General features: G+C 38.2%; 3 protein-coding genes across 8 annotated transcripts in view; 1 reads left to right on the forward strand and 2 right to left on the reverse strand.

Moving 5' to 3' along the window:
- Positions 1-3,214, reverse strand: part of LOC109827362 (translation initiation factor eIF-2B subunit gamma) — a 13,182-nt gene extending 9,968 nt beyond the window's left edge. For all 6 annotated transcript variants that reach the window (XR_002243408.1, XR_002243407.1, XM_020394359.1 and 3 more), the window contains exons 1-5: positions 3,001-3,214; positions 2,821-2,916; positions 2,655-2,732; positions 370-450; positions 69-288 (exon numbers count right to left, since the gene is read on the reverse strand). Coding sequence is in view for 4 of the 6 variants with exons in the window: in XM_020394359.1 (XP_020249948.1) it covers positions 69-288; positions 370-450; positions 2,655-2,732; positions 2,821-2,916; positions 3,001-3,066 (541 nt within the window). In the remaining 2 variants the exon portion in view is untranslated. The remainder of the gene's footprint in view (positions 1-68; positions 289-369; positions 451-2,654; positions 2,733-2,820; positions 2,917-3,000) is intronic.
- A 21,583-nt stretch (positions 3,215-24,797) lies between these two features.
- LOC109827363 (50S ribosomal protein L34, chloroplastic-like) lies at positions 24,798-31,045 on the reverse strand. Its single transcript, XM_020394362.1, has 3 exons — positions 31,030-31,045; positions 30,093-30,275; positions 24,798-25,209 (listed from the first exon to the last, which is right to left on the reverse strand). The coding sequence occupies exons 1-3, from the start codon at positions 31,043-31,045 to the stop codon at positions 24,956-24,958; spliced, it is 453 nt and encodes a 150-aa protein (XP_020249951.1). The 3' UTR covers positions 24,798-24,955.
- A 1,431-nt stretch (positions 31,046-32,476) lies between these two features.
- On the forward strand, positions 32,477-33,574 carry LOC109827357. Its single transcript, XM_020394352.1, has one exon. The coding sequence runs from the start codon at positions 32,477-32,479 to the stop codon at positions 33,572-33,574; it is 1,098 nt and encodes a 365-aa protein (XP_020249941.1).
- Positions 33,575-72,089: the final 38,515 nt, after the last annotated feature.

Below are 72,089 nucleotides of genomic sequence, written 5' to 3' on the forward strand. Positions count from 1 at the left end.
GGGGACTTAATGAGAAACAAAAACAAATGCCTAGTTAGAAAATACATGACAGTTCCAAGAAGCAAAACCTGCTGCTAGATGTAACAAAAATTGCTTCGTGGGATCCAACCCCACAATATTATGCCTGGCTGGTTTTTTTGCTTTGTCCTTCCCACCAGAGGATCCAGTCTCAGCAGGTCCACTGACAGGAGTATTACACAGTAGGGCAGTAACTGCTGCACCATTTCTTCTATGAGTAGCTGCCACAGCACCAGGTGGCACATCAGAGACAAGGTCACCACTCACTATCTACAAAGAATATGAAATTCATTACAAGAAAATTTTTAATCTTTAGAGGTAAATTGAGCTCTGAAGGTTGAATTCTTTCACCAGAACATCATTTGCAGTTAGATGATGGGCCACAGCCCGTAATGCACCAGCAGTTCCAACATCCTCAGGGACCGCAGCCACCTACAGTAAGAGCAAATGAGCAATAGATCGATTTTCATTCTTTTCAACAACCAAACCAACTTATAATCTAATGAGAACATAAGCAACATCATGAAACACAGGGATGATTAAACATATGGAAACAAACAAAATAAAAACATGCAATTCTTAGATTGCGTATACCTCCAAAATCTACAAGATATTGAAAAATACTAACTTCAAATCATTTCAAATATCACAGATCAACTTTGTTTTATGACAAACTAGTATCATGCACGTGCTTTGCACGTGAATGTACATGTTTTAAGTTTTGAATTTTTTATTAAATAGTAAAACTATGTGTTAATAAATAAAATCGTATAATAAGATTGCTTAAAAGGAAATCTATTAATTAATTATTATCATGTTGTTATTGTAATTGAATTATTTTCTTATAATGATCGCCCAGTGTTAACATTTTTTTAAATAAGTCCCCAATCTAAAATTGTTCTTAAATAAAACTGCCAATTCTATACGTTCTCTTAAATATGCCCCTCCAACTTGGAAGTTATTAACTTAACTCTAAATTAACTAAGTTACATTAATCTTGCTAGTTTTTTCATGATGTTCCCTAAATAGTTATGCTTGATACCTGTAACATATTGTAATAGTTACTTCTCATTATAATTACTTAATAGGGTAAATTACACTAAACCCTTATGAACTTTCAGCCCATATGAACTTTCAAAATTATACTAAACCCCTAATGAATTTTCTACTTCAAAGAAGACCCCCAGTAACCTTCTAAATTTTGCAAATAACCCCTATAAATTCGAACTAGAAAATGGCATAAAAAGGTATTTTGAAAATTAGTGGGGGTTTGATGTAATTTATCTAAAAGATATTGAGGGCTTTCTACAAAAGTTATTAGGGGTTTAGTGTGATTTCGAAAGTTTATAGGGTTTATTTACTGCAAAATGCTAAAAGTTCATAGGGGTTTACTGGAATTTACCTTATATAATATTATGATTTTTGTTCAAGTAATACTATTAAAATAATTATACTATCTATATTCGATAAAATATTTGTCTAATTTAATTTTTTTAGCTATGCTCTTAAAAAAATTAGTACTATAAATATTTTATAAATTTTTATTATACTCTCACTAACAATTAATAGTACTATTATTAATATTAACTAATTTTTTTAAGAAAGGTTAGCTTTCAATCATTATCAAGTACAAATTATTGAGTATGAGGTAATAATCTTTGAGAAAATACTATAAAAATAATAGTACTTTATTTATTTAATTATATAATAATAAATAAATAGTGCAAGTCATAACTTATGTGATATTATTAAAATAATTACATTATTTATGTGATTCAAATTTTATTCTATTTATTTTATTGCTCATTGAACTATAGTATAATTCTTAATAGTATTTAGTAATATATTATTCTATTTATACAATTATTTTAATTATTTTATTATAATTCATAAATAATTATTATAATAATTTAATTGGTTACCACTAATAATCGTGTATACTTATTTCATAAATTATCTTATTTAAACAATTAATAGTTATATTATTATTGATAATTATAATTATTTAGAAAGATGAGAAAGTGCATAACTAATAAGAGGTCATATTTATTTAATGAAATATTAATTAGAGATAATGGTATAATTAGAATTTATCAAAATTTGAGAGGGTAAAGAAGGAAATTAAAAGTTTTAACACCCCAATCCTCTTCTTATAGTAGTATAGATATAGAAGAATTACATATTCACTCCCCCATAACCCACCAACCCAAACTGCAATCCAGTTTGTGTATAATTTAGGGTGCGTTTACAATGTTGACTGCCAAAACTAGTCTCGAGCAACACAAAAAATAGATGATGCATGTTTTCAAAATAGACTTAATTTTGAGTTTTCAAGCATTACATTATGGCTTTAAAGGTTGGAAATCGAAAGTTTAGCACAATAAAAACTATAATCACGTATTTCAATTTGTTATAATCCTTTTCCTCACGTGTATTTGGTGTATCTTCACAAAACACTTAGCAAACTGATTTTCAAGAACACAGGAAACTCTACTAACAGTTAACCATTTCAACAAACACCTGGTCTGCAATCCTAATTGAAGATGCCCAACTCCAGAAAAGAAAAAAGGACAAACTCTAGAGCCCAAGAATATATTCTAATCAAGATTCATTCCAAATCCAACTTTAAATCAAACCTCAACATGAAGCCGATCAACATAGGCGCTGGAGATCCACCCACCAACGCGGAGAGCAGCATCAGATCCCTCCACAACCTAAAAAGAGCAGAGACAAATCAAAACGCTAATTCATCAAGAAATTAACTTTAAGCAAGAATCCATCAAAGAAGAACTAGGAGCTTACGACGATGAGATCTTTGAGGTTGCTGGCTTCGAGGAGCTCGAGGACGTAGGAGAGCACGGGGCGGTTCGCTACAGGGAGCAGCGGTTTTGGTACTTCCTGCAATTGAAACCAACTGGAAATCAGATTGAATTGAATTGAAAAGAGAAGAAATGAGAAAGGGTCAGGAGATTGATGGAGGACATTGGAGATTAGAGGGGCGAGGTTTTTGGAGTAGCCGCCGGCGAGGACGACTACTTGGAAATCCATTTTCTCGGTGATTCTCTGGCTTCTGATGTTGCTACGGTTTTAAATTTTGTTTAGGGTTTTGGGGACATTAAGGATTTGGGGATGTTGGGAGTTTACAGTCGCGGACAAGGACGGGAGTTGGACGAGAGAAGCACAGGGTTTGGCTTTTTCTTTTTTTTGGGATTTTTTTGGTTTTTTTTCTTAAATAAGGACAATTTTACTGACAAAAAAAATTCCAGTACTTAAATTATGAAAATGGACCACTTAAGATTTATTTACAAAAATCAACCCACTTTTAGTTATAGTAACAACTGTATGTTGAATTGGGAAGTCTCCGGATCGAAGTTGGGCTTCAGCACGAGGATCATCATGCTGTGCTAAGATTTTCCCTCAACGAAAAAAAATAATTGTGCGCAAAAAATTATCTGATTTATTAATTATTCTCCACCGAATATAAGGGGTTGTCAATCCTAAATAGTTTTAAAGGTGTGAAAAAGGATATATGTGATTGCATTTAGCAAAGTTTTTTTTCTATGTTATTTAAAAGCTCCCAAATAATCAAGCCAAGTACTTTAAGGTCATGTGTAAAAACCACATACTGTGTCCTAACTTTTCACTTTCTCGAAACATTCGACCTTCCCTCTACAATAAACTTTTGCGCGATCTTACTACTGCACCCTAATGCTACTAGTTATAGTTTGCTCGTAGTACTCTTCTCTACATTCTATGTTATTCTAAGTGTGTAGACCCGAAGCTGCAATCGAAAAGACGAAGAAAACAGTCAGAAGAGTGTGCAGTCGACCGCAGTGGCAGATCCGATCGACCGCGTGCACTGCAGGAAACTGAGAAGAAACTTTCGCTCTGGCCGGTCGACCGGAGTGGTCTCTGCGGTCGACCGAGATCGTGCACGAGACCCTGTAGGATTTCGTCGTTCTGACCGGTCGACCGACTTTGGTAAAGCGGTCGACCACGACGCAGATTCCATGTTTCCTATTTTATTTAGGAATCCTGTTTGGCTGGGGTTTGTTATAAATACCCAAACGTTTTTAGGGTTTGTAAGACACGAAAAAGAGAGCTTTTTGACTGCAAAAAAGAGAGAGAATCTCAGAGAGATAAAACCCTAGTTTGAGAGCTTGTATTCTTCTTCAATTAATAAAAGAGATTGTGTGGTGTGGCTCCCGAGGACGTAGGCACGTTGCCGAACCTCGTTAAATCTGTGTGTTCGTCTCCTTTACTATTTTTGTAAGGTTGGATCTTTATTTGTGGTATTATTCCTACTTTCCTACTTTCAACACAAGGTCCGGAAGGGCAAGGATTCGATTGATTGTTTCGAATCCCCAACAACTGGTATCAGAGCTTCGTTCAGCAATTTGTGTGAGAGCCATGACAGAGGAAATCAAATCTAAGATTGAGAAGTTTGACGGTTCAGACTTCATCTACTGGAAGTCGCAGATGGAGGACTATCTGTACCAGAAGGACTTGTATCGCCCGCTGATGGGCAAGGAAAATGGGCAGAAGAAAGAGGAGTCAGATGGTGATTGGGAGGTACTGGATAGGAAGGCTCTAGGACAAATCCGGTTGTCGTTCGCCAAATCAGTAGCCCATAATATTCTGAAGGAGAAGACGACGGTGGGGCTTATGGAAGCGCTCGCGAAGATGTACGAGCAACCGTCGGCAGCAAACAAGGTGCATCTAGTCAAAACTCTCTTCAACCTCAAGATGGCTGAAGGATGGTCCTTCACGATGCACCTCAGCGAGTTCAACATAATTGTTGATCAACTTATCTTTATGGACATCATGTTCAATGACGAAGTGCAGGCCCTTCTACTACTATCGCAGTTGTCGGATAGTTGGGCGGGTTGTGTGACGGCAATCAGTAATTCGGCGGGGAAAGAGAAGTTAAAGCTGAGTGAGGTTGTTAGCATGATTCTATCCGAGGAGGTTAGAAGGAAATCGTCCGAATCAGAAGGTTCAGGTTCAGCCCTAAGTTTCGAGCAGAGAGGCAGAAGCCAGAAGAAAGGGAACCAGAACAGGAATCGGTCGAAATCAATAAAGAAAAGGTCAAACTCAAAGGTTAGAACCATCAAAGGGAAGTGTTGGAACTGCGGCCAGGAGGGCCATATGTCTTCGGTCTGTAAAGCACCAAAGAAGGATGTGGGTGAGCAGGAGGCTCATATCGTGCAGGATGCCTTGATCCTTGCTATGGATAGTGATTCTGATTCTTAGGTCATCGACTCAGGAGCTTCTTTCCACGCCACTACTAATAGGAAACTACTTCAGAACTATGTAGCAGGGGACTTTGAAAAAGTATATTTGGGGGACAATGAGCCTTGTAATATTGTTGGAAAGGGCGACGTTCAGATACAGATAAAGGGTTCTAAGTGGAACTTGAAGAACGTGAGACACGTGCCGAAGCTGAAGAGGAATCTTGTTTCAATGGGACAGCTTGGAGCAAAAGGCTACGTTTCGACATTTACCGGTGATTCGTGGAAAATCTTCAACGGTACGATGGTTGTTGCCCGTGGCAATAAAACGGGAACTCTCTACCTCACTTTACATGCGAGTGACACCTTCGCAATTGCAGCTGGTAAGGAGAGTACAGATCTGTGGCACAATAGGCTGGGACACATGAGCGAGAAGGGGATAAAAATCCTACATTCACAAGAAAAGCTAACCGGGATCGACGCCGTTGAAGTCGGAGTTTGTGAAGACTGCATATTTAGAAAGCAGAAGAGGGTTAGTTTTCAGAAGGGTGGAAGGCCACCTAAGGCTCAGAAGCTAGAGTTGATTCATACAGATGTATGGGGCCCAGCCAGTGTGTCTTCTTTTGGCAGTTCGAGATACTACGTCACCTTTATCGACGATCACTCGAGGAAGGTGTGTGTTTACTTCATGAAGCACAAGTCAGAGGTGTTCGAAATCTTCAAGAAGTGGAAGGCCATGGTCAAGAACGAGACAGATCTGAAGGTGAAGTGCTTGAGATCAGATAATGGTGGAGAATACGAGCTGGAGGAGTTCAAGAGGTTCTGTGCTACGAATGAGATTCGTTTAGAGAGAACCACTCCAGGGACACCGCAACAGAACGGCATTACGGAGAGAATGAACAGGACCTTGACTGAGCGTGCGCGGAGCATGCGATTACATGTAGGTCTGCCTAAGACATTTTGGGCGGATGCGGTGCATACGACAGCCTACCTGATTAATCACGGGCCATCAGTTCCATTAGATTTTGGGATTCCAGAGGAGGTTTGGAGTGGCAAAAAGATAAATCTCTCACACTTACGAGTACTTGGCTGTGTGGCATATGTTCATATCAGTGACCATGTCAGGGACAAGCTAGAAGCTAAGTCACAGAAGTGTACATTCATTGGATATGGTGTTGATGAGTTCGGGTATCGTCTGTGGGATGAGAAGAACAGGAAGATCATCAGGAGCCGGGATGTGATATTTAATGAGGAGGTGATGTACAAGGATAGGGACAATGCCAAGGATAGCCAAAGCAGTGGGAACAGCACTACGGATACAGGTGGATCCGAGTACATGGATTTGGAGGAACTTCCAGATGGGGGTGACAATGTCAGTTCTGACCGTAGAACGGAAGAGACTACAGGTGCAGAAGCTACTACCCAAGGCGTGGAGCTTAGGAGGTCATCCAGGGTACCCAAACCAAATCCCAAATACCTCTCTTCACTTGATTATCTACTCTTAACAGATTGCAGAGAGCCGAAGTGTTATGAAGAGGCAGTGCAAGTGAGTGAATCTCAGCAGTGGGAGCATGCGATGCAGGAGGAGATTGATTCCCTACTCACTAATGAGACATGGGAGTTAGCTCAGCTACCTGCGCAGAAGAAAGCCTTGCACAATAAATGGGTCTACCGGGTCAAACAGGAGAGTGATGGAAGCAAGAGGTATAAGTCCAGACTAGTCGTGAAGGGGTTTCAACAGCGGGAAGGGGTGAACTACACGGAGATATTTTCGTCTGTTGTGAAACTCACTACCATCAGAGTGGTGTTGAGCTTGGTGGCTGTAGAAGATCTCTTTCTTGAGCAGTTGGATGTGAAGACTGCCTTTCTTCATGGTGACTTGGATGAAGAAATCTACATGAAGCAGCCTGTTGGCTTCATTGAAGAAGGAAAGGAAGAGATGGTGTGCAAGCTCAAGAAGAGCTTATATGGTTTGAAACAGGCTCCGAGACAGTGGTATAAGAAGTTTGATAACTTCATGCAGAACAATGGCTACAGAAGATGCAATTCGGATCATTGCTGTTATTTTAAAAGGTTCGAGTCCAGCTTTATTATTTTGTTATTATATGTTGATGACATGTTGGTAGCAGGACCATATTTGGAAGAGATAAATAGTTTGAAGAAGCAGCTAGCAAAGGAATTTGCAATGAAAGATCTGGGCGCAGTGAAGCAGATTCTAAGGATGCGAATCAGTAGGGATGAAGCTAAAGGGACATTGAGATTGAGCCAAGATGAATACATTGAGAAGGTACTTCAGAGGTTCAACATGCAAAATGCTAAAGTTGTTAGCACACCCCTTGGAAGTCAGTTCAAGCTATCTGAGGAGCAATCGCCTAAGACAGATGCAGATAGAGAGCATATGAGCATGGTGCCATATTCTTCGGCCATTGGGAGTCTCATGTACGCGATGGTTTGCACGAGGCCGGACATCGCCCATGCAGTGGGAGTTATGAGCAGATTTGCAAGCAATCCAGGGAAGCAGCATTGGGAGGCCGTGAAGTGGATAATGCGGTACTTGAGGGGGACAACAAACAAACCACTACGTTTCAGGAGGAAGGAGTTGGTGCTGCAGGGATACGTGGATGCAGACTTTGCCGGTGATCATGATACGTGGCGAAGCACCACGGGGTATGTTTATACCTTAGCGTCGACAGCAGTGAGCTGGGTCTCACGTCTGCAGAAGATTGTGACTTTGTCTACAACCGAGGCTGAGTATGTCGCGGTGACTGAAGCAAGCAAAGAAATGATCTGGTTGAACGGGTGCTTGGAAGAGTTGGATCTAAAGCAAGGAGAGGAGTACTTTATTGTGATAGCCAGAGCGCTATACATCTTGCCAAGAATCCAGTATATCATACCAGAATGAAGCATATCGACGTACGTTACCATTTCATACGCTCGCTGATCGAGGACGGAAAGTTACACTTAATGAAATTTTAGGGAGTCAAAATCCGGCGGACATGTTGACAAAGGCAGTCACCATTGAGAAACTAGAGTTGTGCGCAACTTCAGTTGGCCTTCACGAGTAGAAGACGAAGACGGAGCCACACTACGAGGATCGGCGCGATCGTCGGGATGTTGATTGAAGAAAGAATTTTTCAAGGAAAAGATACATGCGTAGAAGGGGAGAGTTCGGATGAGCTCATTGATGGCGCTTTGGTCTCCAAGTGGGAGATTGTTAGTCTAAGTGTGTAGACCCGAAGCTGCAATCGAAAAGACGAAGAAAACAGTCAGAAGACTGTACGGTCAACCGCAGTGGCAGATCCGGTCGACCGCGTGCACTGCAGGAAACTGAGAAGAAACTTTCGCTCTGGCCGGTCGACCGGAGTGGTCTCTGCGGTCGACCGAGATCGTGCACGACACCCTGTAGGATTTCGTCGTTCTGACCGGTCGACCGACTTTGGTAAAGCGGTCGACCGCGACGCAGATTCCCTGTTTCCTATTTTATTTAGGAATCCTGTTTGGCTGGGGTTTGTTATAAATACCCAAACGTTTTTAGGGTTTGTAAGACACGAAAAAGAGAGCTTTTTGACTGCAAAAAAGAGAGAGAATCTCAGAAAGATAAAACCCTAGTTTGAGAGCTTGTATTCTTCTTCAATTAATAAAAGAGATTGTGTGGTGTGGCTCCCGAGGACGTAGGCACGTTGCCGAACCTCATTAAATCTGTGTGTTCGTCTCCTTTACTATTTTTGCAAGGTTAAATCTTTATTTGTGGTATTATTCCTACTTTCCTACTTTTAACACAAGGTCCGGAAGGGCAAGGGTTCGATTGATTGTTTCGAATCCCCAACATTCTAGTTGCTTGGTCTTGAAATTCTATTTAATTGCAATTAATTCGAGCCTATATTGTTTCAATTATATCCGAATTTCAACCGAAAAATGTTTGATTATACAATATTTTAATATTAAAAATTCTAACATAAAATAGGTTAAAAATGGAGTTGTAATTGAAATGTAGTCCAACAACACGTGACAACCCACCCTAGTTTAGTGAGAAAATTTCATTATGTTGTTTCTCCAATTTAAAAAAATTGGTAGTTTACTAGAAAGCATACCCAAATTCCTCATAGGTCTGCCAAAAGTACCCCTTTTTAATTACAAATTAGTTTGAACTATGGAGGGGAGACTTGGCGCAACGGTAAGTTTGTTGCCTTGTGACCTCGGAAACAGCCTCTCCGTAAAGTAGGGGTAAGGTTGCGTACATCTGACCCTCCCGAGAGCCCACAATATGGTGGGAGTCTTGTGCACTGGGCGCCCCTTTTAAATTAGTTTGAACTATGATTAATTAGGGTCACATCTCATACCTATATTATATAGGTCTTCTTAAAAAAAATTCTTTTGATGATTGTAATAATATTTCCTTAAAAATCATATTGCTTAAGAAAAACTTCCCTAGTGGTAGATTTTTCTTTTAGTGGCCACAATTTTAATTAAAGTCTGTAAGAAATATGTCAGGAGGTTTCGAACTCGAGTCTCATGTTGGGATCTTATACTTATTGTTGTTGAAAACCGTGTCGAGGAACCAACCCAATTGCCAATCAACGAGGGCCAAAACCAACCAAAATCAATGCACAAACAAAACACCAATTTTAACGTGGTTCGGCAATTGCCTATGTCCACGGGGAAAGAAGGGGATGTGGTTTCCACTAATAGAGAAGAAGAGTACAACTTGAGATTACAAATCACTCAAAGGAACAAATTAATCTCACCAACAAAGCTCTTAATCTCTCCAAATAAACTCTAATCAAATAGCTCAGAAAATACCTCTTTTCTGTGCTCCAGATATCCCAAACTCTTGCCTTAAGAAACCCTAGAACATGTATTGGTATTTATACAAATACCAAAAACCAAATAAGAACAGGAAAATAATTCTCGGGCTGACCCATTACGCGGTCGACCGCCACGGTCGACCGTGACCAACGACAGAGCCTAAAATCACTTACAGGGTCTGGCGGTCGACCGTGACGGTCGACCGTGACGGTCGATCGCACCAAGTCCAGGCACAAATCCTGGATCCCTGCACGATTGCGGTCAGCCAGCCTTGCGCCGCGATTGATCGCGCAGCTTCTAAAGTGACACCTACATCCTAAAAGCCTGTTCTTCATCAAAACTTCTCTCGGTTTCTTCAATTCTCCACCTCGGTGAAGTTTCTATCAAAACTGAGCCAACACCAACTAAGCCAAAATGCCTCACTTGCTGCTTCTCAATCCTCAACAAGTCGAGACCCAAATGGGAGTGCGAACACTCACCTAAACGTCGGTATCTACTCCCAAATCGGCTGGATCATAAAGACTACATACGTATCCTCTTGCCTAAGGAATCAAGCCTTCACGTAGTTCACCCAAACGGCATCCAAAGGCCCTCAATCAAATAGAAAATCTACAACTCTTCCCTAATATCGCTAACAGATTTGCAACTGATAGCGGCCCCAAATTGATACAAATCAAACACCTCCATCTGAGATGAACCAATGGCCGTATCTAAAACATGTCCACCAGCTGCAACCGAATCCAAAGCCAATCCATCATCTGCATCCGAAATCAAATGATCCCCAACCTGTGCCACCTCAGCTAGAATCCCAAATGACGCAGTATGATCTGGAGTATGTGGAATAAGTTCCACCCAACGTGAAGTAACATCACCCTCCACCTGCTACGATATCCAAACGACCTGATCAACACTCTCTATGATTAAGTCTCTGGAGTCACAGCTTTGAAGTCTCATTACCTGCTGCAACGGAGATCAAACAACGGCAATCGGATCAAATCTCACATCCTCGATGTGACCAAATGCTGGGTATCCAAATATCCGATGCAATCCAAAATCTGAAGCAGCTCCACCAGATCCAATAACTCCTAATGCAGTAGTCGGCGACCTATGACTAAGATGACCCAAATATATCAAAACTCCAGAACCAATGCTCGACAACCAACATCGATCCTCCTCCAGAAAGGAACGACCCATCGAAACTGTCATCTCATCTCGTCGCCCCAAAGTCTCCATATCAATGAAGTGTTTCAAATTGCCATGAGCTCGGCACAAACGCAAGAAAGGACCTCTACCAAAGCTAGAACAACGAGTTACCTTTCTGCCAATACACTTCTTCCAAATTGTTGTTGACTTCTAGGACTTTACACCAACAGGAACTGGTCGCGACCCAATAATGCCTAGAACAATCACCAACTGTGAAAACTACAAAACGATTACCTCCCAATGATGCCTCCTTGGAATGCCCCCAAATGCTTGACTGAACACCTCCTAAAAGACCCTTCGCTCGATGGATAGAAGTGCCAAACTCCACTACGGTCTTGCTCATCCCAATGTGCTCAAATGACTTCCATTTGTAGGTCAAAGCACTCCTCAATAACCTATGTACGGCATCACCAATCAAATACCTTAGCACCAAACTATGCCACAATCTAGCCAAATCCAATAAAGCCGTCAGAGCTCTATCAATCACCGTGCTCCCAAGCAAATAGTATAAGTTACTCCTTCTGACGCCCTTCATCACAATCATGGACCTAGATGTAACCTTCAAACGTGCATCCGCTAAGGTCACCCTATAGCCTGCTGCCTCCAAAGCTCCAAGTGAAATGATGTTCTTATTCAACTGATGAACGAACCTCACTCCAACCAACTCCCGAATCACTCCGTCACTCATCCTAATCCGAACGGTACCAATACCACCAATAGGGCATTCATGATCATTACCCATGAGCACGAAATCCTCTCTTTCCAACTCCTGAAAGCTGGAGAACCAATTCCTCCTAGGGCAAATGTGGTATGTAGCACCCGAGTCCAACATCCACTCTGTAGAGTAGGAAACACAAACTGACGACAGTGCAGATAATGAGTAGCCCGAAGAATCCGAATCTGAATCGTTACCGCTAGCCTTGATAACATTCACCTCTGAAGCCTGAATAGTTTTCCCCTTATTCTTCCCGGTTTAATCATTCAACTTTGGGCATTCAGCTTTTTAATGTTCATCTTCTTTACAAAAAGCACACTGATTCCTATAAATTCCAAGATGTGTCCTTCTAGACTGTGACCTTCTACCTCGGTTTGGACCCTTTGCTCTTGCAACCAATGCCCCCGTTACCGGCTCAATAGAAATCTCCTTGTCATTCTTCCTAAGTTGGTAATTCACTAATGCAACGGTGACCTTACTATATGAAAGAGATGTCTTCCCATTAATAAGAGTAAGGACAAACGTCTCATATTCCTCGTCGGGCAAGGAACTCAACAATAGCAATACCTTATCCTCATCTACAATAATGACATCTACATTCACCAAATCTGCAAGAAGCTTCGTGTAGTGGTTCATGTGATTACTAATGAATGTCCCCTTCTTTAATTGGAAGCGATAAAGCCTCCTCTTCAAATGCAAGCGGTTTTCGCCCAAATCTTCTTCGCAGAAGTCTCATTTATCACATCATATTTTAGATCTTGAGTGAGACAAGACCTAATCACACCACACGCTGTCTGATTCATCTTTTTCCAAACCTTCTCATCAATGTCGTCTGGTTTCTCATCCAACTCTAACGTATCTTCCAAATTCTGCGTATTGAGCGCATCCAAGACTTCGCATCGCCAAAGTCCAAAATTATTAGTGTCATTGAACTTCTCCATGTCAATCTTCATCGAATGGATACTCAAACTTTGGATAGTCTTCACACCTGAAGAACCACCCTCAATTCCCTCTTTCTCGGCCATAATCCTCAACACACCAACAACCACTGCGGAAACAAATGAAGAATAGATCTAAAACTGAGAAAAGAAAGAAGCTTTACCAAAAAGATCCCACATTTCTCACCAACTGAAACCCTAGACGAGCTTCCCAAACCGATCTACTCCTCCAAATAGCCCAAGCATAGCCCGAGCCCTGATACCAATTATTGGGATCTTATACCTATTGTTGTTGAAAACCGTGTCAAGGAACCAACCCAATTACAGATCAACGAGGGCCAAAACCAACCAAAATCAATGCACAAACAAAACACCAATTTTAACGTGGTTCGGCAATTGCTTACGTCCACGGGGCAAGAAGGGAATGTGGTTTCCACTAATAGAGAAGAAGAGTACAACTTGAGATTACAAATCACTCGAAGGAATAAACTAATCTCACCAACAAAGCTCTTAATCTCTCCAAAATAAAACCCTAATCAAAAGCTCAAAAAATACCTCTTTTTGTGCTCCAAATATCCTCAATCAATGCTTAATCAAAACCCAATCAAAGCCTAAACAATGCCAAAGAAACCCTAAAAAATGTGTCTCTATTTATAACAAAACACAATCTCAAACCGATTGGGATTCTAAAAACGAGTCTGCCACACCCTAGTGTGGCACACACCACACCCATGACACAAGGTCTGACGGTCGATCGCGCCAAGTCCAGGCACACACCCTGAGCCTGTGCACGATCGCGGTCGACCGGCCTTGCGCCACGGTCGACCGCGCAGCTTCCAAAGTGACACCTGCATCCCAAAAGCCTGTTCTTCATCAAAACTTCTCGCGGTTTCTTCATCTCCATTCTTCTGAAAAGAACACCCTACTGCCTGTTTGGTACGCAAGAGCCAAGTCAAATGAGATCGAAAATAGAGCAAGGAAAGAAATGGAATGAGTATGGGAATGAAATGCCCATTTTCATTCTCAATTTTGGTATGGATAATTAATAAATAATTTAGAAATATTTGGTATATATTTTAATTTTTTCTTTCTCACTTAAGCGAGTATGTTCATTCATTGCTAACTCATTGAGAATGTCCATTGCCACAAAGTGTCTTCTAGCTTCCAAAAGGATTGTACGTTTGGTATACACGAATGAGAGGTAGAAATGAGCATTCCATTAATTCATTCTCATTCATTCCCACACAACAAAAAACGCCTTAGAATAACCAAAAAGACTCGAAAAGGTTTTCATTACCAATAAAATGGCTAAATTAGCACTTAAATATCTCATAGTTTCATTTATTATGCACTCATATACCCCAACTTGTAATCCGTAGTAATCAGATATCCCAACTTGTTTAAACATGATACGTATTACTTAAAAGTGAGAATATTCTCAGGAATATTCTCATATGGTGATCGCATGTCAATTATAATTTTCTTTTACCCCCACACTGATGGTTGTACTTACAAGTCGTAAATTTTTTTTTTTTAAACTTTGGGAGGGGATTAATTCAGCCAAGGGTGATTTGATCTTTAACCATCAAAAATTGACTTTGTTTACATTCTAACGGAGAGCAACTTGAAGAATTTACTTGCTGTGTTTTACAACTTGGGATATGTAAGTGAAAAGTAGGCGAAACTATAAGGTATTCAAGTGCTGTTTGGCCCCAGTTATATGACATCATTGACTTATATCTGAAGGCTAGTTCTCAAAATCAATGCTACATACTAACAATTAAGTAGAATATCGTCCATTGAGGACTTTTCGTGCACAATTAGAGTCAAACAGAGGCTATGATAAACCAATGAAATGTCGATATATGGGTTAATATGATTACCCGAGGCAAACTCTGTAATGTGAACTCCCAAAGAAAACAGTGCATGCTTTAGATCAGTATATCACTGATAAGTCTGATGTCCATCTTCAAGAATAAGCATTACGAGCGTATGCAAGATACAGCAAATCATCCTCGTACAGTAGCTACGTAAATAAGAATAAGATCTAAGAAATAAGATTCATATCCATTCTGTTGCGCGCAGCGGAAATTTCGGCAGCACTTCGGCAGCACAACAAGAGAGTCAGATCGCAATAAGAATTCTCGTCTCACCAAGGAGACAAGAATCTGAAGCGGATATCTCAACCAAGTGAGATATCGGCTCTTCCTCTCATCAGTTCTAGGACTGACCTGTCGAGGGATCCTAAAAGCTATTACAAATCACACAAAAGCAGTACAACCAATTTTTACGTGGTTCGGCAAATTGCCTACGTCCACGGGGCAAGGAAGGGGGAGATCTACTAATAGAGGGAGAGAATACAACTAGGGTTTACAATCACTCACAATCTAAACCCTCAAATAAACTCTCTCAAATCCCTCACAAACTCTCTCTACAAAAGAAACCAAAAGGAAGAAAGCCTCTGACACTTTTACTCAGCCGCTACCTTTCTTCCGTATTCTTTTACTTCTCTTTGCACCTGTCGCAGCCGCAAAAGAAGAAAACAAAAAAAAACTCCCTGCTTGCTCAAAACCCTAGGAACGATTAAAAGAGTTATATATAGGCTGGTGACTTTGGGAAGCGGGTGGGCCTTGCTGTGTTTCCGCGTGGGCTAGGGAGTTGTATGTTTTGTCCGCTGGATGCTTCATTCATGCGGCTTCTTTTCCAGGTCGTGGTCCCCACCTGCACATGTATGTTTTGTCCGCTGGATGCTTCATTCATGCGGCTTCTTTTCCAGGTCGTGGTCCCCACCTGCACAATTCTCCACCTCGGCGAAGTTTTTCCAAAACTAAGCCGACACCATAGCATCCAAATGTCCCACTTGTTGTATCCAGTACGAACGCAATCCACAACAAGTCGAGAACCCGAACGAGAGTCCAAACAATCTCACCCCCATCAACTAATCCAAATCGGCTGCATCTGAAAGACTGCCTACGTATCCTCTTGCCCAAGGAATCAAGCCGCCCGTAGTTCATCCAAATGGCCGAAGTTTCGACAATGATCAAACTTGTTGCTCGGAACCACCTTAGTGAGCATATCCGCCGGATTATCCTTCGTGTGGACTTTCATAATTTCCACATCGCCATCTTCAAGAACATCTCGAACGAAGTGATAACGAACGTCAATATGCTTCGTTCTCGCATGAAAAACCTGATTCTTCGCCAAATAGATAGCACTCATGCTATCACAATGAATAGTGACGGACCTCTGCGATATACCAAGTTCCTCCAAAAGTCCTCGAAGCCAAATAGCCTCCTTCACAGCCTCCGTAACTGCCATATACTCTGCCTCCGTCGTAGACAAAGCCACCGTCGACTGTAAGGTGCATCTCCAACACACCGGCGCACGGGTCAAAGTGAACACATACCCCGTCGTAGACCGGCGCTTATCCAAATCCCCGGCATAATCCGAATCAACATAACCAATGCACAATTGCTCACCTGTAGTGTCCCGCTCATAAACCAAACCAACATTGAGCGTACCTCGAATGTACCTCAAAATCCATTTCACGGCGTCCCAATGACCCACTCCTGGATCGTGCATGTATCTCGATACCATGCTCACCGCCTGTGACAAATCTGGTCTCGTACATACCATTGCGTACATCAAGCTCCCAACCGCGCTCGCATATGGAGTCTTCGACATCAACTCACGATCTTCAACTGACTTCGGTGAAAGACCAGCTGAAAGCTTCAAATGGGCTCCCAATGGTACACTAACTGGCTTCGTATCCATGCTAACATGGAATCGCTGTAGAACCTTCTTCAAATAAGCCACCTGTGTCAAACAAATTCTGCCCTTCTTCTTGTCTCTGCCGATCTCCATCCCTAGAATGCGCTTCGCCTCACCCAAGTCTTTCATCTCAAACTCATTTGATAGCTGAACTTTCAATTCATCTATAGCCGACCTGGAAATAGAGGCAACCAACATGTCATCGACATAGAGCAACAAATAAATATACGCACCTCCTTTCAACTTGCGAAAATATACGCAAGGATCAAACTGGCTCCGAGTGTACGAATGACCAAGCATAAAACCATCAAATCGCCTATACCACTGTCGAGGAGACTGCTTCAAACCGTATAGCGATTTCTTCAGTTTGCAAACCAACTTATCTTTCCCTGCAGCTCGGAATCCCAATGGCTGAGTCATATATATTTCTTCATCAAGATCACCATGAAGAAATGCTGTCTTCACATCCAACTGATCTAACTCCAATCCATACTGTGCCACCAAAGCTAGCAAAATCCGAATCGACGAATGCTTCACCACCGGAGAGAAAACCTCATTATAGTCAATACCTTCCTCCTGTGCATAGCCCTTCGCAACCAACCTAGCCTTGAACCTCACTGGAGTGCCCTCAATGCCCTCCTTCTTCGTGTACACCCACTTGCACCCAATCGCCTTCCGCCCCTTTGGAAGCTCTACAAGCTCCCATGTATCGTTCTTGTGAAGAGACTCCATCTCCTCCTGCATAGCCACCTGCCACGAATCAGCCTCCGAACTCTGCTCGGCCTCTCTGAATGTAGTAGGCACCATCTCATCGATACTCTCCACCGGAAGTGCATATGCAACTGTGTCGGCATACCGTGCTGGCACCCGTATGTCTCTCCTCTGTCTCCGTGCCGCAATAGAATCCTGAACCTGAGCCGTCGGTCCCTGATCCTGCTCATGAGTACCCGTATCCTCCGCATCACCGTCGTGCTCGCCTGGCGTCACCTCAGTCGGCACCTGCATGGATACTGTACCATCTGGACAATGTGGAGCTGCATCGATCTCCACCACCTGCGATATCTCCTCCGTCGGGTCGCTCTCCACCTGATGAGAGCTGGGAAGCTTCAAGATAGAAGCCTCATCGAATGTGACGTCCCTACTCAGCACAATCTTCTTATCAACTGGATCCCAAAGCTTGTATCCCTTGACACCACGCTTGAATCCTACAAATATGGCCTTCCTAGCTCGAGGTTCCAACTTATCAGTTCTAACATGATAATATGCAGGGCAACCAAATACCTTAAGCTGGTCATAGTCATGTGCTGTCTCTCCCGACCACATCTCCATAGGGGTCTTCCCCTCAATCGCAGATGAAGGCAGCCTGTTAATGAGGTGGCTCGCATAAGAAAGTGCCTCAGCCCAAAAGATCTTCTCCAAACCACTATGCGCCAATAAACATCGAATCTTCTCCAGCAAAGACCGATTCAATCTCTCCGCCACCCCATTCTGCTGCGGTGTATGACTAACTGTGAAGTGCCTCTCTATGCCCTCGTCTCGACATAGCTGCAGAAAGGGGTCTGAGGTATACTCGCCGCCGTTGTCGGATCGCAACGTCTTGATCTTTCTCCCAGTCTGCAGTTCCAATCTCTTCTTCCACTCCACAAACAAATCTAGGACTTCACTCTTATGCTTCATGGTGTACACCCAACATCGCCTAGAATAGTCATCAACGAACGTGACGAACCAATGTCGACCACCAAGTGATGCCGTCTTAGTGGGACCCCAAACATCTGTGTGCACGTAGTCCAAGATGCCCCTCGTCCTATGAATGGCCGTCCCGAACTTCACCTTCGTCTTCTTGCCAAGTACACAGTGCTCACAGAATTCTACTTTACCACTCTTGGCTCCCTTCAAAAGCCCCTGCTTGCACAATGCCTGCAGTGACTTTTCACCTGTATGCCCTAGCCTGTAGTGCCAAAGTCTGCTCATGTCCGCCTCTGAAATCGCCGAAGCAACCTGGCCAATCTCGGTGCTCCCCTTCAGATAATATAAATTATGATTTCGGACTCCCTTCATCACCACCAAAGATCCCTTAGTAACCTTTGCTACAGCATCCTCAAAGGTCACCCTGAATCCCTTCGCCTCCAAAGCCCCCACTGAGATAAGATTCTTCTTAAGTTGAGGAACGAATCTCACCTCCTTCAGCTCACGGACTACTCCATCGTGCATCCGAATCCTCACAGTACCTATCCCACGAACGCCACAGGATTGATCATTTCCCATGACCACAACACCCCCATCGAGTCTCTCAAATGATGAGAACCAATCTCGCCTAGGAGTCACATGATAAGTAGCGCCAGAATCAAGCATCCACTCCGATGCATCCAAATGGTTCACCTCCGGAGTAATCAAAAGAGAAAAGCTCGAATCATCGGAATCATCGCCTTTCGCAACATTCACCTCATTGGCCTTCGGGCCCTTATTCTTGCTATTCTCCTTTTCTTTGACTTTCGGGCAATCTCTTTTCCAATGTCCCTGCTCCTTGCAGAATGCACATTGATTCTTTCCAAGCTGGTGACGACCTCTTGACTTTGACCTCCCTCTGTTTCCACCTTTCTGATATGAGCTTCTACCTCTCGCCGACAAGGCCTCTCCTGAAGTACTAGCGCGGGAAGTCTCCTTATCCTTCCTCCTCAAATCATAGTTCGTCAATGCGTTAGTCACTTCACTATAAGTGATAGAAGATCTCCCGTTCAGCAACGTAAGCACGAAGGTATCATACTCCTCATCCGGTAAGGAGCCCAAAAGAATAATAGCCTTGTACTCATCTGTGATCTTCTCATCCACGTTCGCCAAGTCCGACAACAACTTAGTGTAGTTGTTCACATGAGCCGCAAGCGAGGTACCTCTGGACATCTGGAATCTGAATAACCTTCGCAGCAAGTGCAACCGGTTCTCAACACTCTTCGTAAGGTACTTATTGTTGAGAATTTCCCACATCTTCATCGCAGACGTCACCCCAATCACATCGTATTTCAGCTCCTGTTCCAAACAGGACCTGATCACCCCGCAAGCATTTCGATTCATCTTTTCCCATATCGCCTCTTCATATTTAGGTGGCCTCACATCGACCATGATGGTCTCCTCCAGATTTTGAGCATTGAGCGCATCCTGTACGTCGCTCATCCACAAACCAAAATTGATCTTGCCGTCATATTTCACAACACTAATCTTAGTGTTCTGAAAACCCACTTGAACTGTGCCTGTCATCTTGCTGCTTTCACCAATTACTTCACCCATAATCACAACTTCCAAATTGTAGAGAAAGATCCAAACTTTGAAAGAATAAGAAATTACCCAACTGAACCCTAGATTGGATTCCAAATAGAACTCCTAACCACACGAGGAAAGCGAGATCTTCAACGGCAACTTCAAACCCTAACTCCACCAAAGCCTAGAACTCCAAGAACCAAGCTTCAAACTGAATCTTCCTCCACCTAATCCAAAACCCTAGATCTGAATCTGAGCTCTGATACCACTTGTCGCGCGCCTTTGCGGAAGCCTTGCACGAACTCACAACGAACCTGTGATCACGAGTAGAAGAAAGACAAACTCTTGCACAAATCCAACCAATAAAGCCAAATCAATCCAAACACAGAGATATACGTGGTTCGGCAATTTGCCTACGTCCACGGGGAGAGGATGGGGAGATTTCACTAAATCAAGGAGAGTACAAAGGGTTACAATCACACAAATTCTCTCAAACTAACCCTCAACCAAAGATCTCACCTTGCTTTTTACGTGGTTCGGCAAATTGCCTACGTCCACGGGGCAAGGAAGGGGGAGATCTACTAATAGAGGGAGAGAATACAACTAGGGTTTACAATCACTCACAATCTAAACCCTCAAATAAACTCTCTCAAATCCCTCACAAACTCTCTCTACAAAAGAAACCAAAAGGAAGAAAGCCTCTGACACTTTTACTCAGCCGCTACCTTTCTTCCGTATTCTTTTACTTCTCTTTGCACCTGTCGCAGCCGCAAAAGAAGAAAACAAAAAAAAACTCCCTGCTTGCTCAAAACCCTAGGAACGATTAAAAGAGTTATATATAGGCTGGTGACTTTGGGAAGCGGGTGGGCCTTGCTGTGTTTCCGCGTGGGCTAGGGAGTTGTATGTTTTGTCCGCTGGATGCTTCATTCATGCGGCTTCTTTTCCAGGTCGTGGTCCCCACCTGCACACATTCCACATTTGATCACGATGCTTTCATATCAACCAGTTCCCTGTTTTTCATCATATCATAATCACGGTTAACAAAGCTATTTAAGTCGCAACTGTTAGAAATTTATCAAATAATTAAGATTATAGCATGCAGATAAATCCGAATAAAATAAACAATTAAAACTGGCCTGATCGGGAGCAGTCGTGTATTCACTGCCCTAGAAGATTGAGAACCCGCCTATCGCCCTGGCGCAGATGGTTCCCTTTCCCTAGCGGTAAAACCCCCCGGAAACAGCCGGCCTCTACACTCGGGCGAGAGTGCAGAGCTTCAACTCAGATGAAGGAAGTTGCCCATAAAATAAAACTAAGATATAATGAAAATAATATATGTAGGGGAGAGAAGAGAAAACAAGAGAGACTTCTTGTTATTTTTCTTATCGTTTTAAGCTCAACACACGGATATATATATATACACTCGGGCGAGAGTGCAGAGCTTCAACTCAGATGAAGGAAGTTGCCCATAAAATAAAACTAAGATATAATGAAAATAATATATGTAGGGGAGAGAAGAGAAAACAAGAGAGACTTCTTGTTATTTTTCTTATCGTTTTAAGCTCAACACACGGATATATATATATTGATGAAAACACACACAATACGCTTCATCTATTGAGCAAAGCGGGTTGAGCGTTAAAGGCCATGCTCACAATAAACCGACTCATGAGAGTTTCTAGGGGTTAGCCCAGCCCCCCCTAACCGCGGCCATCACGGTTCCTCTCACGTAGGTAAGTCCTCAAAGGGTACTACAGCTGTTTATTTAATACCCCCCACAATACACGCGTTGGACTTATTAAGAGTAAAACTCAGCCTAGCCAGCTGTATCATAAGAGCATCGTCATCATAGAGAAGGGGTAGTAGCAAATGCTACATAATGATATATAAATATATCTAGGTCGATGCTCCACACGAGTGTCACTAGTCCAGCTTGTTTCTACCACATTGAACCGACATTGGGACTACGTCTCCAAATAAGGGTTGGGTTGCCGCTGTCAGTGACCTCATCTATGGGCTTAACCCCATCTCCTTCGATGAATCCAGAACCACACTCCTGGATAATCCCTTAGTCAAAGGGTCATCAAGATTCTTTTCACAGACTTTACAAAGTCTAGAATCATAACTTTGCCTAGCAGGCGTTGTATTTATTTATCAAGTTCTTATTTTGTAATTAGTCCATTATATTGTTTGAAATTGACATTAGGTCATGATCTATGATCATAAAAGATCATAGTCTATGTCTGAAGATGTAAACACATAGTGTTTGTGCAGATTGACCTTAATATCTGAACATTTCAAACTAATGTGGAACTAAAAATTCTGCAGTTATGCATATGCACATACATGAATGAAATTAATAATAAAAACATGCAGAGCATAATAGGATTTCGTATCTTAAAATATATTTCATACTTCATAATTCAAATGCATAAAATTTTTTAAATTATTCTATTATAAGAGGTTACAAATTGGTTGCCTACAAAGGAGACCGTCCAAATTTAAATCGGTTGCCTACAAATGAGACCTTCCAAAATTAAATTGGTTGTCTACAAATGAGACCTTCCAAAATTAAATTGGTTGCCTACAAATGAGACCTTCCAAATTTAAATTGGTTGTCTGCAAAAGAGACCTTCCAAATTTATGTTTCCATTTTCTAGTACCACCTCTTATACAAATAATAATAATAATAATATTTGTACATACGTGCTTTAAATTTTTGAAGTGCATTCTTGCTTAAAACCTTGTAATTAATCATGTAACAAATGCAAGTTATCTAAAAAGACATATGAACATTTATTGCAATATTCATCAAAATGCAATAAAAATGATGAACTTTACATTTGAAGATTTGAAATATAATCCACCATATAAAATAGAATTTTAAAAGATGCACCTCTTTGATTTGGTTCGCTCATATATTGATCATTTATCATTAGGCAATATATGATGCAAGAAGCGTAATTAAATAAATGCATATGAATTTTTCTCATAATTCTGATTCCTCTTATTCCAAACCAAAAACTCCTAAAGTGAAAAGATTAAAGTTTTACCCGGGTAGTTAGCCAGGTAAGGATAGTAATAGAGGTTGATCAAAGATCAATTAAGTACCTCGTTCCTTGCAGAGCGCATTACGCAACCCTTAAATCTTGCCTTAGACACCAACTAATCCAAGAAAACTTGAATCGGTTCACTCAATGAGTTTTTGTTCCTTAACAAGAAACTTTAAAATATTTCCTATTGATGTTTGAACCTCATGATTTTCATGTCTTGAGAGTAAAAACTCATCTGCTGCAGACAACTGCCACTTAAGTTGCTGAACAAATTTGCATTCACTTTTACCACCTTCTGTACTAAGCTTATTAGATGCATAAACACTCCAAAGTATGGAATTATTAATAGAAGGCACCATATTGATAGATTAAAGAAATGAAGGCATTAAACCATGGTTTTCTTTATTCTTGTCAAAACCATGCATATGAGACTTTCAAACATAAATAAGTATTAAAAGCTCAAATTATTTATTGGTGATCATCAACGTTCAAATACAGAGCATATTCACTAGCACAAGGGAATAAGGGTAGGTTTTAGATGATTCTAACAAATATAAACTAGGCTTTTAGAAACCAATAAAGGTTGTTTGATATTCGTAACTTACAATAATTATTGATTATAAACCAACTATAAGACAAATGTAATTAACTGTTAAATTAAATTAACAGAAATATTTAGCTACAATTTTTTAATTATTTTTTTTTTAAAATAACCAAAACTGTTTACATGAACAGTAACTTTTTTAATAAAATGAACAGTACCGTTTTCAAAATAAATGAACAGTAACATCATTTTTAAAATTAAACAGTAACGTCATTTTTTAAGAATGAACAGTAACGACATTTTTATAAATGAGCATTAACATTCTTAAAAATAAATAAATAGTAACGTTCTTTTTTTTAAACCCCCGGAAACGGCCGGCCTCTACACTCGGGCGAGAGTGCAGAGCTTCAACTCAGATGAAGGAAGTTGCCCATAAAATAAAACTAAGATATAATGAAAATAATATATGTAGGGGAGAGAAGAGAAAACAAGAGAGACTTCTTGTTATTTTTTTTATCGTTTTAAGCTCAACACGCGGATATATATATATATAGGGTTGGAAAAGACGTTACAAAACCCGTAATTAATTCCGTAACGTTCGTCATAAATTTTGTAACGTTCCCCATAATTATATGGCCGTTACATATATTTTTAATTGCTAATTAAAACATGTTTTAATTATAAAACTTTATTACTATTCATGAAGGCAAAATTGTCTTTTCTTAACAAAATATCTAACAGTAACATATTCAAGTTAGGTTCTAATTTACCAAAATAGAAAATAATAAAACCACCCTTAAAAGATCCCTATGATTGAGGAAATCAATTGGTCAAATTTGAGATCAATCTGGATTCATTTCCTAATCAAAACTAACTCCTAAATCAATACCAAAAATAGTTATAAAAAACAAAAAACCAGATGTCTCTCAATCCAGAGGGAATTTTGCGAAATGGAGGGCGACAAACTAAACACAGTGGACTCAGTTGACTCCCATCTCGAAAAAATATGCGATTCTCATATATTAATCATTCGATTTTAACTTACTGTTTGTTTGGGAGATAGGATCCTTTCTTCATTGTAAGTCAATATCCTTTCCGGACCCCCATTTGGGTTTCTGACGGTCCATTTTCTCCGTGAGCGCATCCTTAACGCAGTATACATTAACCGCAGAGAATCAAAGATGGATAAGCATAAACATACTTACTTATAAAATTTTGGTGCAATATTTACATTGCGTGAAGGTCAAAAGAATTAATATTCCATCATGCACGAAAACAAAGCCGGAGCAAATGTATTCTTTTTCCAAGGAACAGCTCCGTGAAAGGACACGGAAATCTTGAGAACCAACAGAAAACTACAGGAAAAAAAAAACATATACAGGTTATCTTTCATCGCCACGGTTCAGTTGTAGCTGGGTTTACAATTATGCCCTTTTTCCATTATTTGGGTTTGATTTTGTGCAAAGAGCCTTTGTTCCCTTGGCACGTCTCCTCTTTAACACAGCTCTTCCACTGGTTGTCCTCATTCTTCTCCTGAATCCATGAGTTCGAGCAAGTGATTTCCGAGATCTTGATCTTTTTGTCAAACAAAGAGCAGCCTTTCCTGCTCTTACTTGGAGTCCACGATTTTTCTCTTTTATGGGTGCACATGAACTTAAATCAACCACCAAAGACAAGCCTGAAATTTTTACAATATAGTAGAAATGCTCAAAAGAGGATAGCAATTGGTACATGTAACATAATCTGTCTCCTTGGTTTGCCAAAACTTGTGGATTGAACTGAAAGCAAATATTTCCAATAAATCTACATAACAGTTGTCATAGAAAGTAAAAAGGATTCGCTCAAGAAAAAACTGTGAACTTTGTAACCAACATTTTAAATGGAGAACATCACGTTATAAGTTTGGAAAAAGATAATGTTGCAGTTTTCTAGTAATCATGTTAGATGAATGCTAAGTTGGAAATTTACTAATTTACAACAAAGATTGTGACACCCCCATTTTAGTCCCACATAGACTAATGTGAAAAAATGTTAGTGATTTAAATAGAAAAAAACTCAAGGCCCAAGAACAACTAATGTTAGCATTTTGGCTGTGAACTTTAGCCAACATCGAGTAGCTCTCGGTGGATCCCACGGCTTGCACGCGCTAACGGACCCATGGGCCCGGGGCGTGATAAAATGATATCAGAGCAGTTGCCAGTCGAAAGTGTGAAGCTAAGTGCTATACGGGACTAAATGCTACACCGCGTGAATGCGGTAGGAACCACCTCTAGGGCCCGTAGGAGCCACCTCTAGCGTCCACACCGCCTGACAGTGACACTAGGATGTGCCCATTGTCATGTCGTGACGACGATGATGTCATCTTTGTAAGATGGGGGTGATTGTGACACCCCCGCTTTAGTCTCACATGGACTAGTGTGAAGAAGTGTTAGTGGTTTAAATAGAGAAAAGCACAATGCCCAATAACAACTAGTGCTAGTATTAGTGGACTTTAGCTAACATCGAGTTGCTCTCAGTGGGTCCCACGGCTTGCACGCGCCAACGGGCCCGTGAGCCCGGGGCATGACAGAGATTTCGGAATTACTAGGCATATTTCGCTATGTATGTCCGATGTGATAGAAGTTACATGGGCTGGATATGGTGTGTACTATCAACTATGTACGGAAGCTTTAGCTAGCAATGGTTGATGATATTTGTTATCCAAGAATTCCATTATGACTCATAAGGATGAAGATTTAAAATCTTAAACTTCTATTTTCAAGTAATAAAAATAAGAGAAAATTGACTTTTTTAAATAGGGTAGAGAGGGATAGGGAGATCAATTAGCACGAATCAAGTTGCAAAAGAGGCTTTACTCGGCAGGGTGTGGATAATGTATGAGCCAAGCCCATACCGCATTTATCTTAAGAAAGCCAAGTTTAATATGGGAAAATTTCACAAAACCCTCTGATAGGATGCCTTGGAATCATATGACCTCTCTATTTCTATAAAGTGATCGTGATGCACTTCTATGTTTTCAGAAATTGTTAGTTGTGGCTCTTTTCATCAGTAAAAGTGACTCCACACTGCCTAGGGTTTTTCCCCCTTTAGACAAACTCACGTCTCTTCTTGTAAATTTGCATCTATTCTAATGCAATCTTGTTGCTTTTCCTACTTCTAACCGTACTCTGATTTTTATTGATATGGCAAGTCATTTTAAACCAAATGGTGGATTTGAGAGTAAGGAAGTGGCAATATCCCTTTGTAACTATAATGGTATCATGCACTAAGTGATTCTGAAGAATAATTATTTAAATCTTCGATATGCTAATGATACTGTCGTTTTCTCTTCAACTATTTTGAGGCTCGCATCAGAAATCTAAAAATTTACTCTATATATTCTTTGAAGGTGTTGTGGATCATCAATCTGTGGCATGTTCATTACTTTAACTGTCAAATCAAGCATATCCTTAAATGATTAATAACCTCTTATTGATAGAATTGAGAAGCGTTTAGATTGCTGGAAAGCTAGAACTCTTTCTAAATGTTGTAGTAGGGGAACACTCAACATATTCGTACCCGTCACTATTTGTTCACCAATCATAGATACGTATATGGATGCGGATATGCTTGGGTAAGGAAAATTCACATCCGTATCTACTAAAATTGGATACAGATATGGATTTACATGTGTATATATAAGTAGATATACATGCGGATACAAAACCAATATGAGAAATCAGATAATACTGAAAAAATATATAGTTCATATGATATAAGAGATTTCACTAATATGTTTGTTATATCTCAAAAGCTAAGATTAGATCTCTTGGTCATCAAAATTAACCTCAAATCGATTAATCTAAGGATTAAAAATATTGCAACTGTATCACCACCATATGTTCAGATATTTCAGGTATAAATCCGAATATTTCGCAACATATCCATATCCGTAACCATGTCCTATCAGATATAGAATTTAGTAATCTTATATGTATCCAAATGACTACGTGTATGGATATTTCCACGTATATGGATATTGTTTCACGTCCGTAGGCAGTAGTCTTGTTCTTATTAATGTATACTTCAACTTCAACTCCTGTTATATGCCTTTTCTTCAATGTTTTCTTCTATGAAATTAAAATCGTAATTTTGAAAGTAAATCATAATTCTAAAATTAAATGTAATTCTTAAATTGAAATTAATACTTTGATTTCTTTAGTATTAATTTTTCGTATTAATTGTAATAAGAGGATACATGAATAATAATGTGAAATAATTTTGATGAAGAAAATGTGAAATTAATGCCACAAATTTAAAAGTTGAGTAAAGGACAAAATTATACCTCAGAATACCAAAAAAGTGATGAATCTCTACAAAAACTAAAGCAATCAAATACTATGCATTATGGAGTTGAGGAGTAATTAATAGGTTCATGAGAGTTAAAGAAAGAAAGAAGAGAGTAAAGGATTAAGGCGGATCCCACTAACTTGTGTATTGTATTTGAGAACTTGGGCTTAGAGATAAGTATATAAAGATCATTGGGCTCAAAGGTACAAAATAAAGTAGTTGAGCTTAAAGATAAAACAGGATAAACCATTGAACCTTAAGGCAAAAGCCCCTTTTTTTAATAAGGTAGAAAAGGATAGGGGAATCAATAAGCGGCACAAGTCACAAAAGAGGTTTTACCTGGCAGTGGGTGGTTAATGTATGACCCAAGCCCATATCACATTTATCTTAAGAAAGCTAAGTTTAATATGGTAAAATTTCACAAAACCCTCTAATAGGTTGACTTGGAATCATATGACCTCCCTATTTTTATAAAGCGATCGTGACGCACTTCTATGTCTTCAAAAATTGTTAGTTGTGGCTCTTTTCATCAGTAAAAATGACTCCACGTTGCCTCGGGTTCTTCCCCCTTTAGACAAATTCACCACTGTTCTTGTAAATTAGCATCTACTCTAATACAATCTTGTTGCTTTTCCTACTTCTAACCCTACTTTGATTTTTATTGATATGGCAAGTCATTTTAAACCAAATGGTGGATTTGAGAGTAAAGAGGTGGCAATATCCCTTTGTAACTATAAAGGGGTTAATGCGGTTTGAGGTCAAAATAGGGAGGGTTATGTGAAAGTTTCCGAATTAACATATATGGATTGCAAATTTCACAAGCTCTATATGACGTCTTAGAACTTATTTTTGCCTCTAGAAGCTTAAACACTTTCGAATTGTGTTCTCAATGTCATTTACATTGTTTATTTATTGATTTTTTTCGCTTGGTTGTTGATGTCTTTAGTCATATCTTGTATCTAGCCGAGGATCAACATTTCACTGAAGGTGTAAGCCCAAGTGATTCTAGAGAATAATTAGTTAATCTTCGATATGTCTTTAGTCATATCCTGATACTGTAGTTTTCTCTTCAGCTATTTTGAGTCTCACATCAGAAATCTAACAATTTACTCTATATATTCTTTGAAGGTGTTGCGGGTCAATTTTCATTAATCTGTGGCATTAGATGGTGGTAAATGAGATGACTTAATCATGTTCATTACCTTAACTGCCAAATTAAGCATCTCCTTAAACATTGTTAATCTCTCTAGAAGTGAGTGATAACTTGTTATTGACAGAATTTAGAAGTGTTTAGATTGCTAGAAAGCTAGAACTTTTTCTAAAGGCTGTAGTAGGGGTGCACGTAACATATTCGTATCTGTCACTATCCGCATAGCAATCATGGATACGTATGCGAATGTGGATATGCTTGTGTAAGGAAAATTCATATCCATATCCACTAAAATTGGATACAGATACGGATTTACATGCGTATATGTAAGCGGATATGCATGTAGATACAAAACCGATATGAGAAAAATCAGAAAATACCGAAACAATATATAGTTCATATGATACAATAGATTCACTAATATGTTCATTATATCTAAAATGCTAAGATTATATCTCTTGGTCATCAAAATTAACTTCAATTCCATTAATCTAAGGATTAAAATTATTGCAACCGTATCACCAACATATATTCAGATATTTCAGGTACAGATCCGGATATTTCGCAACATATTCATATCCGTAACTATGTCCTATCGGTTATAGATTTCAGTATCATATGTGTGGGTATGGATGTTTCCACGGGTACGGGTATTGTTTGGCAGTTGGATACAATAAGAAGTTAAGAATGCCACACAAATAGCCAAAACCTACACCATCCATCCTTCAAACAATTGGGGAACTCAACTTAGGCTGTCTAAATCATCAAGCACTAAACGTAGGTGCCAATTTCAATGTTAAAAGGTAAATCGAGGGCTTTTCACTTAAATTGAACATATTGAACACTGGTGTTAAAAAATAGCTTACATCATAGAGAGGCTCCACAAATTGAGCTACTTTAAAAGAATATGAGCAAAACTAACCACATGGGTCTTTTCAAAATCACAATGAAGTGTGAGATCAACAAAATGCAAAACTGGAACAGCAAAATTAACCAAATTGGGCTTCTACAAATCACCCAAGTGAAGCAAAAATAATCAAATGGGTATTCTAAAAATTTTCTCTCCAGGACCCAATGCATACCTGAGAGAGAGGAAGGGAAGGAGAGGGAGGTTGAGGAGAGCGAGAGGAAAGAGGTCTGAAGGAGAGAAGGAGAGCGCTTTGAGACTGAGAGAGAGCTGCTGCTTCCGATTCTATTGGTGCCGTTGACGAGAGAGAGTGAAGCCACGGGGAGCAGAGATAGGCCATTGCTCTCTGTGTTCCTTTCTCAATTTGGACAAATTTTTAAAACATACCATTTTGGGTTTTTATTTGCAAAAACCGACCTCTTTTGAAAATATTTACAAAAACCGACATGTTTTCAGCCCAGCGCTGAAAACAGGTCGGTTTTTATTAAAAGTTTTCTGAAACTTCAAGGGAGTTCAACTCCCGTGAAGTTTATTGAGAAATTAAACTTCACGGGAATTGAACTCCCGTGAAGTTTAATTTCTTCATAAATCTTCACGGGAGTTCAACTCCCGTGAAGATTTATGAACATATGAAACTCCACGGGAGTTCAATATACTCTCTAATTTTTGTATACTCTCACTATTTGATTGTGATTATATGTAAAAATCTAGATTTTAGAATTTAATTGTGAATTATTTATGAATTTTGTGAAAAAATGTGAAAATTAGAGGGGAAATTATCAATAAATGTGAAAATTTGAGGGGAAATTATCAATAATTTTGTAAAATTTGTGAAGAAGTAGTGTGCAAATTATCAATAATTTCGTGGAATTAGTGTGGAAATTATCGATAATTTTGTGAAATTAGAGGGGAAATTATCAATAAATGCGAAAATTAGAGGGGAAATTATCAATAAATGTGAAAATTAGAGGGGAAATTATCAATAATTTTGTGAAATTTATGAAGAATTAGTGTGGAAATTATCAATAATTTCGTGGAATTAGTGTGGAAATTATCAATAATTTTGTGAAATTAGAGGGGAAATTATCAGTAAATGCGAAAATTAGTGTTACTACATATGTATGACATAAATTAGATTTTAGAATTTAATTGTGAATTATTTACGAATTTTGTGAAGAAAAAAATAAATAATTTTGTGTATTTAGAGGTGAAATTATCAATTAATGTGGATATTAGAGTTACTACCTAAATGTAAAAATTAGTAACAATCAATATTTATTTGGCTTTTCATGTAATATTAATCTTAAATTTTTCACTCTTCAGAGGTAACGATGAACGATCGAATCGTAATTCTCTGTTCTTATGATGGGAAGATTAATTACCTCGAAAATAATATGCCCGTTTATGAAGGAGGCGCGACGAGATCGTTGTTCATAACAAAATCGTGTACTTTCGATGAGTTGGTTAATGAATTACACAAACTTACATTAACCAACTCACGTGAGTATTATCTCAGTGTGGTTTACAATTATCCTGTTGTGGGGAACAGAACAAGTGGCATTCAAATATCAAGTGACTACAATATGGGTCTCATTCATGTCTTACACGACGAGAAGCGTTCGGTCGAATTGTTCATTGAAAAACATCAGAGGGATTTGGGCAAATCGTTGAACTACGAAGGAATGTATTCCCGCATGTTGGAGGACCCTGAAGTTGATTCCGTAGGCTTTTTATCTCCTCAACAAGATGAATGTTGGACACAATCACAATACATGAGCGGTCCTTCGTTCGTGGGCACTTCGAATGCTTTCGATACTAACACAAGAATTCAAGAAGATAATGTAAGTGTCGAATCCGAGAATGATGATGAAGAGGAGGGATTACAAATTAATAGCATGATCTTGATAGATCGCGATGACGGGGAAAACCAACACATCGACGGATGTTATGTTAATAATGAGTACGTCGTCTTAGAGGATTCGCCGCCCGATGAACTTCAAGGAGATGAATGGATTGATAACTCCGTGATGGAAAGTGTTCCTATTGGCACTAATAGCGGTGTTGATACACAGGCCGAGGACTTCTCATTCATGAAGGCAGATCTTTACGAGAGTAAGGAGAAATTAATCCATGCTATTCGCACGTATTCTATTGTAAAAAATGTGAAGTTCAGGCCAACCAAAAATAATACTACAAGCTATAATGTGGTTTGTTTCTATCGCAAAGATGACGATGTCGAAGATAATAGTGGACACCACGACGGCAATGCGAGGTGTCCGTGGAAGCTTAATTCACGCTCAGGTGTAAGAGTAGGCGGGCAATTCAAAATCACGACATACAATGGACTCCACACTTGTAGCAATCCTCGATTAGAGATGAATAACAAGAATTTTATATATCGATTGATTTTACCGCATCTGAGGGAGGATCTTGATCTAAGGCCGAAAGATATCCGTCTTTTAGTGTATAAAGCCACTAACTTGGATATATCATATCACAAGTGTTAGAATGCTAGGAGGAAGGTGATGATAAAAATATTCGGGGATTGGGATAAATCGTATGAGATCTTACCTCATTATCTTGAAGCACTCAAAAGGGAAAATCCGAGGACTGTCTACGAAGTATCTTCGGACCCCGTTGAGGGCGGAGAACAGCGGTTCACCGGCGTATTTTGGGCATTTGGGCCCTGTATTAAGGGGTTTCGATATTGCCGTCCTCTTCTTAGCATATGGAACCCACTTATATGGTAAATACAAAGGCGTTTTGCTTGTTGCAATCAGAGTTGACGCGGATGGCGGATTGTTTCCTTTAGCATTTGCAGTGGTTGATGTTGAAAACACAGATAATTGGGCTTGGTTTTTTGCATGCATTAGATATCATATCCCTAGTGTAGGGACGCGACCGATTACATTCATATCCGATAGGATGAAAGGAATTCCAAGAGCACTCCAACGACATTTCCCGCCACCACATGCACATCGCTATTGCTTGCGACATATTAGAGACAACTTCAAAAAGAAGTATGGAAATGCTCAGGTTCAAGACTTACTTTGGCAAGCCGGTTGTGCAACAGTAAAATATGTTTATGAACAAATACGAGAGAGGATTAAGTTCATTTCACGAGCTGCATATGATTGGATCGAAATTAGTTTGGGTCCAAACAATGTTGATAAGTGGGCTTTATGTGAGGATGGCGGCAAACGGTTCTGTATGATGACTATGAACGCGTCTGAGAGCTTCAATGGCGTGCTCAAGGGAGCACGCGGCATGCCAATACAGGAACTAGTTGCTAAAACTTTTTACAGGCTTAATAAATTCTTTCTCCGACGTCGAGAACTTGGTGAAAATATGCGCTCCCAGCTAACACCGAAGGTTGATGAAATGCTAGCGGCTCGGATTGTACAAGCTCGGTCCTTTCAGGTCGTACGATACAGTTTTAATGAATGGGAGGTTATTGAGGGAATAACCCATAGAGAAAGTCGCTCTTACAAAGTCAATATGTTGGTGGATCACACTAGTACATGCACTTGCAATGTACCGCAACTACAATGTATTCCTTGTTCACATATTGTAGCAGCTTGCTCCGATCTACAGGGTGGTGCTCGAATTTCACATTATGAATCTATCGTGGCTTGGTATTCTGCATACAACTATTAACAAACGTACAAAGAGTGTTTTCGTCCACTGTACGATAGTCGACATTGGACACAAGACGAGCCACGGATATTACCTCCCTTGTATAAAAGATCGGCGGGGCACCCTCGTACCGTGCGTATTAGAAATAGTATGGGTGATGGTCGTGAAGGAGTTAGGAGGAGAAATAAGTGTAGTAGATACGATCAACCGGGCCATAACAAAAATAATTGTTCAGTTAGGATTAGGCATTGATGTTGTAATTTGTAGCGGTTTCGATCTGTGTTTGTTTTCGTATGTCATTTGTGATTGTAATTTGTAGCGGTTTTGATCTGTGTTTGTTTCCGTATGTCATTTGTGATTGTAATTTGTATCGTTTCGTACTATGTTATATAAATTTGTGATTGCTTTCTTCATGTTGCGCATTCGTTTGTTGTTTATATATAACTAGGTTAGTATTTTAACAGAAAGATCTAACACATTGTACATTGTCTTCTAATATTATTCTCAGTTATATTCATTATGGATCCAGGACCGATATGCCCCAACATTTTGACCCTCCAGGCGAGCCACGTTTCAGACCATATTAGCTCAGGACAGGTAAAACATCTTTTGTATATGCTACTTAGCATTAGCACTAATTTTAATTTTTCGCATTATACTTAATCAATTCTTTTTGATGTGCAGCCCGTACCAGACATCACCATGATCGAGAATTCCCAGAGCCATTCAGCTTGGGTCATTGAGGATGCGAGAGTTCTAGCGCTGATCTCTCAGGCCGGTTTCCGGGAGTGTTCGACGGTTCGATATATTAGGCTTGATTGGCCGCTTATCACTGCACTGATTGAGAGGTGGAGGCCAGAGACCAACACCTTTCACATGATTGGCCGCTTATCACTGCACTGATTGAGAGGTGGAGGCCAGAGACCAACACCTTTCACATGCATATAGAGGAGTGCACCATTACTTTACAGGACGTGGCCGTCATACTTGGGCTCCGGATCGATAGGCCGGCAGTTACGGGCACCGATGATCATAGTTGGCCGAAGGTATGTGCTAGGCTTCTTGGACAGGTTCCTGACTTGAGGAGTGGTGTGATGAAGCTATCATGGCTTCGTCAGACATTTCAGGGCGATATACCAGAGGATGCCAGTATGGAGACGCTTCAGTTCCATGCTCGTGCGTACATATTGCACATGATAGAGTGCGTGCTTTTTCCTGATGCGAACAAGGCTCTTGTACATGCACGATGACTGCCGTTGCTGGTGGATTTTGACGTATGCGGTGCACGGTCGTAGGGCAGTACGGTGTTGGCATACTTGTATCGAGAACTGGGTAGAGTATCCCTAATGCAGAATAAAGAATTCAAGGGATGCTGCACATTGATACAGATTTGGTCATGGGAGCGCATTCATATTGAACGCCCTACTTTACTTATGCACCGTGACCTATATGGGCAGTTTCCTTTGGCGTACAGGTATAATTATACACACAAATTTTATTCACACAAAATTTGTACTTATATATTCTCTATTCTGCATATAAGTATAACGTGCGGTATGCTAAGTACCGATCAACGACGCGCCATCGTGAGTTTTACCGAAATGAGCTTGATGGCCTCCAACACGAACAGGTAAATATAAATCTCAAGTCGTTATGAACATTATAGTTTTGTTGTTGATACTGATAAATGTTTTATTTTATTTCAGTTCAAGTGGAGACCCTATACACCGCCGGAGCTCCATATGCATTCTCTTGCACCCATCTGCCGAGATAGTCCCGACATGTGGAGAGCCAGAGTTCCATTGATTTGTTGGAAGATCGTGGAGAAGCATGTCCCTGACCGTGTGCTATGACAGTTTACGCTCTCTCAACATGTGCCAGATCCTGTTGAGCAGATCGATCGTCGGCGGTGACCTACTTCACACCATACCAACTGGGCCGTAGTCCGTGCAACCTACATAGACAGGTGGGATTTCATCCAGGATACGAGGTCCACAGCTGTTGACTATACCGCGTATATGCGTTGGTATTAGGGTATCACACGTAGATAGATCACACGTGAACCACAGCCATTAGCTGGACACATGTCACGCCCAACGACAGATAGTTACATCCCTAGTAAGATGAACGAGAGAGATTATGTAAGTTTCTAAGCTAAATTATAATATTTTTTTCTTGAGTTGGTACTTAATAAATTGTTTACCTCACAGGTCTATGCTTTTGATAGCATTGAGGATGATATTGATGCGACTGTGCCTGAGATTCAGGATCAGGTGGCGTTAGGACTCCTCAGCAGGATCAAGAAGACCATAGCACAGGTGTTTCATAAGACTCACGTCGACGAGTTCGCAGGCCGTGAGGACAGGTCTCGATCATTTGGACAGGCGTACACTCGGCGCCGACGACCACGTGATAATGACGCCGGCACTTCGCAGGCCGATGGAGCCGGCACTTCGCATGCTGATGGAGCCGGCACTTCGCATACTGATGGAGCCGACACTTCTCAGCCTCATACACATCCGGATACTCAGATAGTCGAGGCTCATCAACGCGGGGGACGGGGAAGAGCGAGAGGGAGGGGGAAGAGAGTGAGAGGAAGGAGAGGAGCTATATTGGGTTGTATTTGAACTTATTTTGTTAAAATTTGTAACTTGTATGAATTTTCAAATACTATACTTTTGTGGATCGATTATAGCTCGATATGTGATCTTTTTGAGTATTATTTGATTCGTGCGTGTTTAAATTATATATATATTGTAGTAATTGTTGTTAACAGGTAAATAGTTGTATATATGAGTTAAATAGGTAGATGTATACAAAATAGGTAGATGTATACAAAACAAGCACAGCAGCCTGTGCATGTTTTGTAAAACCTGCAACTTCACGGGAGTTCAACTCCCGAGAAGTTGCAGTCTAAATTTCCCAGAGAGCGATTCTCTGGGAAATTTGGCCTGTAACTCCACGGGAGTTGAACTCCCGTGGAGTTTTAAACCCTCCAACATACTTCACGGGAGTTCAACTCCCGTGAAGTTTTTTTTAACAAATTAAACTTCACGGGTGTTGAACTCCCTTGAAGTTTATAAGTATGCTAAACTTCACGGGAGTTCAACTCTCGTGAAGTTTCGTAAATTTTTTTAGAAAAACCGACCTGGTTTCAGCGACAGCGTTGAAACCAGGTCGGTTTTTCTAAATATGTTGAAAAGCAGTCGTTTTTTGCAATTAAATAGTGAATAAAGTTGGTTTTGAAAATTTGTCCTTCTCAATTTTGCTTTGAGAGATTGCCTGGCAGAGAAAAAAGAGAGGAGCCTGGATTCGGTTGGCCTCTCGTGGAGCTTTTGGTAAATTATGGCCGTTGATCTTGCGGCTCACAAGATGAGAGCCGTTGGACGGGACTCTTTTGAGCTTTCTGAGAGGGTTATTTGCGCTTGAATACACCGGCTTCACATTATTTCAAGGACAAATTTTCAAAATAGATTCTATTAGAAATTTATTTTTAAAAATCAACTCATTTGAAATTTAATTATCATTTTTGACGAAATGGTAAATATCGAAAATGGTAAATAAAATTTGAAAACTTCACGGGATTTTAAATCCTTTGAAGTTTTCACACTTCTGCAACTTCATTAGCATGGTTAATCAGACACTAAACTTCACAGGATTTTAAATTCCATGAAGTTTTCGAACTTTATTTATCGTTTTTAACCTAGTTTCCACCAAGTGGCTGAAACCGAGTCCAAAATGGCAATTAAATCGCAAAGGGGTCGTTTTTTTAAAAATAAATTACTAATGAGGTCTATTTCAAAAAAGTGGGATCTCTTTTGTAAATTGCAAAAGGAAATAATCAGTTGAAATGGGCCCCCATTTTATTGTGTCAAGTACAAGAATAATGCAACTCATGTTAGTACATCAATCATTTTCCATGTTAAATTTCCTTCTGGTTACTAGATATCACACGGGATTTATGCTGCATGCATAGAGTACTGACTACGGCGTGATATATGAACATACACAATATCTCACCCCAAAATAATAATAACAATGATAACAATAATAATGACTTGGCAGAAATCATCCCTAAATAGAACAATTTCCAGTACATCCTCGAGATGGAATCTACAAGAATATGGATAAGCTAGTTTTCTTGCGTGTTCCCTCCTGCATCCCCAGAATGACAATAATTACGAAATACAGTTTGCTCAATAAAGCATGAATATGTGACTCAAGAGCAGCTAGGGATACAATATTTCTCATACACGTACTGTTGTGCGCGGCAGAAGCCTCGAAGCGACACGAACAATCCAAGAAATAAATCACAACTAATAAGCCAAACACAATACCATAGCAAGACAACGAGTTTAACGTGGCTCGGCAAGTTGCCTACGTCCACAGGGGAAGGAGAGGGAAGTTCTTACTATTAGAAATCAAGAGAATACAAATATAGTTACAAATCTCACCGATCAAACCCTAAAACAAAGCTCTAGATCTCTCACAAATCTCCCACAATTAAATGTAGCAAATCCTCTCCCAAAGACTGCTAAAAAACGTCCTTGCTTAACCCTAACTAATCAGGATTAGAGTTATATACTAACTCAAAACGAAACGGATTGAAATACCAAAGCCCAGCCCAAAACAGACTGCGGTCGACCGCGATGGTCGACCACGCAGGTATCGCTGTCGACCGAACACCCCCGACAGAGAATAAATCGGCTACAGGAAACTCACGGTCGATTGCCACGGTCGACTGAACCAATTCCCGAGAGTTAAATCCATTACAGGGTCCGCGCGGTCGACCGTGGCGATCGACCGTCTTCAGCTCCGAGTCCTACTGCCTGGCCGTTCTCCTGCTGATTTCCTGCACTTCTCCCACTGCTTCTTCACGTACAACTATACTTAAAGAGTTTTCTGATAAAAAAACTCCCCAATAAACCGTAGAAATATATTTGGGGGGAAATGAACGTACGGAAAAATACACTAGATGCAGTAATTCTTGTCAGCGCCACAACTGCGGAAGCACAAATTACATTGCAGACTTTTCAGAGGTTACAACGCTTGGCAAACACAAGGAGACTCCGATGAAAAACAGAGACTCCGATGAATAGGCATCTTGTGACCAAACAAACCAGGTTCTGTCGAGAAGCTCTTGGCCAAGAAATAGAAGCTTTGGAAAACAGTCTTGCCAGAAGCAACTAGTAAGCACACTGCTGTGAGCTGATGTCTCTCATATAAATATATCATTTAGGGTTTCTCTGATCTAAAGCAAGCCTGCACCTTTGAGGGCAGCCTCAAAGTTCTCTTCATCTCGCCAGTTAGGCACCTAAGAAGCAGCAGCAAAAGAAATGACCGTGCAAGGTACTCATAGATAAAATTTTAAGGTAAACCTAAGGGGAGCAGGGTACACTTCTGTAATACGTCACGAAGTACGCCATTGGAATGATGCTCAATTTTCTGGATGATCATCTTGTCCCTCTCTGTGAAAAGCAGGTTGAATGCAGCCCTATTGCAAAACAAAGCATTACTAGAGGATACAATATAGTAACGACAAAATGACTAGATTGGTATATTTTGTAGAGCCTTGGTGACATGTTGGTATATTTTCTTTTAGTTTTTTCAGATTAGTATATTTTGTCGATTCCGGCGCCATATAGGCCTTAAGTTTGGCCGGAATTACTGTTCCGGCCAGTGCTAACGGGATTTCTTACATAAAACATGTTCATTAAAACTTGGATGGGATGCAAGACATCGGATTGCAGTTGGCATTGTGAAAGGGTTGAGGTATTTGCACTTTGAGTGTAGCCCAAGGATCTTGCATCATAGGTTGAAGCCAGGGAATGTGATTTTGGATGTGGGTTTTGAACCGAGATTGGGGGATTGTGGATTGGGGGGATTGCTTCCTGCTCGAGTCGATGCTTTGGGCTGTGAGTGTTATGTTGCTCCAGAGTGCTTCCAGAGTTGCAGGTAAAAACTTCAAATGTTATTAGCGTTCCTCATCATCAAGCCCGTGATCCCAACCCAAATTTAATGAGGAGGAAGAGGATGATGAGGAGGAGGGAGAGGGGCAGGTTGAAGAGGATGAGAGGAAGAGGGGAGCATGATGGGGTTTTAATGAGGGGGTTTTATGTAAGAAATCTCATCAGCACTGGCCGAAACAGTAACTCCGGCCAAAATTAAGGCCTATATGGCACCGGAGTCGACAAAATATACCAATCTGATAAAACTAAAAGAAAATATACCAACATGTTACCAAGCCTCTACAAAAGATAACGATCTGGTCGTTTTGCCATATAGTAACACTCAAAACTTGCCATAGATTTGGAGTTTTGCTGTAGCGAAGCGACATTAAGATCGTGTGATATATATCAGAACAACGCATGTGTTCGTTTTTGGAGAATATTGTTGGGAATTTTATGGAGATTAACTTGCAAAATTAAACAGTAAGGCTTCGTTTGGATACCATGGTGTTTTCTTTGTTGTGTTTTTGTAGAAAAACACCATGGTGTTGTGTTTTTCCCTTAAAATATTTTCAAAACACCATGTTAAATATTTTTGGTCAACACTAGTTTGACCCATTATAACATTAGTATTAAACATATTATTAATATATTATATATTAATTATAATAAAATATATTATAAATAAAATGTTATAATATTTAGTTTACATTATTATAGTATTATAAGTATTAAATGTAATACTTTATAATATTGTATAACGTATTATAATATTATATTGTATTTTAATGAGTTATATTGTATTATAATTATTACATATTATTTTCAAATAATTATATATTTACTTATTTTGGTATATCAATTTGTTATTGTTTTATATTATATTAATATTTTTATAATAACACTATTTTTGTAAATATTATGTTATTACTAGTATGTTATTAATAAATTAATATATTATAAATATTTTAGTATCATATAATATATTATAGTTTTTAATATGTTAGAATTTATAATAGTACTTTAATAATATATTATTATTTATGATATAAGTAGATATTATTATATTATGAATATATTATTTTTATATTAACATTTGTTAGCAATAAATTATTTTATTATTAAAAATTATTTTACTTTATAATAAATTATATTATTTATTACATAGTATATTAATATTTTATATATTATATTACAAAAAAATATATTACATAATATATTAATATTTATATAATAAATTATATTATTTATTACACAATATGTTATTATATTATTAATATTATATTGTTATGTTATTGTTAAATATGTTACTATTGTATAATATTTTATAATTATTAATTTATTACAATTTATTTATTAAAAAGTTAATAAAATTATAGCGATTATACTATTGTATAGTATATTATTTTATTAATATTATATTGTTATGTTATTATTAAATATGTTACTATTATATAATATTTTATAATTATTAATTTATTACATTTTATTTATTAAAAAGTTAATAATATTATAGCGATTATACTATTATATAGTATATTATTATATTATTATTTATTATCAATGACTTTTTTATTATTTTTTATTAGTTTATTTATATTTTATTATTGTTTGTTTATAATATAATACATTATTAACATATTAAATATTGGTATTTAATATGTTATTATATTATTATATAAGATATTTTATTTATTATATCTTTATGTTATTTAATAAATATTACTAATATATTAAATTAACTATAATATAGTATAGTATAGTATAGTATAATAAGCATGTTAATAATAACTCTATATTAATTATATTTAATATATTATGTTAGATATTATATTAACATCTTCTCAAACTCAAAACCAAAACACCAAACTTAAAACACCTAAAAGTTGTTTTAAAATAAGTGTTGTGTTTTTAATTTGAGGATGATTTAGCTCAAAAACATCATGGTTTTCAAACACATGATGTTTTGTTTTTGGTAAAAACATCATGAAAACAAGTAAAACAATATGGTATCCAAACAGAGCCTAAACGAATAATGACACCAATGAAAATACCACAAGCAAGCAAACAACAAGATTTAACGTGGTTCGACAAATCATGCTTACGTCCACAGGGCAATCTAAAGAGAAATATTTTACTATGAATCGAGAGTACAATTCCTCTAAGTTACACCAGAACTTGAGGATTAAAACACAAGAGAAAATACAGTGTTACCTCTAGAGCACCAAAACCCTAAAACCCGTCTCACAAAAAATCTCTAACTTCCGCGGAGAAACCAACACTGTATCCTCGACAGCGTCGTCATTCTAAAGACAACGGCTTTTGAATCACTACAATCGGACAACCGAGCGATCCGGAATCTGAACTTTTCTCTCTTTCTCTCTCTCTTCTCGGATTACTGTAGCATCAGGTTCCAGTTCATCCAAAAAACAAAAGACGGATTTTTCATATATACAGTTCTCCAAACCTATTCCTATTTTAAATAGATCATCCAAATTTTCTTTTAGATAGAGTTCTAATTCATGTGGACTTTATGTGGGTCTTATCTTGGGTTGGACCCACAACAAATACAAGTCTCTACACAAAGGGAACGTTTATTGATAGAACACTAGAGAGTACAACACTTACTCTTACAAGAACACATCACTTTTACACAACTCTTTTATTTTGATGGTGTTGGATATTTTGTTGGAGAAAAGGCAATTTTGCCTTAATGAATACTAATAAATTTTGTAATTAAAATATGCTTTAATTAGAAATTAAAATGAGCATAATGGCTATACATTATGACAAACGTTACGGAATTAATTACGGGTTTTGTAACGTCTTTTCCAACCCTATATATATATATATCCGTATGTTGAGCTCAAAATAATAGGGAAAAATACAACAAGTTTCTCTTATTTTTCTTCTCTCCCCTACATATTATTTTCATCTACATCTTAGTTTTATTTTATGGGCAACTTCCTTCATCTGAGTTGAAGCTCTGCACTCTCGTCCGAGTGCAGAGGCCGGCCATTTCCGGGGGATTTTACCGCTAGGGAGGAGGGAACCATCTGCGCCAGGATGATAGGCGGGTTCTCAATCTTCTAGGGTAGTGAATACACAACTACTCCCGTCAGGCCTAATTTTTCTTAACTCTTACTTATTTTAATTTCGGATTTACTTCATGCTATAATCTTAATTATTTTGATATATTTATAACAATCTAGAAGATTGATTATTTAATAAGTTAATTTATAAATCCGAAATAAAAATAATTTATAATTTTTTGTTCATTCAGAAAATTAATCCAGAAAATGAATCTGAAAAAAAGGTGTATGTATTTTCACTGAAAATATAAGCTTGGAAGTATGCACCCCTAAGTTACATGTTTCCACATTGTTCATGTAGTTAACATCTGCTGTCAGTTTCATACAATAATTTTCTTTTCAGATATATCACAGGTGTACTCAAGAATGTGCCATAAAATCACAATAAAGTTAATGTTCATTACTGTAGTTGTTACTTTTTATTAATGTAGCTTGAACGTTTCTACTCCGTTCATTACTGTAGCCGTTTTGTTCACAGAGAATTTCTTTCATTCGGAAAATTTTTACTGTTCATCCGAGAGAAAAAATCATCTTTTCTGTCACTGTTCATTTAAACAGTTTTGGTTCATAATGCTGAAAAAACTTCTAAAGTTAGAGCAAATATCATATTGCAAGTTACGAATATCAAAGAACCTTTATTGGTTTCTAAAAACCTAGTTTATATTTGTTAGAATCATCTAAAACCTACCTACCCTTATCCCCTTGTGCTAGTGAATATGCACGCATTTGAAACATGCTATAAATTTGCAGCAGTGTATATATTTATTCTTGAAAATTTCATATGCATGGTTTTGACAAGAATAAAGAGAACAAACTCTGGATGCATAGATGCTTTGAAATATCTAGATTTTTTTTCATGGTTTAATGCTTTCATTTCTTTAACCTATCAATATGGTACCTTCTATTATTAATAATTCCATACTTTGGAGTGCTTATGCATCTAATAAGCTTAGTACAAAAGGTGGTAAAAGTGAATGCAGATTTGTTCAGCAACTTAAGTGGCAGTTGTCTGCAGCAGATGAGTTTTTACTCTCAAGACATGAAAATCATGAGGTTCGAACATCAATAGGTAAACCCCTCCTAGGCCTTATCCAACATATGTTTGCAGTATAATTGCTAGGCAAATTAAATGCTTGCAGGAAATATTTTAAAGTTTCTATATACTGTTAAGGAACAAAAACTCATTGAGTGAACCGATTTAAGTTTTCTTGGATTAGTTGGTGTCTAAGGCAAAGTTTAGGGGTTGCGTAACGCGCTCTGCAAGGAACGAGGTACTTAATTGATCTTTGATCATCCTCTATTACTATCCTTACCTGGCTAACTACCCGGGTAAAACTTTAATCTTTTTACTTTAGGATTTTTTGGTTTGGAATAAGAGGACCGGATTTATGAGAAAATTCATATGCATTTATTTAATTACTCTTCTTGCATCATATATTGCCTAATGATAAATGATCAATATATGAGCGAACCAAATCAAAGAGGTGCATCTTTTAAAATTCTATTTTATATGGTGGATTATATTTCAAATCTTCAAATGTAAAGTTCATCACCTTTATTGCATTATGATGGATATTGCAATAAATGTTCATATATCTTTTGGATAACTTGCATTTGTTACATGATTAATTGCTTCGGATTTATCTGCATGCTATAATCTTAATTATTTGATAAATTTCTAACAATCTAGAAGATTGATTATTTTAATAAGTTAATTTATAAATCCGAAATAAAAATAATTTATAATTTTCTGTTCATTCAGAAAATTAATCCAGAAAATGAATCTGAAAAAAAGGTGTATGTATTTTCACTGAAAATATAAGCTTGGAAGTATGCACCCCTAAGTTACATGTTTCCACATTGTTCATGTAGTTAACATCTGCTGTCAGTTTCATACAATAATTTTCTTTTCAGATATATCACAGGTGTACTCAAGAATGTGCCATAAAATCACAATAAAGTTAATGTTCATTACTGTAGTTGTTACTTTTTATTAATGTAGCTTGAACGTTTCTACTCCGTTCATTACTGTAGCCGTTTTGTTCACAGAGAATTTCTTTCATTCGGAAAATTTTTACTGTTCATCCGAGAGAAAAAATCATCTTTTCTGTCACTGTTCATTTAAACAGTTTTGGTTCATAATGCTGAAAAAACTTCTAAAGTTAGAGCAAATATCATATTGCAAGTTACGAATATCAAAGAACCTTTATTGGTTTCTAAAAACCTAGTTTATATTTGTTAGAATCATCTAAAACCTACCTACCCTTATCCCCTTGTGCTAGTGAATATGCACGCATTTGAAACATGCTATAAATTTGCAGCAGTGTATATATTTATTCTTGAAAATTTCATATGCATGGTGGTAAAAGTGAATGCAAATTTGTTCAGCAACTTATGTGGCAGTTGTCTGCAGCAGATGGTTTTTACTCTCAAGACATGAAAATCATGAGGTTCGAACATCAATAGGTAAACCCCTCCTCGGCCTTATCCAACATATGTTTGCAGTATAATTGCTAGGCAAATTAAATGCTTGCAGGAAATATTTTAAAGTTTCTATATACTGTTAAGGAACAAAAACTCATTGAGTGAACCGATTTAAGTTTTCTTGGATTAGTTGGTGTCTAAGGCAAAGTTTAGGGGTTGCGTAACGCGCTCTGCAAGGAACGAGGTACTTAATTGATCTTTGATCATCCTCTATTACTATCCTTACCTGGCTAACTACCCGGGTAAAACTTTAATCTTTTTACTTTAGGATTTTTTGGTTTGGAATAAGAGGACCGGATTTATGAGAAAATTCATATGCATTTATTTAATTACTCTTCTTGCATCATATATTGCCTAATGATAAATGATCAATATATGAGCGAACCAAATCAAAGAGGTGCATCTTTTAAAATTCTAGTTTATATGATGGGTTATATTTCAAATCTTCAAATGTAAAGTTCATCTCCTTTATTGCATCATGATGGATATTGCAATAAATGTTCATATGTCTTTTTAGATAACTTGCATTTGTTACATGATTAATTATAAGGTTTTATGTAAGAATGCACTTGTAAAAATTTAAAGCATGTATGTACAAATATTATTATTATTATTATTATTATTATTATTATTATTATTATTATTATTATTATTATTTATTATTATTATTATTATGTGTTTAAGAGGTGGTACTAGAAAATGACAACATAAATTTGGAAGGTCTCTTTTGTAGGCAACCAATTTAAATTTGGAATATCTCATTTGTAGGCAACCGATTTAAATTTGGATGGTCTCTTTGAAGGCAACCAAAATTGCAACCACTTATAATAGGAAAATTAAACAAATTGTGTATATATAGTATGATGTATATTTTAAGATACGAAATCCTTTTATAAGGTTCTCTTTAATGCTTTTCATGTATCTATTAGTAATGTTATTCTTATATGTGCATATGCATGCATGTGAAGATATAACTAAAGTATTTTAGTTCTCTTTAATGCAGTTACATTTTCAGACATAGAATACGATCTTTTATGCTCATAAACCATGACCTTTTATGCAATGCAGTTACATTTTCAGACATAGAATACGATCTTTTATGCTCATAAACCATGACCTTTTATGCTTACGTGTTGCATTAAAAAATGATGTTTAATTTTCTTGTTGCTAAATTGATTCCTCTATCTTTTGAACTCTAAAGGTTCTATTAGCAATGTTGGGATTTAGTTCTTTAAATATATAACATATTGTGTTCCCAAAGAACCCGGAAGTAATGACAAACCTTTTTGTGCTTTTGTTTTCTATTCCTTCCTTGATAATATTTGATCATTACAATTTCTACTTGATATGAACGCATATCAAAATTTGTTTAGACATTTAAAATGAAAATGTCTAATTATTAGTATCAATTGTTTCTTGATAAGAGACATCAATAACTATGCTAACATGTTTTGATAGTGACTAGAAAGAATCATTTTATCGCTCTTAATCATTTTATCGCTCTTCATTTGACTACATGTATAATGTTTTCTCTTGAGATTTCAGGAAATGATCAGAATTGATATAAATATGATCTGTCAACTAATATGTCTAGTTACAGGAGATATGATAAATCAATGTCCTGAAAAATCAAATCAAGAGGTATATCTTATAACTTCTTTCTATATGATGAATAAAAGTTCAAAATCATTGAAGTTATATTGAAATTAGTCCATCAAAAAAAAAGTTGCTATTAGGCTTATCCTTATAAGTAGTTTGAAATTAATATCTCCTCTTACTTCTTGTACTCTTACCTGGAGAGACTAATTTTAAATAACTTAACAAGAAGATGACCTAATGTCAATTTCAAACAATATGAAGGACTAATTACAAAATAATTTAAGAACTTGATAAATAAATACAACGTCTGATAGGCAAAGTTGTGATCTTGGACTTTGTAAAGTCTGAGAAAAATATTGCTGATCCTTTGACTAAGGGATTATTCAGGAGTGTGGTTCTGGATTCATCGAGGGAGATGTGGTTAAACCCATAGATGAGGTTATTGATAACGGCAACCCAGCCCTTATTTGGAAACGTAGTCCCAATGTTGGTTCAATGTGGTAGAAATAAGCTGGACAAGTGACTCTCGTGTAGAGTATCGACCTAGATATATTTATATATCATTATGTAGCATTTGCTACTACCCCTTCTTTATGATGACGATGCTCTTATGATACAGTTGGCTAGGCTAAGTTTTACTCTTAATAAGTCTAACATGTGTATTATGGAGGGTATTAAATGAACAGCTGTAGTACCCTTTGAGGACTTACCTACGTGAGAGGAACCGTGATGGCCGCGGTGGGGGGAGGGGGGGCAGGGCTGACCCCTAGAAACTCTCATGAGTCGGTTTATTGTGAGCATGGTCTTTAACGCTCAACCCGCTTTACTCAATAGATAAAGACGTATTGTGTGTGTTTTTATCAATACCTGATTCAAGGGGTCTAATTCAAGGCTTAGTCCATTATGTCCCTTAGATGGCAATGAACTCACTAAGGAAAGGTTCAAAGCCGAGAGCTACCTCTCCCGAATTCACGATACGTAAGGTTACCCAACCTATTTTCTTTTTGTGATTTATTGATTTATTTATTGACTTTGAGTTTTCAGTCAATATTGCCTTTTGGGGGGGACTGTTGGATATTTTGTTGGAGAAAAGGCAATTTTGCCTTAATGAATACTAATAAAATTTGTAATTAAAATATGCTTTAATTAAAAATTAAAATGAGCACAATGGCTATACATTATGACGAACGTTACGGAATTAATTACGGGTTTTGTAACGTCTTTTCCAACCCTATATATATATATATCCGTATGTTGAGCTCAAAATAATAGGGAAAAATACAACAAGTTTCTCTTGTTTTTCTTCTCTCCCCTACATATTATTTTCATCTACATCTTAGTTTTATTTTATGGGCAACTTTCTTCATCTGAGCTGAAGCTCTGCACTCTCGCCCGAGTGTAGAGGCCGACCGTTTCTGGGGGCTTTTACCTCTAGGGGGGAGGGAACCATCTGCGCCAGGACGATAGGTGGGTTCTCAATCTTCTAGGACAGTGAATACACGACTGCTCCCGTCAGGCCTAATTTTTCTTAACTCTTACTTATTTTAATTTCGGATTTACTTCATGCTATAATCTTAATTATTTTGATATATTTATAACAGATGGACACTCACACAAGCCTACACTACACACTCAAGCTCTCAAGCTCACTTCTTGCTTGCTTACACAAATAAGAGCCCAAGACCCTTATTATATATTGTTAACTTTACATTATAGTTTGTTATTTATACTACTATTAGCAATGCTATTATCTTTCCTCTTTATCTTATTATTCACACTTTTCTAATGTAAGTTCTATTTTGCTAATCACTCAATTGACTATATTTAGTTTTTATAATATTAGAGGTTAGAATATTCTCTTCTATTTAAAAAGTGTTGACATGATTTTCTTAAAAAATATATACACATAGTAGCAATAGTATATACTTCAGTTCAACTCAAAAATTGACTTGAATCCATTTAGAGTAAGGCCCTTTCTACGCTAAATTGGTGATATAGTGATTACACAATCTAAAAGGCAAAGAAGAAATTTCTACAAAGAAAATGTAATTTAATATGTCAAATTAAGAACTAAGTTATAAATTATATATGGGTAGTGCAGATAGCTATAAAAAGTAAGGTATATATTTTTATAAAAATTCTATAGTGAGTCACCAACTACAATCATCTTAATTTAAGTATAAAATTATTATTTTAGTTACTAATTTGATACGCGTAACTATGGAATAAATATTAAGCAAAAAATAGGAATTGAGATTGTATTATGCTATAGATAAATACATAAATGTTATTAAATCTCCTCTTTATATTAAATTAAAAGTAATAATTTAAATTATTAAGCACCAAATATTAGCTCATGTGAGAAAGTAAAGTAATCTATGATCTATATGTGTTTATAGTCAATCAATCAAGCGTATTAAAATTATGATGACCATAGTCAAAATTATATGTTGGGTTCATATTAAATATAATTTATAAAAAATAGTACATTAAAGTCAAATTTTTTTACCACTATATAAATTGTCTGAAATTTTTTACATATATATACTATACTATATAGGAATAGTGATGTGTACACTTAACTATGATCTAATAATCTTAAAAACGACTTACTCTTCAATATCATCATTAGTTCACGTATATGTGCATTACACTGAAAACACAATGAAAATTTAGAAAACTACAAAATCAACCTCATCAAATTTTTAAAAATAGCCTAAATTTTTATAATTTATAAATACACAAAACTTTAAATATTACATTAAAATCAAGGAATTACAAAAAATTATTGAAAATTTTTAAACTTTAAAAATGTAATTTGCAATGTACTAAACTTTAAGGGTGTTTTTTTTTAATTTCAAATTCAATAGATTTTCAATTAGTTATGTTATTTTTAAAAAAGTTATGGGTAATATTTATCATGAAAAGTTTTTCCTAAACCTATACTTTTAAAAGGTGTATGATATTTTTTTATAAAATTTTAATTTTCTAGGGGTTATTAGTAATTTTTCATATTCATTTTAGTATTTATAGGTTATAAATTATCATGGTGTATTTTTTTTATAAATTATCAATTTTAGTGGCTTTTTGCAATTTTTTAAACTTATAGGCCATTTTTACAGATTGTAAATTGTTCATAGACTATTTATAATTCCTATGCTTTCAATTTATTAATGAATTTGAAACTCTCAGGGTGTTTCTTGTAAATTTTGAATTTTAAAGGTTGCTTGTAATTTTTGAAACTTTAAGGATATTTTCTATAAATTATAAATTATATAGGTGATATTTGTAATTTTTATATTTTCAATGTACTGTTAGGTTGGAAATTATCAGGATTTTTATAAATTTTATAATTTTGAGGGTTTTATTTTATAATTTGTAAAAAGTTCAGAGTGTGTATTGCAAATTTCATAAATTTTTGGAGGTTGTTTGTTCTATTTGTCGGTTTTTAGTGTGTTTATAGGTTTAAAATTTTTAAGGTGTTTTTTATAAATTTTAAAGTTTAGGGGTATTTTTGCAATTTTTAAAACTTTCAATATATTTTCTCCAAAGTCAAAAAAGTTTTAGTTTCTAGCTAGCATATATTTTTTAGATTTCTCACTAAATTGAAACATGTAAATTTTATAATTTTCAAGATGCTTTAATAAAATTTTTGATTTTTAGGGGTGTTTTTACAATTTAAAAACGTGAAGAATATTTTTTACAAAATCTAAAAACTTTTAGGTGCTGGCTAGCATATGTTTTTTAGATTTCTCTATAAACTGAAATAAGTAAAGGATTTGAATTATATAAAATGTATCTCTTTAATTTATCCAATAGCATGTTAAGTCTCATTATGAATTGAATAAATCATTTAGTTACCAATTCAAAAAAGATTACATAATTAGAATAGATTAGGATAACAATATAATATTCAAAAAAAGCTAAGGGTAATATTGACCATAGAAAGATTTTCCCAAACTCGTATTTTTTAAAAAGAACTAGTTGGATTGCACATGCAATGCACGTGGTCAAATATTTATCTTTTTTTTAATTTTCAATTTATTTAGGTTAAATTATTGAATGTAAGCAATGGATCAAACATATAGACATAAGCTAAAAATTCAACATTTGAACAATGAAATTTCATTTATTGATTGATTGGGTTATAATACACTTGTTGCATCTATAACTATCTCGTATTTCTTTCTATTAGCAGTAGCCATAGTGCTTTCGTTCTTCCAGTTGGCATAATTATCAATAAATTTAAGTCTTGATAGACCGCTGTCTTGCTTCAAAATATTACCACTGCTCTTTTCATTGAATGACTTGTCCAGAGAAACAAGCCCCTTAAGCACAGATGGAATTGTCGAGTTGTTGTCTGAACCATTCTGCAATTTACCATTAGGTAGTGAAGTTTGGTTGCTTCCGGATTTATTACGGTTACGCTGTTTTCTCATACAACTCCTCACTGACGAAGCAATGATCTCTTCCTTAATAGAATTCAACACAAATATTGTGAACAGTAGACATGAGCCGCCACACCATAAACTGAACACTTCCTTAATAGAATTCAACACAAATATTGTGAACAGTAGACATGAGCCGCCACACCATAAACTGAACACCTGTGAATACGAACGCTGCAGCTTCCCTTTGTGCCTCCAGCTTTTGGAGATACCAAAGGTGATAAGCATACACAACAAGTTGAAGACCGTCCACTATCAACATTATCCTCAATCCAAGAATGATTATAGATGGGACATTTTAATTTCTTCCACACTTTCCTCCTTTCTCTCACAGCAGCTTTGACCCAATTCAACGAAGGATTCACACCAACAATAGAGAGAAGAAATTCTTGAACCAAAATACAAGTAGAAGTTGAGTGAAACAATAACAATAAAGAAGGATCCACACCAAAAATTTTCTAAAAAATATAAAATTTACTAAAATTATGTGTATAATGTTAATTATTAATAATTTTATTTATCAATTTAACATATATCAAAGTTATATCTACAAAAATTAGGTCACCAGTAATATAATCGCTTAAAAAACATCTTCATTCACTAAAGACCTGACCTCAACTATATAACATCAAGTTGTTGATCTCCCAGCAGTTCCCCATGTCTTTTACTGTTTCGCCATGGTTTTATGGTCATAGGAAAGGCTAAAACAATAACAAGGACAATGGAACATTAGCAACATTTAGCAATAAAATATAGAGCTTAAAAACATCTCCATTCACAAAATACCTGACCTCAACTAAATAGCATCAAGTTGTTGATATCCCAGCAGCTCCCCATGTCTCTTACTGTTTCGCCATGGTTTTATGGTCATAGTAAAGACTAAAACAATAACAAGGACATATCAAGACATATAACCTTCTGAACACAAACAAGAAATAGGGATGCATAGGGAATTAGAGCAGATCACCTAAGTACTGATCGAATCACTGATAATGAACAAAGCAACATAGAAATCAATCTCTCATATAAAGAACATTTTTTTAAACAAATACCCATTACATCTACAATATTTCTTACGTTATAATGTCTACCAACATTTCTTACAATAACAGCTAGATATGTAACTATTCTGTTACCCCTTGAAGTTTTAATGAAGCAGAAGACAAGTTAAGATATTATAAAAGAATTCCATATTTAAATCTCCTTGGAGACAAGATTTTCAAAATAAAAAAGATATAATTATTTAAAATGTCTCAGATATCAAATCTATAAAAAGAAAGTAAATCTTAAGAGTTCAAAAACTTTCACATTTTCAGTAAAGAGAGAGAGAGAGATTTCGATATGATACCGATACAACTCAAATTTAGATGTAAACAGCTAAAAAATGAAAGGAAAAAACAAATAAAGCTGTCTAGACAAAATATGTTAAACTACTATATCTACTTATAGTTCTAACAGATGGCCGAAAGGGATATAGCCTATGATTATTTGTTGTAGATAAAAAAAGGTTAAATAATTTTTTTTAAGTCGAGGCCAAGGTATTTAATTAGTTTTCACATCTTAAATTTTTTTCTAATTTTTTAAAAATTAGATATAAGGTATCCAATTAAAAATGCTAGCCTCAAAAATATGATTTAGTAAAGGATTTTTATTGACAAAATATTTAATTTGCCTTTGTCAGATTGAATATAGCGCGGGTCTCTAAGTTTTGCTCGCAAGAAAAAAGCATTAACATCATTAAGAATAATCTAATAGTATATATTGTTCTCGAACCTTGATAGAAGGAAACTAAAAAAAGGGTTATTTGTACTTAGTATCACAAACTTTATACCAATTTAACCTCAATACCCCAAACTTACTACATATGCGAGCTCGATTTCTGACACATCTGCCAACTACTATTGGCCTACAATTATGTGAGTGTAAAATACATTTTTAAAAGGAAAAACATTATCGAAAAACAGGAAGTTGAGCTAAACAAGTCGAATCCATATCTATATGGGTCGGATGCATATTCTACTGAGTAGATTATGGTAGCTTTAGATCAAAACAATCAAGAAGACTGAATGATTAGCCAAAAGTCCTAAATGATCAATCGAGCAATTTACTTGCTCACTCAGTAGTACATCAGGATTAAGGTAAACCATATTAGAGGCTTAAGAAAACATACAAAGTGTTATTTAATGAACAGAATCATCATGCTATTTTGATACATTTCTTGCTCAAGTGAGGTTTATAGAATTTTGAAACCAATTGTATGCCTGAAAAAATTCCTTACGACATTGTATATTGCTACTTCGTTAAACAACATATATTTTTCTTTAAGGTTATATATAGTTTTGAACCCAACAAATGTCTCAGATGTGTTGGACCAAAAAAGGTTTACTCTAGGATTCAGAACAAAGTAAAAGCCTAGAAAGGCCAAAACAATTGCATTGGTGGGGAGGTCAAAAAAGAAGCAGATATAGAACAAACTAACTCATAAAAAAGCATGACATTTGGCGCACAGAACAAAACGTGAACATGAATCAATTCACCCTACGCCTTACAACCACTGATTTCTCAAGAGAATAACATTAACTAAATGAAAGTTTTATGCTTACCTTCCAGTATTTGATAGTTTTGTTATTTGTGGAGAGAAGAAAAAGTGCACCATTTGCCGTCTGGCACCACCGAATCTTATTAATCTTCTCTTCTATCTCCAAACTTTTAAGGTAGTCGAACTGCACGTTCAATGTCAAGCTATAAAGAACACATGGCATATATTAACAGAACATCGCGTTAAATGAGTAGTTCTTATAGTTGATTACCTCGGACACGAATGCAGCTCCGGATTGAGGGGCTCTTAACCTACTATATTTTGTTTTTGCTAATTGGAATAATTAAAACATAATTAATATAATGCAGATTAAAAGCATGATTAATGTTTTTTTTTCTTTTACAACTAAAACGTGATAAATATTTTGTAATGGCTAGGATAAATGGGCGAGTAATTAAAACGTATTAACTGCGGATTTATGGACTTAAATGATGAAGCGGCTAGCATTAAACATGCTAATTGCCGCGGGATTTGTGGGATAACGGACACGACTCTCAACCTATATAAAGACCAGTATATGCGAGAGTTAAACACAGTGTGAAGAAATAGATCTCTTCTCTTCCTTTTCTCTTTTCGAAAATATTTTTCTGCTATTACACTTCCGCTGGTTCCCTAAAAGTTGAGAAGAATTCACAAAGCCTTCTTGAAGCTCGTGCCAACGAGAAGGAGGTCGCCTGACCGAGGGTCCTTTAGTCGTTAGAGAATTAGCTAAAAAAGAATACCACCCTAAAATAATCTTCCAATATGCCACATAAGGTCCTTTAGTCACAGATGTAACACTAAAAAATATCTTCCCAAGCTATGGATGTTGTTAGTAGTCTTTACTCTTTAGCGTGTAGCTCACCTCAGCTCAAGGCCAATGCGCTGCAAGTGTTTGGTGGTGGATATAATCAATTCCATTAATTCGCACACAACAGAAAATTTGTTCTGGCAATTCCTCAGATTTGTTTCCCTGTTTCAGATACAGGATGAAGTTATTTTGAGCACATAGACATTCGTTAAAGAGATGGTTAGCAGAAAAATTATCTGAATATTTAAGCCAACATCCAATATGCAAAGGTCCAAATGTGCATATAATTTAGATAAATAACATAAATGTGCTTGCTCAATAATAAAAAAGGATGCATTGCGCTCTTCTGACTTCTTCAATTCCACATGAAACTTTATCAGATGATCAAATATATATGGAAAAAAACAACTAATAATTAAAAGGCTTTAATGTATGATGGTTTTTTTTAACTTGGCGCTTCATCCTCATCAAACAAGACTTTTCCCTTTTCTCTTTTTTTCTTTTTGCTTCCATACATGTGAGAGAAGAAACCAGTAACATAATTGCAGCAATAAGGACATATAAAATCCCAGGCACAATAGGTGGTAGAGTTTAAGTTGAAACATGCACAATAGGTGGTAGACTAAATAATCCCCAATATATATTATAGTCCAAATGTCACTTTTTACGATAACCTGAGAGCATGAGGTTGTATTGAAATAATCTCTGCTATTATAATCCAAGAATTAAAAAAAACATAAGAACAAATGTGGCCTAAGTCACGAATTAATTAGCAGCTGTATTCAAGTACCTTTAGAGGTGTTATATCTTTTGGTTAAGGTTATGGTGTATTCCAAAAATGTTTGATAAAAACAGAAAACACATCAAATTGGACAATGCAAGTAATTTCCTTTGTAAGGTTCCAAAAATGTTTGATAAAAACAGAAAACACATCAAATTGGACAATGCAAGTAATTTCCTTTGTAAGGTAGTACTATCTGGAGTCCTTCCATAAGTATTACAAATGCAAATTTTACTAAAGGTATGTTATTAGGGATTTGTACATCTAGCTCTTCTTTTATTTCTCTTGGGTATGAACTTTCTTCTGTAATGGATTTTGTTTGTAAAGGTGGCAATCAAATTTTTGAATATCCTTTCCCATGCTTTCTAAGTAGAACTTAATATTGAGAAGAGTATCATTTATTACCGAAGCTTTAGTAGCATGTGGTTTCCTTGAGAAGTCTTCAGATAATGATTCAAAATATTGATCCCATAAATGACTAACATCTGTGGACTCACAATGAACCAATATAGTTGCAAACAAACAACGAAATGCTGTTGGCATTTAGAAGACGATGGCTTCATCTAAGCACTCTCTTATGCTATCACCAGATTCTAAAAGACCTAATTTTTGGGCTGATTGCTTGAAAGATTTGCAATGAATACCTTTTACCGTCAGTAGATCCTCAAATGATGTCGGACACCACATGTGAGTAAGTAATAGTCGTAAGTAATATCTTTCTCCCTCAATTGGGTTAGCCCCGTTGATACGGCATATCACATGTCTCTGTTTTCTTGGACTCTAAGATTTTGATGTTGAATCCCAAACATAATATTCAGGAAATTCTACATATAATAACTCCTTTTCGTGCTCCTTTTCGTTTTTCTTCTTGTCACATTCTTTAATTTTTTTACACGCAGTAAAAAATTCTGTAAGCATCATCTTGGAGACATGTTCCAAGTGAATCAATTTCGAAAGGTCTTGATTTTCTTGGTTAAATGGAGGTTAAAGAGAGTGTTATAGAATTCAAAGCAAAAACACTGTAGTCGGTCTTTCTGCAATTAACCCTAGCCTGATATAACATGGGTAAATGAGAAAAGTAACAGAGAATCAAACATTTTAAACATAGGGAATCTACTATATTGGAAGGAAAAAAAGATGATCAGATGAAATGATCAGTTCCAAAAACAGAGAAACCTGCAAAATCACAAGAAATTTACATTTGTCCCCTTAATTTCCTCCTTTTTAAACATATTAAATACTATAACGATATACTCATGCATTGGCATAAATGCGAGAAGCGCATGCCGCATTAAAACATATGGTTCTTTAAGATATTAATCCCTTAAGTATTTAGTAATTGCACATTCCCTCAAATCTAATGCGATTTATCTTGAATGACCATTTGCAATATCCTATAGGATTTGAGAGACTAAAATAAAAATTTAAAGATCACAGGGACTAATATGTAATTGTAGAAGGTTTGAAGGAGCAATATCTTAAAATCTCTAAAAACGTAACCTAATCAAATGATTAAGAATCCTAATTATTACCATTCTCAAATAAATGACTGCAAATCCTCATGAAGCCTGTAAATTCCATGATTCCATGGTGTGTAATTTGCAGAATTAGAAGTAACCTATAATCTTCGAACTATTGATCTTAATGTACAATTGCAATAATAGTTATAAAAAAAATACTCCCTTGTGCTTAAAAATTTTAGTTCACAAACAAAAAAATAAATAAATGAATTAAATTAAGATATAATCCTTTGATAAATTCTCAATGCTATTAAGGTTTAAAACTGTGATGGCGAAATAGAGTACGATAGGATGTTGGCTTGAGTTCAAATACTATGGAGTGTACATCTGTTAGGGGCTTGTTTGGTTGCATGTATTGCACGTAAACTGAAGGGAAAACATGGAATTATCATATAGCGGGGCCCATGTTTTAACTTTTCAAAATTTCCCATGTTTCGTTGCATCTTTAGAAATCATAAAATTGATGAGGTGACACTTAAAGCTACTCAAATAGAAATCCCTCGAAAACATAAGGATTTTGATGCAAAGTGCAAATTGACCATTAATCTTTTGGATTTCAGACCAAACCAAGGAATCTCAATTGGAAAGTGCATATGTGGATGTCCATCTTGTGGCATAAACATCTCATTTTCACAAAGACACCCAAACAGGCCCTTAAATGTGTCTCCATTGGCCAGGATAGTATTGCGCACAATTAATAAGAGATCTACGTCACTATAATATTCAAAAGGGAGAACAAACTTAAAGCTTTTGACATTTAAAACTGTTGCAAGGTTGATGGAGGCATGAACCAGTGAAGTAACTAATATTAGAGAAGTCATGAGAATAATAACAAGGTAAATGATACTACTCTATCCAGCATGTATGACTTTGGAATATTAGAGAAGTCATGAGAATAATAACAAGGTAAATGATACTACTCTATCCAGCATGTATGACTTTGGCAACCTAGGAAATGAAATATCAAATGAAAAACGTGGATATATCTCGCTCAAACATACTGAACTAAAAATATCCTAGATCAATTTTTCAAGCTTTTAAAGAAGTATAAAATCAAAATCTACAAAATAACACTCATGAATTATTAAGTCAGGAAAAATAGTAGAGATATTAACATTAATAATGTATTACTGCAGTCTAAATATACAGAGCAAGCCCCTTCCTCAGTCCACCAACAGAGACAAATCATCTTAAAGGAAATTTTACGAGTATTGTATGCTTACTTTTCTATAAGATCGTACGCTTCATAGCTCATCTCTTTAGGTACTTGAGGCCAAGGTATTTTACGATTCAGAATATTGCCAAAAATAGTCTATAAGAATAAAAAACACATATATAGGGATTAAACGATTAACATTACATTAAGTAGTCTTGATTATCATGATAAACAACTTTAAAAAAATTATATAGAATAAGAACTTTGAACAATATTCTTGAGTTTTCTATACCAATTAAACATGTATTTTGCGGAATTGAATATTGGAGGCAACAAATGTTATTATGGAAAATTATGAACCATTAAAGCCAGAAGCACGAGAATAATTAAACACCCAATCACTACAAACTATGGCTGTGTACAGCTAGAACAAAGATCAAAAGAACAACAAAGCAGAGATCAAAAGTTATGGAAGAAGAGAGCAACTACATCAACTATCAACTAAGAGGAAGAAGTCATTAGAGAGTTTTAATACCACTGGTCGGTTATCAAGAAGTCGATTATCAAGAACAGTCCTAATCTCCCCCGTTCCCAGCTGCGGAAGCAACCTTCCGAACTCCTCTGCGTACTTCCTAACCCCGTGCGTGAAGCTTGTGCTTTCACCAGAAAAAATCAGGTAATCCCCTTTGTCAAAAATTTATAAATCGAACCAATTACTAAAATCAAAATCAAAATCAAATCAAAATTGATAAATTCATCAAGACAAACCAGAAATTATTCTCTTATAAAAACCTTGCTCAAATTCTTCACTTCCCGATCCTTCACTAAAATCTAATATTTGAGGAGAAGGTTTGTGGACGATGAGGATGATAATAAGCTTCTTGATGATGATAATAATCATCTTTGCCATTTGATAACCGAATATTGATGAGGTAGAGAGAGTAGGATTGCGTTGCCGGAGGAATTTCGTAACGGGTGGAACGGAGAAGGGAATGAACGAAGCGATTAGGGCTTTACATATTCTGATTTGGGAGCAATAGAAAAGATTTTAGCTTCGTGAAGTTAATGAAATGAAAGATGAGGACAACATGGTTATATTTACAATAGTTGAAGGGTAATTTAGGGTAGGAAAAGTTTTTTGGGTACTCCCTCTTTTAAAGGGTACTAGGTTTTATGCACGTGCAATACACGTGGTTAAATATCAAAAAAATATATTTATTTCATTACTTTAAATGAGTGAGATTTATTTTGAGTTCAAATATGTATAATTGAATTATAAGATTTATTAGTATTTTATTTAAATATTAATAAAAATAAATGTAATGGATTTTAAGCTAAACTTGGATGAATATATGTAAGTGGGATATTATAATTGTTATTATGAATTGTAGTTATAGTAATGAAGAAAATATTTCAAAATTTTAAGTTTATTTAAATATTTTTTGACTCAAAAAGCTAAGATAATTGTTTGATTTACTGCAAACTTGTAAATTCTTTTTAATTGATCACCACCACCACCACCTAACAGGAACTTAATTAAAGTATGAAAGTAAATATTGATCAAATTTGATCCCTTAGTCAACATGGCAACAATCTCAACAAGTAACAATTAGTAAGCCAATGATTTTTTTTTTTGAAAACATTGAATATTGAAGTTTGTGACAACCCCAAGAAAAATTATCACAACAGTAATTCTTTGCCAATTGGTTAAAAAGACCACCTTTATATCATAAATGTTAGATCACATGCTGCGCTAGTTATCAGGAAGAGTATTTTACGTCTAGCTGACAATATATCCATTCACAAGATCAATAAAAGCAGATTTTTATCGATTGCCTCTCACGAAATGCAGGGCTGACAATATATCCATTCACAAGATCAATAAAAGCAGATTTTTATCGATTGCCTCTCACGAAATGCAGGATCATATCCATAGACAATAATATTGCCTCTCACGAAATGCAGGATCATATCCATAGACAATAATAAAATATAGTAAAATGGTTAAATATCAAGAGTAATTTTATGTGATGTAAGCAATCATATAAGTATACAAAACTACTAATAACTTTGCATAAAAATGCCTTATAAAAATTTCTAATTGTAATCAAAAATTAAGTTCGGACGAAGAATTTACGGCGAAAACAATCAAAACGGGCATCGGAAATGTCTCAGGCCAAACTGAGACACCTAAGGTGTCTCGGCCAAGGCCGAGACACCCTAGGGTGTCTCGGCCCAGGATGAGACACCCAAGGGTGTCTCCAAGCTGTTTTTGTCCCGTGCCTATAAATAGAAGCCCTGGAGCCTCATTTTTGCAGATCTGGAATTTTGAAGATTAGGCGAAGCCCTGCCGGATTGAAGACTGAAGGTGCACGCATTTCAGAGAGGAGGAGGAGAGATCGGATCGAGTTCTTCAACGCAAGAGAGAGAGATTCGTCAGATCTACAGTTTCCCGGATCCGTTCCTTAGGATTATCCCGTTGCGGTAATCTTAAGAAGAGTGATTATCTCGCTTCGCCGAGATAAGAGCTACAGTTTCTCGATCCCTTCACGGATAGACGAAGTTCTACCCTATTTTTCAGCAAGTAGATCTGATCGACGGTGGTCCACGGATAAACCCCGGCACAGGCAAAGATCCCACGCAAGCAGAAGACCGATAAACGATCTTTGCGTTTGTTTGATAAAGTTGTAAACTTTTTTTTATTTTCATTGTGTAAGGAGATCTTATAAAAAGATCAACTTTTTATTTTATTCGAGTTTATTGTAACGACTAAAGTTATAATAGATTCGGTAGCAATGAAAATAATGAAGAAATCAACTTTCACCGCAAACAAACTGGCGACCACAGTGGGAGCCAACAGCTTCGCTGCCGATCCGCCGGCTTCCAAAGAAACCAGATCCAACGTTCGTGACAACTCCTCGAAAGTCAAGGAGTTGCCCGTTGAAAGTGCACCAGTGTTGACGAAGAGGGCTCGTCAAAGGCGCCGTCAACATCTCGCGCGTCAATTTGCCAAGGCTTTGGAGCCTGTTGATGGGATCTGCTATGATGCGGATCTGAAACGCAGAAGGCGCAAAGTGTTCCAGCAACAAGCTTTGGGAACCTCCTCCCAACCACCTACTAATGAATGGGTTCGTGTCAAACGAGCCCGTTCAACTCTTGAGGAGCGCATCCATAAGCTTCGCGCACTGTTAGCGCAGACGAGGATTCTTGTACGGAAGGCATAGGAATTGCAGAAGGAAAAGGTGGCCAAAAAACCACCAAGATCTAAGCAAGTCTGGATGCCAAAGGCCAAGTCAGCGTCTAAGGAAAAAGCATCCGAGGCTGCTCTCCGGCCTTTGTCAACTCCATATCCCACTCCTATTGCTCCCGCACCTCCGGTGAAGCTCTATGATAGCGTGGATCTCCCCAAATCTATAGTCTTATTGAAGGATCGTGTCGGTGCCCTACCCGAGAATCGAGGAAAAACGCTTGTTAAGGAAAGCTTAAGACCGTTGAAGGAGCTTCAAGCAAATATCCGGACTGGGGGTCGTACGCGACCTCCTAACAAATTAATTTCTACAACAGCCCGCTTGGAGGTGCGTGCAGAAAACCATGTAGGCGTCAAAAAATGCTCACAGACATCCAAATACCACTCAAGGCAGGCCGTTCTCTTAATCAGAAGGGAATGATTCAAAGGAAGCGAAACAACATGGAAGAACATATACACACCAACAAACAACGCTTGGTGTCGCGGCTCCGGCGCGGCAGCTCATGGCGCCGCGGCCATGGCGCGGCAGCATGTGGTGCCGCGGCCAATATTTTTTGGCGCGGCAGCATATCGTGCCGCGGCTAAGGCGCGACAACCTAAGGTGTCGCGGCCATTATAGGGCGTGCTACAGCAGTTATAATGCAGTTATCTGATGATTATTTGAAGTCCACGTGGCGACGTATCAGAAATAGAATGTGTGCTGACGTGGAAAAGCAGTTAAACCACGAAAAAGGTGGTTAAAGGTCGTGGGAGAACGGTTTCAAACACGATGGAACGTGGGTGTAACTGCCCCTTTAGCCGCGGCAGTCTATACTGCCGCGCCAATAGCCGCGGCAGTGTAGACTGTCGCGCTCTTTGGCCGCGACAGTGTCGACTGTCGCGCCTTTTAGCCGCGACAGCATCAACTGCCGCGCCTAAAGAGGCAGTTGTTGATCGGTTATTTCTTCAGTTATCGTCTAAGGAGGCTATAAATACCCCCCTATGGCCATCATTGACGAGGGCTGAACATTTCCAGAGCAGATTAGAGCAGAGAGCCTTGAGTTTTGGTGAATTAGAGCAAGAAAGAGAGTCTTCCTTCTTCACAAACATCCTCAAGAAGCTTTTGGCGATTCCTAGAGATCTAAGCTCAGACTTGATCTTTGGAAGAGTGAATATCTTACATCGATAAGATATTCGCTTCAAATTCTTACTTCGATAAACGAAGGAAGAATCATTAAACCCCTCACAATTCAATCAGAATCTGTGATTTGGTGGTCCACGAGTCCAACGATCCTGTGTTTGTTTCTCAAGAGTTGTAATTTTCATTTTGTTGTGTAAAAGAGGTCTTATAAAAAGACTATTTCTTTGAATTTGTTGTAATCGATCGAAGATATAATGAATTCCACAGCAAGACCAACTTTTGACGCAAACAAACTGGCGACCACAGTGGGAGCCAACGGTCTCGCTGTCGAGAACGTCGTGTCGCAGCCAATCATTAAGATTCCAGTTGAATCTATGGTCTAATATGAATTCGACCAAACCAAGTTTGAGGAATATCTCTCGTCATCCTCTTCAAGATCTTCATTGTCTCACAAGTACAAGAGGATCTCACCATTGAAGAAGACTTACATGCCAAAGAAGGCACAGAATCAAGACTCTCGCTTGATTGTTGATGGGGATTCTACTCGCAACCTCTCTGCTCATAATGGATCTTCTCCAAGTAAGGAGTCATTAAACCAAAGCCCACCGGCATTGACGAAAAGAGCTCGTCAGAGGCGACGCCAACGCCGCGCTCGTCAATTGGCTAAGGCCTTGGAACAAACCGACGGAGTTCGTTATCATGCGGACTTAGAGTCGAGGAGACATCGAGTGGTTCAGTTGTCTCAACGACCAATCATTCATGTCTCTACTAAACTCACGACGGAGGAATGGACTATTGTCAAAAGGACTCGTTCGACCCTCAAAGAACGTATACAAAAACGTCGTGCAAACGCTGCTCATGCCCGAGCTCTCCTACAACAAAGACAAGAAAGGAGGAAGGAAACGGTGACCAAAGAACCAACGAAACTCTGCCAAGTTTGGATTCCAAAGTCTGGACTTATGCAAAATCAGCATTCGGAGCCCGTTAAGACTCCATACTCGCAAGGGGGTGGTTTTAAACGTGCGACTCCCGACATAACCTTGGATCGCTCAAAGACAAAAATAAATTATCCTGAGAATGCCAACAAGGTTTTACACCCCCAGAAGAAGACGCCTGAGAGGTCATGCCAACAGACGATATGATTTTTTGGCAATCATACCGATGAATCGTATTATCAAGTTGGGATTGTGAATAATTTTCGAAAGAGAGTTATTCGGGAAATAAACTCTCATTATTCCTGTGCGCGGCTCGTTAAAGCAGCATTATCAGAATGTGACTGTTTCAAACGAGAAGCCATCCCACGAAAAGTCTCTGTATCGTCGAAGCCTAAGCCGAGACATTTCCGCAAAAGAAAATCAGCTGCCCAAGATGATGAATTCCCTGAAGTCACCATCAATGTGGCTGATAAAAGAAAGTCTAAGCGGCATTCAAGTGACTCAAATCCCGACTTTTCCCCGAGAGGAAAAGTCAATCCAAGAATTGCTCAAAGGACGTCTCGACTCTAATTAGGAGCCATCAGACGCAGAGATTACAAAAGAATGCAAGAATGAATGTTCTCGGAGGATGAATTCTCGGACACTTGTTCTGCAATCGCTTCTGATGATACAATGTCTAGCACGGGACAAACCAGAGAAGTACTCATGATCACCTCTGATCAATTTGCTCAAATGCTTCAAGAAGCTCTAACGAAGCAACGTGAAGAAATTAGAGCTGAGATGAAGACAGAGATGGAGTTAGCTATTCAACGAATGAGAGAATTGCTAACTCAACAACCTCAACCTCCTGAGTCCAGTCAACGAGTTGAATCCAGCCGCCACACTCAGAATGTTGTAGAGGACAATGATCCAGAAGTGGATGAAGTCATTATAGCTGATACACCTCCCAATGACAATAACACTGGGGGTGGTTCAATAGATCCTCCCAATAACAACATTGGGGGTGGTTCAATTTCACCCTTAATAACACTGGGGGTGGCCCAATTATTTCTACTCAACATCACTCAGAAAGAGGTGAAGATGAGGACAAGAAAATGCAAGAGCTTGAAAACAAAATCAATGCTTTGATGACGGCTCAAGAAGTTAAGAAGACGGGTATTCCATGTCCCTATCCAAGGGAATGGGATTCAATACCGTACCCGTTAAAATTCAATCTGATTAATTTCACACCGTTTGACGGGAAGAGCGCACCTACTCAGCACTTGATTTATTTCAAGTCTCATTTGGGTATGATCTCTGGAAATGAGGCTTTAATGGTCCGGTCATTCGTTGGCACCCTTCGTGGGCCCGCCTTCGATTGGTACCGACGTCTCAAGCCAGGGAGCATCAATTGCTGGGATGACATAGAAAGTTTGTTCCTCAGTAATTTCTTCGATGATGATACCGAAGTGTCAATCGGGACCCTGCTGGATGAGAAGCAGAAAGACGGAGAGTCAGTCGATGATTTTGTCAAGCGCTTCCGTAACAAATCAATGAATTGCAGAGATCCTATTACAGAGGAGTTTATCCTGCAAACATGCCACAATAACCTCTCCATCGATGTCCTGGAAGCCCTGGGGGTCGTACCATCCAAAACTTGGAAAGAGTTAAAATTACGTGGCGAACAAGCTGAACACTTTCTTAAAAGGAAGAAAGTTGAGAGAAGTCAACCGATGACATCCGCAATTTCTGTGGACGCAACTCTCGATCCGAGGTTCCAAAAGGAGTATTCTTTCGAAGATGATGAAGCTCCAGCCATATTGGAATACCTCCTCGCCAATGACAAAATCGAGCTACCGCCTATTAAAGATCAGGAGGGTGCTAAGATGATTACAGATCCAAACTACTGTGCATACCACAGAAGGGTTCTTCATCCCACCAATATTTGCTTTGGACTCAAAAACAAGATCCAAGCATTAATTGACTCCGGCGTCATAATGGCGAAACAAGCCAAATAAAGACGACCATTTACTCCATTGGATACACGAGTATAAACTGTTTTCCCCCCACTCCGAAGAGTATACGAGTATAAACTGCTCCTCGATACTCCAACAGGTATATGAGTCTAAACTATTTCCTTTCTTTCACGGGAAGTTCCTGGAGAGCACCATGTATAGTACTCTTAAGGATAACCTGATCATGCAGCTGAATATAATGATAAACCCAGTTTCATGAGAAAAGCTGGGGGTGGATGGTTCATGTAAACGGGAAGTTCTCGGTAGAATGCTATATGTAATTTTCTTAGGGATAACCCGATCATTACTAACAAAGTGATAAACACTACATCCCCACAATGATTTTCGAATATTCTTTTGCTGAGATGAGATTCGATCATTCCTTTAGATCAATCTTCCTTTACGAAATTCCCTTTTGGTCAAACCTTTAAACAGTTAGGACCAAAGCCAAAATCCCCTCTCGATTCGTTCTATGAACGAGAGGTCCACAAATCGAACGATCAAACCTTTAAACAGTTAGGATCGTCTCAAACCCTTATTTGGTCAGACCTTTAAACAGTTAGGACCAAAGCCAAAATCTCTTCTCGATTCCTTCCACAAACGAGAAGTCCGCAAATCGAGCGATCAAACCTTTAAACAGTTAGGATCGTCTCAAACCCATTTGGTCAAACCTTTATACAGTTAGGACCAAAACCAAAATCCCCTCTCGATTCCTTCACTGAACGAGAGGTCCACAAATTGAACGATCAAACCTTTAAACAGTTAGGATCGCCTCAAAACTCCCACTTGGTCAAACTTTACTACAGTCAGGACCATAACCAAAATCCCCTTTCGATTCATTTCATGAACGAGAGGTCTACTTTTGAATTGAATAATCAAACCTTATGACAGTCAGGATTATTCAAACTAGTCCAGATTCTCCAAGTGGAGATCCCACTTTGAGTTTCTTTTGCACCAGGAGATAGGATATAAAATTCTTCCTCTCCAATCTCGGGTTTATCTCTACCAACAAACAAGAGACCAGGAGATAGAATATAAAATTCTTCCTCTCCATCATCGGGTTCATCTCTACCAACAAAAAAGGGAACCGGAGAACGAAAATAAATTTACTCCTCTCAATTATTTTCCTAATCTCACTGTCGCACTCGAGCGCGACAGTTTACGCTGCAGCGCTCAAGCGTGGTAGTATATGCTGTCGCAGCTGTGGATATTATCATAAGTCTACAATGCTGCGCAGGAGCATCCAGCATACACAACGATCCCTTAGGTGTTTGAACGAATACCCAACACTCCGATGAGTATATGAGTATAAACTGCATCTCCTTGAACCTCCTAACGGGTATATGAGGTTAAACTATTTCCCGAACACTCCAATGGAGCATATGAGTATAAACTATTTCTCCATTCTTCGACGGCAGTTCTAATTCAAGACTTCGACAACGGTCACGCGATAAACGCAGCACCGGAGGAATCTTAGCTATTCTACAAAGCACTGAATAGGCTAAAAGATGAAGAAGTCAAAGATTGAAGCCATTCATAGACCATGCCACGCAATTTCCTCAACAAAGCACTAGAGAAATTGCAATGAAAATTTATCATATCCAAAGTGTCCCAGACTCCTCTCCAAAAAATGATGAGTCTGAGATACTTTGGAGGGGGTATCTGTAGGCGTCAAAAAATGCTCACAGACATCCAAATACCACTCAAGGCAGGCCACTCTCTTAATCAGAAGGGAATGATTCAAAGGAAGCGAAACAATATGGAAGAACATATACACACCAACAAACAACGCTTGGTGTCGCGGCTCCGGCGTGGCAACTCATGGCGCCGCGGCCATGGCGCGGCAGCATGTGGTGCCGCGGCCAATATTTTTTGGCGCGGCAGCATATCGTGCCGCGGCTAAGGCGCGACAACCTAAGGTGTCGCGGCCATTATAGGGCGTACTACAGCAGTTATAATGCAGTTATCTGATGATTATTTGAAGTCCACGTGGCGGCGTATCAGAAATAGAACGTGTGCTGACGTGGAAAAGCAGTTAAACCACGAAAAAGGTGGTTAAAGGTCGTGGGAGAAGCATATCAGAAATAGAACGTGTGCTGACGTGGACAAGCAGTTAAACCACGAAAAAGGTGGTTAAAGGTCGTGGGAGAACAGTTTCAAACACGTATGAACGTGGGTGTAACTGCCCCTTTAGCCGCGGCAGTGTCGACTGCCGCGCTCTTTGGCCGCGACAGTGTCGACTGTCGCGCCTTTTAGCCGCGACAGCATCAACTGCCGCGCCTAAAGAGGTAGTTGTTGATCGGCTATTTCTTCAGTTATCGTCTAAGGAGGCTATAAATACCCCCCTATGGCCATCATTGACGAGGGCTGAACATTTCCAGAGAAGATTAGAGCAGAGAGCCTTGAGTTTTGGTGAATTAGAGCAAGAAAGAGAGTCTTCCTTCTTCACAAACATCCTCAAGAAGCTTTTGGCGATTCCTAGAGATCTAAGCTCAGACTTGATCTTTGGAAGAGCGAATGTCTTACATCGATAAGATATTCGCTTCAAATTCTTACTTCGATAAATGAAGGAAGAATCATTAAACCCCTCACAATTCAATCAGAATCTGTGATTTAGTGGTCCACGAGTCAAAGCAATCCCGGCACAGGCAAAGATCCCACGCAAGCAGTGATCCAAACAACGATCCTGCGTTTGTTTCTCAAGAGTTGTAATTTTCATTTTGTTGTGTAAAAGAGGTCTTATAAAAAGACTATTTCTTTGAATTTGTTGTAATCGATCGAAGATATAATGAATTCCACAGCAAGACCAACTTTTGACGCAAACAAACCAGGAGCCCGTTAAGGTTTCACCCTCACAAGGGTGTGATTCCAAACGTGCGACTCCTGTAGATGCCAACAATGCAATGTTTACTCAGAGGAAAACACGTCAGACGGACGAACGCGTTATACCTGAGAATCCATGTAAGCAGCCAATAGGTTACTCCGACCGTAACGTCAATGAGTTGTACTATCAGGCTGGGGGTACGAATAAATCTCGAAAGAGAAGTACCCGAGAAGCGGACTCTCACTGTCCGTGTATCAAATTTATCAGGGCAGTATTATTAGCGTGTAGCTGCCCCAAGACCGCTCCACAGAGGGTCTCGATATTTGAAAGGATTTCCCCCAGAACGCCAAAGACCAAGCCAAGGCGTTTCTGTAGAAAAAGTCTAACTGTGCAAGATGAGGAACTTCCAGAAGTCACAGTTAATATGGTTGATAAGGGGAAGTCAACGCGAAACTTCAATCCTCGTCATCTTTCGGACATATCCCAACGTATAACTCGGTTACGGTCGGGAACCGTTAGACAAAGGGACTATCAGAGGATGAATCAAGGATTATCCTCGGATTATGAAGTGTCAGATGCTAACTCTGCAGTCGCTTCTGACAAAACGGTATCCAGCCTAGGTCAATCCCGCGAAGTGTTGATGATTAGCACAGACGAGATCACTAAAATGGTTGAGGATGCCGTGGCCAAACAAAAATAGAACTTCAAGTTCGAAATGGAAATGGCCATGATGCGAATGAGGAAAGAGCATGATCAATAAATTCGGGTTCTATCCAATCAAGTCAGAGTTGAATCCAACCGTCGCACCCAGAACGCCGTAATCGACAGTGATCCAGAAGTGGACGAAATCATCATGGCTGACGCACCTCCCAAAAATACTGGGTGTAGTTCAAATGCACCCCCTTCAGATAACAACGCTGGGGGTGATTCCGCCAAAGATAATAACACTGGGGGTAGTCCCACTAATGACAACAGTACTGGGGGTGGTCCTACCAAAGATGATAATGCTGGGGGTGGCCCCGTTATTCCTCTCAGGAATCGCCCAAGATCTGATATAGATGAGGACGAAAAGATGAAGGACCTCGAGAGGAAAATCGACGCTCTGATGTCTGTTCGAGAGGTAAAGAAGACCGGGATTCCATGTCCTTACCCAAGAGAATGGGAATCGATCCCGTATCCGACGAAGTTCAACCTGATCAACTTCACGCCGTTCGACGGGAAGGGTTCCCCCACTCAGCATCTGATCTATTTCAAGTCCCACTTGGGGGTGATCTCTGGCAACGAGCCTTTGATGGTTCGGTCATTCGTTGGCACCCTTCGTGGGCCTGCCTTCGATTGGTACCGCCGTCTCAAGCCCGGAAGCATCAACAACTGGGAGGACCTGGAAAGCATGTTCCTCGCTCATTTCTTTGATGATGACGCCGAGGTGTCAATCAGGACACTCTTCGATGAGAAACAGAAAGACGGAGAGTCGGTGGATACCTTCATCAAACGCTTCCGCAATCAGGCAATGAACTGCAAGGATCCCGTCACGGAGGAATTCGTCTTGCAGACTTGTCATAACAATTTGTCCATTAATATCTTGGACGTTATGGGAGTAGAGCCGCTCAATACCTGGAAAGAGTTGAAGGTGCATGGAGAACAGGCCGAACGCTTCCTCAGAAGGAGGATGGTCGAAAGAAACCAACCGATGGTTAACCCTCTGAATTCGAGTCTCGTGTCCCATGATGAAGGGAAGGCACCTACAACAGTTGTTGACGTTAATCAAACGTCGCAACAACAGCTCCGAAGACAACAGAAGAATTCGGATCCAAGGCTCCAAAAAGAGTACTCATAACAAGATCAAGCTGCCACCCATCACGAATCAGGAGGAAGCTGACAATACTGCGGATCCGAAGTACTGCGCGTACCACAGGAGGATCCTTCATCCCACCAAGGCGTGCTTTACTTTAAAGAATAGCATCCAAACCTTGGTTGAAGCCGGCGTCATAACGCTAGGGTAAGCCAATTAAGAACGGCAACACTCCGAAGAGTATACGAATATAAACTGCTTCTCAATCCTCCAATCGGTATATGATGTTAAACTGCTCCCTGATACTCCAATAGGTATATGAGTCTAAACTGTTTCCTACCGTTGATGGGAAGTTCCTGGAGAATGTTACGCTAATATTCTTAAGGATAACTCAGACATGTAACGGAGTACAAAGTCAGACACAGTTCCAAGAAGGAAGCTGGGGGTGGATGATTCATGTAATGGGAAGTTCCCGAAAGAATACTATATGTAATTTTCTTAGGGATAACCCGATCATTACAAACAAAGTAATAAACACTAAACCCTCACTGTGATTTGTATGAGTCAACCCTCCCGTTGTGATTTGTACTCCCCCTCTCACTGTCTACATGGTCAAACCTTCCTATAGTTAGGGCCACAATCAAAGTCCCCTCTCGATTCCTTCCATGAACGAGAGGTCCACTTTCAATTCGAACAATCAAACCTATAAAAGTTAGGATTGTTCCCGATCTCACTTAGTCAAATCTACAAATAGTTAGGACTAAGACCGAGTCATTCCTTTTCGATAAACGAAAAGTGGAGATCCCACTCCTAGTTTCATCTTTCCGGATTCTGGGGGTGGAGATCCCACTTCGAGTTTCCTTTCCAACTGAAGATAGAATATAAAATTCTTCCTCTTCGGTGCCGGGAGATAGAATATAAAATTCTTCCTCTTCCATTTTGGGTTCAGACACAATTCTTAACTTCAAATCCGTACATCCTATGCACGGGAAACTTTATCTCGACTCCTAAATAGAGATAAGCCTACGTCTAATACACGTTGCCGGTTTAGTCTTTCACCGATTGAAAAAGACGCCAGAATCTAGTCTGGGGTATTTTATCCCGAAGCCTAAGTAGGGATAAGTCAGCGCTTAACCCACGTTGCTGGGTGGTTCGTTCCTGTAAAGACGACCGAGTCTACGTATTCAGCATCGTAGCAACAAAAATCCATGCCTTTTATGCATGGGGAATTTCATCCCGAATCCTAAGAAGGGATAAGCCAACGCCTAATACGCGTCGCCGGTTAGTTCTTAACCGTAAAAAGGAAAAAAGCCCACATATTCAATATTGTGGCAGGTTGTTATTAATAACGCCAAAATCCGTGCTTCACACGCATGGGAAATTTTATCCCGAAGCCTAAGCAGGGATAAGCCAACAAAATCCGTGCTTCACACGCATGGGAAATTTTATCCCGAAGCCTAAGCAGGGATAAGCCAACGCCTAATACGCGTTGCCGGTTTAGTCTTTTACCGATTGAAGAAGACATCAGAATCCGATTCTGGGGACTTTTATCCCGAATCCTAAGTAAGGATAAGTCAGCGCCTAGCACGCGTTGCCGGGTAGCCTGTTCCCGTAACAATGGCGAGGTCTACGTATTCGAAGTCGTAGCATCAAGTCTAAGGGAGTTCATTCCTTTAGCACAACGTCACATTCAGAACGGATTTAAACAATCCGCATGCTAGCCCGACTCAAACGGTAGTCGGTAAAGGCATATCAAATCCGTTGATGGCTGAGGATTTGCCAAAAATCCTAAGTCAACGTCTGATACACGTCGCTGTTTAGTCTTTTAACAATGGCGAAGTCTACGTATTCAATATCGTAGCACTAAAATGGTTAACTCTTTTAGCTTAACGTCACATGTGGAACGGACTTAAACAATCCGCATTCTAGCCCGACTCAAACGGTAGTCGGTAAAGGCTCATCAAACCCGTTGATGGCTGAGAATTTGCCAAAAATTCTATAAATACGAGTCATTGACGCACCAGCTCCACTAGTTGGTCTCGTGACTTGAGCATCCAACAAACTCAGGATAAGATCCACACATGCAGATGAATCAGCTTTAACAGTTGGTCCTGCAGCCCCGACATTTGGGATCACCGTGCTCCAATGCCTTAAGAGCTTAAACAGTGTATGCTCCAGCAAACGTATGAGTATAAACTGTGTCAACG

Source organism: Asparagus officinalis, unplaced genomic scaffold, assembly GCF_001876935.1.
Source record: "Asparagus officinalis unplaced genomic scaffold, Aspof.V1 AsparagusV1_Un162, whole genome shotgun sequence".
Lineage (NCBI taxonomy): Eukaryota > Viridiplantae > Streptophyta > Magnoliopsida > Asparagales > Asparagaceae > Asparagus > Asparagus officinalis.

What these genes read in the sequence shown, in the direction of transcription:
- LOC109827363 (XM_020394362.1), bottom strand. An exon ending in CTTCCCTTCCTCTCTCTCAG is followed by an intron (nt 25,210 to 30,092) that starts GTATGCATTGGG and finishes TAAAAATTTCAG; the next exon opens with GCTTGTCTTTGGTGGTTGAT.
- LOC109827357 (XM_020394352.1), top strand. Translation starts at nt 32,477, where the DNA reads ATGAGATCTTACCTCATTATCTTGAAGCACTCAAAAGGGAAAATCCGA.